Here is a 72,089-nt window from a genome sequence, read left to right on the forward strand (position 1 = left end):
GAGATATCTGAAGGTGATTGCATCTACCACTGGAGAATATGTCTCCATATAATCAATGCCAGGTCTTTGAGAAAAACCTTGAGCAACGAGTCGGGCCTTATATCTCATGACTTCACCTTTCTCATTTCTTTTTCGTACAAAAACCCATTTGTACCCCACTGGCTTGATACCTTCAGGTGTTCGGATTATCGGTCCAAAAACTTCACGTTTTTCTAGTGAAGCCAATTCAGCTTGAATTGCATCCTTCCATTTTGGCCAATCATTTCTCTGTCTACATTCGTGAACAGATTTTGGCTCAAAATCTTCATCTTGTTGCATTATTTCAATAGCAACATTATAGGCAAATATGTTGTCAATCACAACATTATTTCGGTTCCACAACTTTCTCGTTGAGACATAATTCATTGAAATTTCATTATTTTCAAAAGTTCGAACCTCCTCATCATCATGTGTTATCACTTGGGTCTCATCTTGAGAAATTTCTTTCAACCCATGATTATCTTGATCATTTATTCCTTTTCTCTTTCGAGGATTTTTATCTTTGGAACCAATTGGTCTACCACGCTTTAAATGTGGTCTAGACTCATTTGCCTTAACAATTTGTTCCGTCGGGATATCAACTCGAACTGGAGCATTAACAGCTGGAATATGCGATTTAGTAATCCTTGGAAGATTAGTAAATGCATCTGGTAGCTGATTTGCAATGTTCTGCAAATAAATTATTCTTTGAACTTCTTGCTCACATTGGTTTGTTCGAGGATCCAGATGAGATAGAGTTGATTAATTCCAATCTATCTCTTTTCCCAACGACTTATGTTCTCCCCCTAATGTTGGGTATACTGATTCATCAAAATGACAATCAGCAAATCTTGCCTTAAATAAATCTCCAGTCATAGGCTCCAAATATTTTATGATTGAAGGAGATTCATACCCAACATATATCCCCAACCTTCTTTGGGGCCCCATCTTTGTGCGTTGTGGTGGAGCAATTGGGACATACACCGCACATCCAAAAATTCTAAGATGGGAAATGTTTGGCTCTTGACCAAAAGTCAATTGTAATGGGGAGAATTCATGATAATTGGTCGGCCTTATGCGCACAAGTGCTGCTGCATGCAAAATAGCATGCCCCCACATAGACACAGATAACTTTGTTCTCATTAGTAATGGTCTAGCTATCAATTGCAGACGTTTAATCAATGATTCTGCTAGACCGTTTTGAGTGTGAACATGCGCAACTGGATGTTCAACTGTTATACCAGTAGACATACAATAGTCATTAAATGCCTGAGATGTAAACTCACCAGCATTATCTAGACGGATTGTCTTTATTGTATAGTCTGGAAATTGTGCTTTCAATCTTATTATTTGAGCCAGCAATCTCGCAAAAGCCATGTTGCGAGTTGATAATAAACACACATGTGACCATCTTGTAGAAGCATCTATCAAGACCATATAATATTTAAAGGGTCCACATGCAGGTTGAATTGGTCCACATATATCACCCTGTATACGTTCCAGAAACGCAGGGGATTCAATTCCAACCTTAACTGTTGATGGTTTAATGATCAACTTTCCTTGAGAACAAGCAGCACAAGAGAATTCCTTTGATTGAAGGATATTTGGGCTCTTTAAGGTGTGCCCATGTGAATTCTCAATGATTTTGCGCATCATATTAAATCCGGGATGGCCCAACCGGTCATGCCAAATGATAAAATCATTAAAATTAGTAAACCTTTTGTTTACTACGGCATGTGATTCAACTGTACTTATACTTGTATAGTACAACCCAGAAGAAAGTGCAGGTAATTTTTCATGCACAATTTTCTTCTCTACATTAATTGTAGTAATGTAAAGGTATTCAACCTTTCCTTCATTAGCCGTCTCAACATGATAGCCATTTTGGCGAATAACTTTGAAACTTAATAAGTTTCTTTGAGACTTACTACAATATAATGCATTATCAATGCTTAATATTGTCCCTCCAGGTAGTAATAAGGTCGCTCTTCCAGAGCCCTCAATTAATTTTGTACTACCTGATATTGTGTTGACATATGCCATTTTCATAACCAAATTAGAAAAGTATTTCTTTTCTTTTAATATTGTATGCGTTGTAGCACTATCAAGAAGGCATACATCTCCATTACTCATCTTGAATCCAACTGACAACTGGGGATTTCTATTAATTTTCATTAAAATAAAATACATTAAAAGAAGGAAGAAACAAAATTAACAACGAAAATTTAAATACTTCAACATGAATAACATAATAATTAAAAATACATAAGTAAAATATTAAGTAAAATATTAACAGACTTCATTCCCCAGCTAAAAGATCAAACATCAGTTTCGATCTCCAAAGAAGTCATCAACTTCCATATGAGTAATGTCACCAAGGCCATCAAAAACATCATCCTTTAAAGCCAAATTTGCTTCAACATCCTTATCATATTTCTGAGATGTTCCCGGCTTATCATCATCTTTAAGAGTCATATGTGACTCAGCTCGAGCATTGGAAGAGGAAGCACCACTTTTATTTCCTTTCTTTTTAAAAGAATTTTGATAGAGCCTTACAAAATGCTCATGTGTGCGACATTCATTCTTCCAATGGCCTTTCATGCCACAACGACGACAATTACTTTTTGAGGGGTTATTTTGAGAACTCATGTTGTTCTCCCTTTTATTATGACCACCACCTTGACGATTAGTGTATCGTCTTTTATCTTTGCCACGTCCCCGTGCATTATTATAGCCCCGATGATCATCTCTTTTTACTTCAGATTGATCACGTGCTTCCACCACATTTGCCTCCGGTAATGGAGCAGCTCCAGTGGGACGAGCTTCATGATTTTTCATTAAAAGAGCATTATGTTGCTCAGCCACCAAAAGACATGAGATTAGTTCAGAATATTTCTGAAAACCCTTTTCACGATATTGCTGCTGCAATATCACATTTGAGGCATGGAAAGTAGTAAGTGTCTTTTCCAACATGTCCTCATCTTTTATAGTCTCCCCACATAATTTTAACTGGGAGGTTATCCTGAATACAGCAGAGTTGTATTCAATTACGGTCTTAAAATCTTGAAACCGTAAATGCATCCACTCATAACGAGCTCTTGGCAACACTGTTGCCTTTAGGTGGTCATATCTCCCCTTTAAATCAGTCCACAACTCAAGTGGATCTTTTACCGTCAGATATTAAATCTTCAGGCCCTCATCAAGATGATGACGAAGGAAAATCATAGCCTTCGCCTTATCTTGACTCGATGCTTCATTTCCTTGAGTAATAGTGGCATCAAGACCTTTAGCAGCCAAGTGAATCTCAGCATCGAGTACCCATGAAAGATAATTCTTTCCAGAAATATCTAATGCCACAAACTCAAGTTTGGATAAATTCGACATAATGAAATTATGAGAGAATATGTGAATCAAGTAAAAATATTTATATAATACCTTTGCAAGTAGCAACTTCGTGCTGATAACGTGTTGTAAAGAAAGCTCAGAATATAAGAAGAAAAAGACAAGAAGTATAAGATAGAGGAGATAATTTTCTTATTCAAATATATATCAAATGGTGAGTGATATCTCTATTTATAGTGTTGAGATATCACTCCCAAAAGTCATTTGACTAGTAGATACATAGTTATCTACATTGTTATCCAAAAGGGGGGTTCATATCATCTAGGGAATACACATACATGAATTTAGTAGTTCATGAATAAACCAAATGATCATCCACTATTCAATGGATTTATAACACTTTGCAAGTATTGTTAAATTAATTTATAATTTTCAAATTTTTTTTCTTTTGGTTCTTTAGAATTATAATCTACTTTCTAATGAAAAACAAACCAAAATTAACCTAGTTGGAATTGATACTTTTGAAGAAGTATGTAAATTAATAGGAGGCTCGTATGTTTATAAAATATAGTTAATAAATAAAAATCTCTCTCCGACAATTTAAACTTATAGGTAAGTTATTTATACAATTCAATTGTATCTGTATTATGGTATGGTCTATTGAAAGTTAGAGACTTTGAGTATCATAATATTAATATTGCAATGTATTGATGTTGGACTTATATAGTCATGAGCTTTTTCATCGTAATAGCTAGCCTTTAGAGTGCGATTTTCCTTAGATTGAGATTATAGTATCAGAGTAATCCACCGACCCTTCATGTCTATCATGGCATGGATGGTAGCGCTAATACTGCATAGTCGCTCCTGGCAGAGGCGGAGCCAAGATTTTCAATAAGGGGGTTCAAACTCTGAGATAGCCGAAGGGAGTTCGACATCTACTATAAATACATATTAACTTATTATAATCATGTATAAATAATATAATTTTACGCCGAAAGGGGTTTGGATGAACCCCCTTCCATGAAGGTAGCTCCGGCCCTGGCTCCGGACTGGCAATGTTAGTGATTTATTTTGACCTATTATGAGGTACGAGACTTGAGTTCCACATCAATATCGCAATATACTAATATATACATATATTAGGTTTATATTAGGCTCTCTCACCTTTATAACTATTTTTTGCAGTGTAGTTCTTTCTAAGTTTTATCAAATAGTGAAATATATCATTAGCTCATTTTTTTGACTTATCATTCTTATATATCTTTTTATTGGATGTCGAATATCAGAACTTAACTAATTCAAATTTACATATTGCAAAGCCTACTTTGAGAGACGATGCTTCAAAAAAATGTGTATCCAAAATTTAAATGCGAGACGTCTACTTAAAAGTAGACATCATGATTAGCGAGGTCTTATACTTTGGTCCTCCTACATTGGAGTGAAAGTAGATTTCAGTCTACTTCCGTTCTGACGAAATTAAAAAATTCTCGTATTATTTTTATATTTGTATTTAAAATTAAATTAATATTAATTAATAATTACACAACAAAATTTATATATAAATATTGCACAAATTATTAATTTAAAACTTAATAGTTTAAAAGAACTAAAATTGTGATCTATAAACTTCAAATTTTAACTTCTACAATCTTTAATTACGTGAGAGTTTGTATTTGATACGAGTTTAATCTTTTGTCACATATCAAACAAATTATCATCACAACAAGACACTAAAACAAATATTGCGTAAAACAAAAGAAAATCACATTTAAAGCAATAATATTAGTGTATAAGAATGTATATTATCTTTAATTGTAAAACCAATTAATTTTAGCTTCACATGCAATTCTCAAAGTAAAATAGACTCCTCATTTTGCACTATAGTCCAAGTAGTGAAAAAATATATCCGCGCGGGTGTCTACACTAAGTCAATATAATTTTCATTATTACGTGATTTAATAAAGTAAAATATATGTTAATTAATTATGATTAAATAAAAATGAACTATAAATTTCAATACATGTCATGCATGTATTCACCTGGTATAAACACCCGTTGCGAGTAAGTTTTACCAGTCTTAGTATCAAGAATGTAAGGAGTAATTAGGTTTGATGACGATATTATAAGAATCAACTAATATGAGATAAAAGGCGTATTGACGATTTTTACTAGTCGTATTATTAAATTAATATTACTTTTTATTAATTTTCTGGTTATTTTTTTGGCATAATACATAAATGTGCCCTTTATCTTGGCTTCAAATCACATTTATGTCCTTCAACTTTGGATGTGCACAAATAGACACTTAAACTTGTATAAAGTTGAACAAATAGACACACATGTCCTACATGTCATTTTTTTTATCCTACGTGGTGTCCTACGTGTATTGTGTCATGTAGGACCCTCATGTGTTTATTTATTTAAAAGTTGAATAGTAAAGTGTCTTTTTGTGCATTATAAAAGTCGGAGGTCAAAGTTAAAATTGGAAGTCAAGTTTAAGATCTAATATATGTATTATGCCTATTTTTTTTCCACGTGGTGAATTTAGCCATGCAGTCATACAAATATTGGCTGGAAAACACGTCAAATTGTTTGACTAGGAAATGCTGACTTGGATACACGTTAATTAAATAATTAAATAAACAACAAAACTAATACTTTTCTATACAAACCTACTATATATATATATATTAACTATATTAATATTCAATTTATTTATATGTAAGTTTAATGATAGCGTTATAACAAGATCTTTTGGCTTTATATAATTAATTTTTATTTTATAGCTAGTGGTTTTAAGAGGACCATCAAACATCATTCATGGTTTCACACTAATTGAATTGAAAGGTGCACAAAAGGAAAGTATATAAAACTATTAGTATTATATATTATATATGAATATATAAAACGTTAAAAGGTTATGGTAGTCAACTTATTTTTAAAGTATAACTCATCCTAAAAAAGCTATTTTGGTTCAAAATTGCTTGAGCTTTTTAAAAAGTTCAAAAATCTTATGTTAATATATACTAATGGAATCGTTCTCATCAACACCTACTCTTGTAGATGAATTCGGTTATTTTTTGTTAGAAATTTCATTATCTGATTTAGAGTGTGATATTCAAAGACCGAAAGTATATTCACAACTTAATTCCCATACAATTCGAGGGTCGGCTCCACGCCAGATCCTCAGTGGATTTAACTCAAATAGCATATTAAACTATATCTTATAATTAACTCACGCTTCAAAAATGAATTCTAAAAAAAACTGTCAAAACTTTATAACGAGTCTGAAAATCGCATCCCAATTAATCCAACGTGGAATCAGTTTCATCATGAACAATAGCAAGTAGGACAAATTAATAATTCAGCAAACAGAAAGGCTACAAAAATATGTTCTAGTGTGTGAATCATTAGTCTAATACATTACACATATGTTTATTAATTATTTGCTAAACATGTTGATAAAAAAAATCAGATTTGACCGACCAACTTTAGTATAAAAAAAGGGATAATGCACGAGTACCCCCTTAATCTATGTCTCGAAATCTCAGACACACTTATATTATATATATTAAGGTCCTATTACCCCTGAACTTATTTTATTAATAATTTTCTACCCTTTTTCGACCTACGTGACACTATCTTGTGGGCCCAATGCTGGTTGATTTTTTTTCAAGTTAGTGCCACATAGGCCGAAAAGGGGTATAAAATTACTTATAAATAAGTTTAAAAGGGTAATAGAACATTAGTATAGTATAAGTGTATCTCTGAGATTTCGAGCATAAGTTAAGGGATACTTATGCATTTTTTTATTAAAAAATGAATTTTAAAAAATAATTGGTCATTTTTCAGACATATATGTGTAAGATAGTTATCTGTTAATAATGATCAATTATTACAAAGATTTTGGTGGTTATAAATGTTAATTTGAATACTCCTGTAACTAAATATTAGATGTTTAATTAGAAAAAAGATAATGTATCAGCTTAGTATTTCTTATTAATACTAGAAAAAAATAATAAAAGAAATTTCTAGTAAAAAAGAAGTTTCTTGACAAGTAATTAATTTATTGAACAAGACTTTTGAATATTCTAGATAGCATAATTAATAACAAAATTGGAAAAGTAGAAAAAAGAAAAGAAAAAAAAGTCAACCAAGAAGAATACTAGTTTGGTTTTAAAGAAATATTCCATTAAAAGCTAATCCATGGACATTTCAAAAGTTTGATTATGCTTTGAATAGTTATGAGTAGACAATAAATTAAAGAGAAAAAAATTCTAAATTTACAATTAAATAAGACACGAGCTTGCAATCATGATTTGAAATTACTTAATTGAATAGAAATTGATATAAAATTGAAATTATGTTTCAATATGTACGTAATTTGAATTTTACATTTATTTTATCTATTTTTTATAACAATAAATAGAGATTACATGGTATGTATCCTTTATTTCTTTAAATTCATGATATTTAAATTCTTAATTTACTCTCAACATAAAATGATCATTTTCCTTCTCTTGTATATTTAATAGAAACAATTGTTAATCACATTATTAGTTTGAGCCTTAAGCCCTAAACTATACATTTTATGTGTAATATAATTCTTTGATCAAGGGCATTGTACGTGTATGATGTATCATATGTGAATGGATACATAACTTGAAAAGAAAAAAATATATAATTATTGCTACAAAAAGGAAAGAAAAATATATGATATAAATATTAAGTCAAGAAAAACATTAACGTGGATAAATAAAGTTTTATCTAGTACTTGTTATTGGTAAAAAGTGAAAGATATTCTATGAAATTAATTAAAATGTATGATAGCTGATTCAGATATCACAATCATTAAAAAATTGTTACAATAACAAATTAAGTATATTAAACTTTTTTTAATTGATTAAATTGTGCACTTTTAATTCATTCACTTATAAATATACAAGATTGTCTACATCATTCACTACTTAATTATTTATAGAATAACATGTTAATTATATTGTTACCCTATATTTTAACAATATTATATTTTTTGGAATAGACAATATTACATACTTTCTCATTAACAGACCCAAAAAGATTTTAGTTAATTGAAAATTAGTACACTAAATCATATATCATAGGAATTATAAAAGAATTATTAATAGCTTTTAAGGAGCAAAAGTTATATAATCATAAGATGCATGTGGCAGAAATGAGAATGCTAATTAAGGTTAATGCATGAGCGTATAAGGAGTGATAAGATAAGATGTGAGATTAATCGAGATAAGATGAGAGTAACCTCCATAGAGGACAAGATGAGAAAAGCGAGATTGAGATGTTTTGTATTTAATAAAAGTGTGCTCTCTTTAAAAGCTTAAATTTTTAGACAAGATGATGACAAACTTCAACATGGTATTCGAGAAGGTAAAATTCCTGAAATCGAATATCAACGCCTCTTGGCTCACGAAAAGGAAGATCAATAGATAGTACAATATTGTCTTGCTCCCCAAAAATTTAGGCATATTAGTGTTTAATCGTTGTACTAACGACTTGTTATCATAGTTCTTGATTGTGTCATTTACCACCATCTATTGTTTATTGTGCTAAGACGATCGCAATATTTTATTTTTCTTGATTCTTTAATTCTTGTAGGATTTACATTGTCCCCCGGTTAGTTGTTAAGTTTTGTTTCCACTGCTTTCTTCTTCCTTATATATTTGGATTTGCTGTTCTTGAGCTGATGATCTTTTGAAAACTCATTTTACCTTTCAGCTTTCACCTTCGAGAAGTATTGTAAAGTCTGTATATGTTCAATCCTCCACTTCACTTGTGGAATTTCACCAGTTACGTTGTTATGTATATATATCAATCAGTGAGAGAGCCAAAATTTTAATAAGAGGGTTCAAAATCTAAAGAAATAGACAGATGAAGTAGCCGAAAGAGGTTCGACATGTACCATATATACATACAAAATTATTTTAACCATGCATAAATAATATAATTTTTTGATGAATAAATTTGAATGAAATCTAATCTCAATTTATGTGACAGACTTTCTTTTGTGATCACTATAAAAAAAAAATACTTCTACTATCCAACAACAATTTTAATCATATAACTTTATTAAACATAAAAATTTATCACTTAACAATAAAAATAAATTAGACAAAAAAAACATAATAAAAAAATATTATTGAACAAGAGAGTAATATTTTCTATATTGAGTAACTTTTAAATTACAATATTTCTTTTTACTTATTTCTAGATTTCGTGTCAAGTTAAACAATACGTATTAACATAATCTAAAAATTATGTCTATACGTATATAGATTTTTTCCTTGTTTATATCCCGCAAAATCCGAGATTAGAACAAATAAAATGTACGCGTCAATTTATTTATTTTTTCTCTATATATACGCCAATTATACCTCCACCCCTTCAAAATTGTCTTCTTCCCTCTCTCTATATCCTCCATTTATGGTCTCATATCAAACTATTTTCTTCTTAAAATCTATCAAATTCTCAAAATGGGTTCTTCTTTATCCTTTTTCTTGAATCCACGTGGTTCCGTTGATGTACCGCCGGCGAATCCTGGTTTGGGTGACTTGCCGGAGAGTTGTGTGGCTTCAGTTATGGTTTATTTAAATCCATCGGAGATCTGTAGTCTTTCGGTGCTTAGTCGTGGTTTTAGGGCTGCTTCTTCTGCTGATTTTGTATGGGAATCGAAATTGCCGATTAATTATGAATTGCTTATTGATAGGGTTTTTGGTGGGGTTGATGATTTTTCTAATAATATGTGCAAAAGGGATATTTATGCTAGGCTTTGTCGACCTAGTTATTTTGATGGTGGGTTAAAGGTAAAATCTTTATCCTTTTTATCCATTTTTTTTGTATAAATTCTAGAAGCTGTATAGATTTTGTTCAAATAGTATATTTGTGTTAATAAATTCATTAAATCTGTAGAAATTTTGAATTTGGTGAATTGGGGTTGTTAAAAATGAGATTTTGTTCTGATGGGTTTTTATTGATTGGGATTTATGCAGAAGGTTTGGTTAGATAAGGGTACAGGAAGGGTTTGTCTATCAATATCTGCAAATGGATTAGCGATAACAGGCATTGATGATAGGAGATATTGGAGTCGTATCGAAACAGACGAATCGAGGTGAGGGGTGAAAAATGTTTTTATTATTGTTATCAAGTTATAGCAGAATGTATATTTGTATGTGTGTGTGTATTGATCCATATGTTTTTAAGATCGGCTGATCGAATCCAATTCTTCAGGCATTTTTGATGAATCTTCCTGTAAAAAGGTTCCTTTTTACAATCCTTCGGGGTGGCCTAGATGGTTTGGCTTGGGACTTTCATGATGGAGGTCTCAGGTTCGTTCCATAATGGATGTCTGAAGTTCGAAGCCCCTTGCCTGTGACAGCAGGGGGTTGACCTTCTTGGTCAAGCTTGTCTCATGGGGCTTGCCACATGAGTTGGTCTACCTGGTCATTAAAAAAAGAGGTTTTTTTTTACATCGTAGTCGACTGTATGTATTGAGATTGTTTAGTTTGGTCCTCTATGTCTCCTTGTTGCCTGTGGAAGGGAAATTTTATGATCATTGGAAATTGAAACATGAGTAGTAAAGTGATTCTTTCTATGCAATTCAGGTACTCGATACCTTAATTCATTTAGCAATTTCTCATTTTGCCTTCTTGTTATAGTATAAATCTAGTGGAATAGCTTTGGAGAATTGTATTGATAGTTTTGGTACTTGAGAAGTAATACGAACTATTTGACACATCAGTAGAAATATTGATTGGTAGATATGTGTTTTAGATGCATAAAGGAATTTGGTGTGGTTGATATCAGTTCCTTTTAAGTGAGACCCAACTTATTTGCTTGAAAAGAGAAATGTTCAAGTTTTTACTTACTTTCGCTGATTAGCAGTTATCAATCGTTACTCTCTTTATAGTATGGCATCTTATGACCAGTAAATTAGTTAAGAATACACCTTTTACTTGGCCTCCAAAGAGATGGTTTAAAGAACTGAGATCTCTGTTGGTTGAAAAATTGCCTTCTGGCGGTGGCTTTTCGAGTATGATACTGCTATTTGTTGTACACATTGAACATACTAAATCTTAAGACATACCAATACTTAAGGATTTCTTTCATTTCCTTCTCTGCAGATTCCAGTCCATTGCGTATCTCCAACAGATATGGTGGGTTGAAGTGGGTGGAGAGGTTGATTTCCCATTCCCAGCTGGGTCCTATAGCATTTTCTACAGGCTGCAAGTTGGACGTTCCTCTCGGAGATTTGGACGGCGAATTTGCAACTCCGAGCATGTTCACGGTTGGGATAAAAAGCCAGTGCAGTTCCAGCTCTCAACATCCGATGGTCAGCAAGCTACAACCCAGTGTTACATGAAAGAGCCTGGAAAATGGAAATATCACCATGTAGGAGACTTTACAGTTACAGGGTCTGCAGCAAATACGAAAGTTAAGTTCTCCATGACCCAAATCGATTGCACCCACACCAAAGGTGGACTTTGTGTAGATTCTGTGTTAATATGCCCGAGCGAGTTTACAGAGAGGTTAAAGCGTTTTTAGTTTGCTTGTTAGCCTTCTCTTAGGAAAGAGTTTATAAAGTAGTCAAGAGGTAGCAGTATCCATCCATAGTTCTGGAGAAGTTAGTAAGGAACGACGATCAGATTTATATTAGATCGAGTTAATGTGTGTGTACGCGTATGGCGGGCTTTTTAAATCCCAACTACACGTGGTAATAGGTATCATAGGGCTTTATATTTGATGTTGACGATATGCCCCTCATGCGAGGTGCTTGTTGGACCGAGTTCTTAGTGTACGTTAAATGAAACTACTTTGTTCATGTGTACTTTGAAGTTTGATGTTAACAAATGGGTGGAAGCAATATTCTCTGTGTTTGATTGAATTATTGTATTTGGATTGTTCTTCCTGCATTCAATGATATGCGTGACTTTTTCTTTTGCTTGTAATTGGATTGGAAGCTATGTTGCTCGGACTCTTCAAAAATGTTAATTTGTCTGTGTTGAATTTTTTAAAAATAGTGTATTTTTGAAGAATTTGACACGAGTGCGGCATCGAAAGTGAAGAGTCTGTAATTTAGATTGGAAGCTGTTGGCAATGCCTTCTTGCCTGTGTAATTGGCCTTGCCTGTTAGGTGCGAAATTGCGTAAAGTAGGCTCATTCTTTGGTTTATAGAATGACCTCAACATGGTAAACTCACAGGTGCTTCTTCAAATTGTTAAAACTTTCATTGTGCATTGCCTAAAGGATATTTATCATCAGGTCTCTTAAAATCAATCTATCGTCCTTTTTCGAAAGTATCTTTTTTTATGAGAATACGGTCAATCAAAAATTATTATGCTTGCGATTATTCATCCACCGATAGGATAAAATGCTCCAGTTTTTGTCACTTGTTTGTTTGTGAAATATCTAGAGGGACAGATATGAAATTAGTCTTTCGAAAACAAGTTCTTTATTTTCATAAGACAGTGATAAGTTCGGAATATAGCGTCCAAACTTCACTTGTAGAATTTTTATAAGTATATCATTATCGTAGATTTCACACGTTTTTTTAAATATATAAAAAAATTATTGTCTTTAAGAAATAATTTGAGGAACGAGGGTATAATAGGAAAAGTAAATGTAATCTCTAACTAACTAACTGGAGAATGAAAAAGAAAACAAAAAGCAAAATAACTAACTTCATTTTTTTTTGGTTCCTTATAAACTTTCGAAAATTTGAGTTTGCCGGAGATGGATTCAATGGCGTCGGCGATCGGAGTATCGATTCCGGTGTTCCGTTTCTTACTCTGTTTCGTCGGTACTATTCCTGTGAGTTTTCTTCATCGATTTGTTCCTTGTGTCAGTGGTAGGCATTTCTACGCTGCCCTATCTGGTGCTGTTTTATCCTATTTGTCGTTTGGGTTCTCTTCGAATTTGCATTTTTTGGTGCCGATGCTTTTGGGTTATGCTTCAATGGTTTTATGTCGACATTATTGCGGGATCATCACTTTCTTCCTCGCATTCGGATATCTTATTGGATGGTACATTCATTAATTCTCTCCTAACATTATTTTCTTTTCAGATCTCTGTTTTTGATTAAGAATTACAGTATAACTCCAGTATCGATCTTCGATGTCTTGAATTTGATGGTGACCTATACAATTTAATTTTGAAATTCTTCCATATTCATTGTTTTAACATTTATTATGGCTGATGTATAGTGGTAAGGATGAGTTAATGGTAAAAGATACACCTAGACTATCACTTTTTTGCGAGTTTCATATCTCAACTATTCATTTTTCAATTTACCTACCTAAACGATCACTTTTTTTGCGAGTTTCATACCTCAACTATTACTCCCTTTGTATTAAAACATACACTACACCAAAAATAATTTTAGCGGCAATTTATTAACGTCAATAACTTAATTGCAGCTAAATATGTATTTTTAATGGAAATTAGCACTCTTTCCAAATGTCTTTAAAGCCTATAATGATATTGGATCCAATGACAATCAACTAATGTTGTTTCAGCACTTTTTATTAATGTGCATATCTATTGCTGCTAAAAACTGAGTTTTGTTGTAGTTGATACCTTAATACTGAGTTGGCTTACATGCGCCTGTTGTCGACTGAGAACAAATGTTTAGCCAACTCAGCATATGTGTTCATGATAGTTTAGGTAGGTAAAGAGAACAATAGATAGTTTAGGTATGAAACTTGCCAAAGGGATAATTTAGCTGTATTTTTAACCATTAACTCTATGTTTATAGATACAATGTTTTTTTTCATGAAGGCGGATACGCATGAACGCACTTTCACCCCCTAGCTCCTGTCCATGGGTACTCCCCTCTATGCTTCTCCACTTAAAGATAGAGTTCAAACTCATGACATGAGCTTAATCCGTGCATCAGTGAGCTCTTACCACCAGAACAAACCATTTTGAGCTGTATTTTTATGTTGATCTTGTGCTAATGAGGAAAAGCTTAGTTTTTTAGCAGAAATTTGATGTTATTATTGCTTTCTGAACTGTTTGCAAGGTGAATCTCCCCCAATAGGAAAAAAATCATCCCCTCTTGAACCGTTTCCTTGCTAAGCTGGTTACAATTTTTATAACTCTATAAATGAAAACCTTTTGAACTCCATGATAATAGTCAAACATTTCGGTGCAGCCATGTATACTACATGAGCGGGGATGCATGGAAAAAGGGAGGAATGGATGCTACAGGTAAGAACAAACATCCTCTTTGTCCTAGACTTGGTTTCTTTTTTAAAACATAACAAAACAAATCACAGTCTCAAACTCTTTTCATTTTTGTCAATGTGTTCAATCCACTTGGCATTTGAGGCAAATGAAGCATACGATACTTCTTTAGATAAAAAATATTTCTTGTAAATAGAAATAGAATAAAACCACAGTTCATGATGAGTTCAGACATTGTTGATATGTGAAAATCTACTGATTTTAAAACAAGAAACAAAATTATGGATTCAGCCTGTATCATTATGATCGGTTCAATGTACGTATTTTTTTTAATTGGCTCCCTCTTCTAAAATTTTAGGAGCTTTAATGGTTATTTCGCTGAAAATAATTTCAAGTGTGATCAATTACCAAGATGGATTATTGAAGGTGGAAGATTTAAGTGAGGCGCAAAAGAAAAATCGTTTGCTAAAGTTGCCATCATTACTTGAGTACTTTGGTTATTGTCTCTGTTGTGGAAGTCATTTTGCTGGTCCAGTTTATGAAATGAAGGATTATCTTGAATGGACAGAGAGAAATGGTGTAAGTTCATGTCATCATTGTATTGTTGTTCTGCCAAAGGGTACTATCCAACACTGTTTCGTATCTCTCTTTTATGTGTGTAAATTATATGATTCTGAAAAAAATATGTATATATACCAAATGTTGGCATTGCCTGAAGCCCTTTGCATCTCATTACAATAACTAAACTAAGTGCTTTTCAGATTTGGAAACCTTCAGACAAAGGACAGCCATCGCCTTTTGGGGCAGCGTTAAGAGCTTTTCTTCAAGCAGCTCTCTGTATGGGATTGTACATGTTTTTGGTGCCTCTTTTCCCAATTTCCATGTTCTTGGACCCAATGTACCAAGAATGGGGTTTCTGGACGCGGTTGGGTTACCAATATATGGCTAGCTTTACTGCACGGTGTAAATATTATTTCATATGGTCAATCTCGGAAGTTGCTATCATCATATCTGGCTTCGGTTTCAGTGGTTGGGCAGACATGACTTATCCACCAAAAGCACAATGGGACCGTGCTATAAATGTAGACATATTGGGTGTTGAGCTGGCAAAGAGCTCTGTTCAAATACCTCTTGCATGGAATATTCAAGTTAGCACATGGCTGAGGCACTGTAAGAATATCTCTCTTTTAATCCATTTTGTATGTTGTGATACTTTCAGAAGAAGAATTGGTGAGCTATATCCTACTCCATTTTAAATTTATACGACACTCTCATTTGCCTAGCCTGTTATAAAATGGATAACACATTTCTATATTTAGACACTTTTGACTTTAAACATCTCATTTTATCTTCACTTACTTCTATAACTAAAGAAATGTCATAAAATTTTCAAGATCAAAATGTCAAAAGGCACTTGTGAATTGTGATATTTCCCAGAAGTCATTGTTTTCTCTCCTTAAACAGTGTGTTTATTCAAACACTGCATATAAAATGAGACTCGGGGACTACTTGTTATGTTGCATGAGTTGTATTTTCCAGGAAACTGATCGTATACAAACTTTTATGATTTATCAAATAAGGGACATGTGCCTTAGATTTCTTTGTCCATCATCTTTAATGAATGTGTAATTAACTTTGTGACAAAGCTAAGCATGATGTGTAATTATTTTATGATCAAATTTCTCCTCTTTTCTGTCGTTTTCTCTGCAGATGTATATGAGAGACTTATACGGAAGGGAAAGAAGCCTAGTTTCATCCAGTTGCTAGTCACACAGACTGTTAGTGCTGTATGGCATGTAAGGAAATATTTTTACACAATGTGTTCTGCAATCTATCTGCTGAAAGATTTCTACAATAACGTATAATCGTATCCAGATGAATTTTCATGGAACTATAACATGTATGCACAAAACATTTATCAATCAGCATCAAAAAAATGACTTTGCCTATGGTGGCATCAGAATTTCACTAAAATACACTTTTAACTCTATTTGAAATTCTGTTTTTCTTTCTGAAGTTGAACTCTTTCTTATAAATGTTTTCTAACTTTAGAAATACAAGGTGTCACACTTTTATCTTTTAATATAATGTACTCCTCTACAAATTCATTTATGATACATAGAGCTATTGATATCGAATTCTTTAAGAAATATCTTGTCTAACTTAAGATTATTTTGTTACACTGCAGGGGTTATATCCCGGGTACATCATATTCTTTGTTCAGTCTGCTTTGATGATTGCTGGATCAAGAGGTACTAACATGTTTTGTTTTACTTATACGCTCTAATTCTAATATGCTCTAATTGTAATCTTATTTTGTCTATGATTATGAGCAGTCATTTATAGATGGCAGCAAGCTACAAGCAATATTCAGTTTCAGAAGACGCTGGTATTCATGAACTTTGTATATACACTGCTAGTTCTCAACTACTCTGCTGTTGGATTCATGGTTAGTTGCCTATTTCTCAAAATGATGTTTATTACACGATGGTGTACGTTTTTTAATATCATGACATGTTTAAAACCACATTTGATAGGGCTTCTTTCATTTTTGGCCCATCGGCCATACATAATCACAGGCGCTAGCCAAAAATATACAATAGCTATACTATACACTGATTATGCATGTATTTGTGTGTGTGTATATTAGATCACTGAAAGGCATTGGACAGCAATTATCTCATTCTTTAATATCGTATCGGATCAAACATTGTCATATAAAATGAAAACAGAAGGAATATAAGATAAAATCCTTGACATAAATTAACATTAGTTTTTTTGTTTATGTTTTTACAGGTACTAAGTCTGCATGAAACAGTTACAGCTTATGGAAGTGTATACTATATTGGAACTATTATACCAATTCTAGTGATCCTGCTTGGTAAAATGATTCAGCCAGCAAAACCAGTAAGATCTAAGGCAAAAAAGGATGAATGAGTCAGAATCTGATTTTGGTGGAAGAGTTAGAGGTGTTTTCCCTATTACTCTATTTATTATTATTTGGATATGTAGAAATCATCAATTTTGATAGATGTAGAGTAGTTAGTGTAGCTGTTGGAGTTCATTTGGTCCATTCATATGAACAAGCCTGTTACTTAGAGAGGCACAATTATGTTTTATGTCTCTAGGCAACAGTTGAAATTACGCCTTATGTTTGATCTTTAATTTTTGTCCGTTAACAATTGAACGTATGTTTAGTGAGGCATAAGTTATTTAGAAAAGTAGAAAATTCACGGGGTGGCCTATTTTGGTTGGTCTAATATAACTAATATATGTTGTATGTTGTTTCTTTTTTTTCTTATTTTGTTTTTTATTATGCGTTCAGACGCATACAGTTGAAATTTCAGTCATTTTAAACATGTATTTCAGTTAAATATGACTGAGTGTAAATGCGAGTTTGTTATTTTGACAAATTGATGATTGGCTTGTTAAAAAAAATAATGTTTATTTGATATGTTATATATATAATGATAATATAAGAAAAATTAATGCTTTATCAGGTACTAAAATTTATTAGAAAAGTGGAAACTTTCAAAAATAGCAAACGTTAGTTCTTAAATAGGACTCTATAGTTATACTTTGTTTAATTACGAATAATAGCAAAACGTTGGGGGGAGGGGAGAGAGAGGCGGGCGAAATTTGGGAAAGAGAGGAAAGAGTGTATTTTTTTGTGGATTTGGGAAAAATATATAAATACAAATTGATTTGAAAATAAGTGCATAAGCGAGGCGAGCGAGATATATAGAGGAAGGAGAGGGGCGAGCGAGATCGAGAGAGGGAGAAGAGAGGCGAGTGAGATTGAGAGGAAATGGGCGAGGTAGATTAAGAGAGGGAGAAGAGGGGCGAGGTAGATCGAGAGAGGGAGAAGAGGGGCGAGGTAGATCGAGAGAGGGAGAAGAGAGGCGAGCGAGATCGAGAGAGGGAGGGGAAAGGATTATATTTTATATTTATTTGCATTGTGTTATGTATTTATTTTGAATCAATTGTATTTGAAATACAATGAATGCAACAATATTTATCCTTTATTTGATTTGAAAGACTGATACAAATATATGTGACTGAGAGGATGAATACATATTACATTCGTATGAATACAAATATAAAAATACAAAATATAGCTTTTCAAATACAATTGAAATAAAATACAATACTCTCCACCTTTATTTGTTTGATTGAATACAATTGATACATAATACATTTTGGAGAGAGAGAAGGAGGGGAAGAGGGGGGGGGGGAGAAAGTAGCCATTTTCCGTAAATAACTTTGTGTAATTTTTGTCATTTTCCATAGTTTTACCTAAAAGGATAATATAAATAAAGCGATAAGCCGATAACATTAGCTCATTTCAACCCAAGTAATTTTTAGGCAAGTCAATAACTCATTAATTTATTAGTATTTCAATTCATTTTGACCTGTTAAAATTCAACTAAATCATCTATTTGACACTTATAACGATTTTAATCCGTTCAAATTTAACTCAACCGTCCACTTTCACACCTCTAAATTTTGATAACCAATTGTGACGTTGTACATATATTTTATTTTATTTTCTTAAAAGTCCCATCATTGACTGTGTCATCATTGATAATTACTTGAGGTGAGACAAACAATTGATTTGTCAATTTTAAATTAGCTAAAGGCCTACGGATCGTCATATGATTAAACTATTTGTATGTACTCCAAAAAGGCGTAAATAAAATGATTAAACACATTTTTTTTGTGTTCATAAGAATAATCAAGACAACAAATAGTATACAAATAGGAGTATTTTTCATCTCGTGAATGAAATATCAATTTCACAACAAATCAATTACTCTTCCTATCTTATCCGTTCATGTTTGATTTGATATACTTTTTAATCTTATAGATAATGTATAACGTAATTATATATCAGAGATATGTAAGTATACATAAAAAGTTTATATAACCATATATATTTTATCAGTCATTGATGATTTCTAAAAATAATTAATTGAACACTGTCATTTATTAATTGAACACTGTCATTTATTAATTAAAAGATTTCTTTGTTGTGGGGTATAATATATAATTAAGTGGATTGATTTGTTCGTGTTAGGAATTAAATCATATAATTAATATTATACAATAAAATCTACACATGCATGTAATTAATAAAATCTGCGGTCAGTTTGTAATCAATTAGAATCGAGTCATTTTACTTCAACGATATTTTGACTCAATGAATCATTAATAGTATTAAAAGCAATTATTGTACTTTTTCTCGGGTTCGAGCCTTAGATAGGAAGAAAATTCTGTTGGAATCACCACGCTTGAATGGGGCCCTGCAGTGCGCAGTCCGAATTTAGTCAGAGTTCTAATGTGGGATCCAAACATAGAATGGAAAACCAAAAAAAATAAATTATAGTTTTCTTTATGTCTTTATTTAAATGTCTTACTTTTAATTTTGATACGTCTCAAAAAAGTGTTTTCTTTCAATTTTAGTAAGTTTTTTAATTTCATTATTTTACATGATATTCTTTTTATCCATCTTTATTGTTCATTATATTAAAAATTGTCATATAATATTTATTCGATTTGAAAAATCAAGAGATAATTTATCATTTTTTGTCTATTTAACTCTTGCTATTAAGTCTTATTCAATACCTATAATCTAATACATTTTTAAAGCTTTAAATTAATATATTCGAAAGGTAATATATCATAATTATCATATTATTTATTGTTTCTTAAGGTATATGAAAATCAATAGTGAACAACTATTATTGAACATTATGACATCAGACACATCTATCAAAAGTCAAAGTAAGTTATTTAAATTAAAACAAATAAATTATATAATCATAAAAATAAAAATAAATACTAAAAAAAATTATTTATTTTTTATAATTTGGATAATTAAAAATGCATGGAGTAAATTGTTTGTCCCTAAAATTTTACTTTACTTTATGTGTAATAATACACGTGTACTATACCTTGTATTCCTCAAATGAAAAACAAGACTCATTCTTTTACACGCGCTAAAACCCAACAACGTTTTTTTTATTTATTAAATTGACATATTAAATTGACATAATTTGTTTTTAGTTTAGTTTGTCCAATACAAAATGTCTTTTTCCTTAATTAATAAGTTTTTTTAAATCGTAAATTTATGATCATATAATTTAAAACATAAATATTGAAATGAATGAAATATTTAATAATAAAGATAAAATAATAAATGGAGGAGTAATTGTTTGTACTTGAAGGGTTTACTTTTTTGTGTAATACAATATGTGTACTATTAATTAAGATGATGAAGCGTTAAGTAATTTTTTATTTTAAATTAGGAGTTTTGGGGATACGTAACTATTTTTGTGAAGAAACACTTTATCCTTAAAGTTTTGAGACTTTTTAATGTGAATTCAAATTTAATCGAACTCTAGTATAAATGTCAAAACATGAATCAAAATTTATTTTTTTAAAAAAATAAATAAACGTGTACTAAACCTTGCTTTCCTCAAATTTGAAACAGGTTTCCGTCTTATCCAACAAGACTCATTCTTTTACAACTACTAATGTCCAAAAATCTCTACATCACATTGTCACATAAAATGATACATCTAAATACATATGTTATTACAATATGATACAATAAAATTGAGAGGGGCGATCAAAATGTAAAGTGAGATAATCATGTGGCACAGATATATACGAATCATTCTTAATAAACGTATCTGTATATATCTGATATGATTCTCATGTATGTAAGGTACAAGATACATAGGAAAATGTCGAGCAAGATGAGAAAAAGGCAAGCAATGTTTGTCTATATATCTCATACAGATAAATTCAATCAAACTTTGACCGAAATTATTGTTACGATGCCAAATTTTGTGGAGAACCTTTTACCTTCTGAATTATTTAATAGTGTATCTAAAGGTATATATGTGCCCACGTGAACACATTACTATTTATAATTATGCAATATTTTTTATGTATACGTGGACACATATATACCTTTAAAATATAATATTAAATAGCGTATGGATAAAAGATTTTTTTCAATATTTGATATCGTAGCAGTAATTTTGGTCAAAACTCAAATATATTTCCAACATTTTTTTCGTCAAATAAATTATACCTTATTTAAATCTATTCTGAAATACATACATCTGAACGTATCGTTACTAATATTATACGTGGAATAACACACATGTATAAAACCTTGTTTTCCTCAAATGATAGACAGGTAGACGAGACTCATTCTTTTACTACTAATTTATATATCCAAAAATATTTCACGTGCTAAGAAAAACAATAATGTTTTTCTTTATTCATTTACTCCCCCGTCCCATATTTTACGTGGACCCTTTTTTTAATTCTGTTTTTAAAATGTCATGCTATTATTATTAAAAATAATTTTATTTTTTTCTTGAAATAGTTTATACGTATTATTCAACCATTATTTTAGATCGCAAATTTGTGTTTCAAAAGTTTTTTCCTTTAACATTCTATTTGGATCATTATTATCTATTACATTGTATTGTATTGTTACTATAATTACATGATTGTTTTGATTGTTACTCAAAATGTATAGTATTGTATTGTTAAATTTTATTGTTACGTAATAATGAAAACCCTATTTTATAGAACAACGGATTTACTGTATTCCTATTATTACTTGATTGATTTTTTCAATTATATATTTACATAAATTTTTTTATCCTTTACCTTATATTATTTAATTCTAGTCAAATCTCTTACCCTAGAATAATTAAGGATATTTTAGTAAATTTATAAATTACAATACATTACGATACAATCAAATTAAACTATTAAAATATTATTAAACACAACAAAGAAATATAGTCTAACCAAATATTGTATCTACCATACAATACAATACATTATGAAACAATGAATAACAATGATCCAATAAATATCATGCTAAGTTAAATAATATATAAATGATACATACGGGAAATACTTTTATATTAGTTTTGTCAAATTCTAGAGAAAAACATATAATATTAGTGAATTAGTTTGAATAATATTTTTTCTTTCTCAATTTATGTGAAGATTCTCATATAAATTATTATAAGTCATAATAATTTGTAATTTAAAATATTTATAAAATATTTATTTCAAAATTAAACTTGTCTGAATTTTAAAATTCGTATTATCTTAAAAATGGACGGACGGAGTAACTTATTTTTGTTTCAAAAATTATTTGACATAGTCAAGAAGGCCCCACATTTTCTCTCCTGTTACTTTCACATGCATTTCCTATAGATACGTGTTCCTTATTTAATTCCCCTCTCTTTATAATCCAAAATCTATATAAGAAACACTTTACTATTTACAAAATACAACGTACAAACCAATAATATTTCGATAGATTCAATTAATCGAAATTCAAAAGCTAAAATTTTAATAACGATGAATAACTCGATTAATTCGTGTTCTTCGATACCTTCGGATGAAGGAAGTATTATATTAGAATCATCTAACAAGTCGAAGAAGCGAGCGGCCGGGAGGAAGAAGTTCAAGGAAACACGTCACCCGGTGTTTCGAGGCGTGAGAAAGAGAGACAATGACAAGTGGGTTTGCGAAATTCGCGAACCCACTAAACAAAAGCGAATATGGTTAGGTACGTACCTAACCGCGGAAATGGCTGCACGTGCTCATGACGTAGCTGCATTAGCGCTTAAAGGAGAATCAGCCAAGCTAAATTTTGCGGACTCCGCTTGGCGTTTACAAGTTCCGGTGTCTAAGGACCCGAAAGAGTTACGCCAAGCGGCTGCTAGAGCCGTTGAGGCGTTCGAGACGGTGAGGGAAGTAGCACCACAAGAGAATAATATCGTAGTAGACTGTAATATGATGGTCGATGAAAATGACAATAGTAACTCACGTGGGATAGAGGAATGGGTTGCAAATATGGAAGAGGAAAGTTTGTTTTCACCAAATCCATGTTTATTTGGGAGTCATTTCAATTGGGATGATCATGTGGAAAGTGATGTTGAGGTGTCCTTGTGGAATTATACTATTTGATCTCACATGCAATCAGGGGCGGAGCTATAATGTCATATATAGTTAAAGTGAACCTATAGTAGATGGTTTAGTGGTATATGTGCGGCTTATACAAAGTCGTTATGATCTAGCTTAAAATTTAAAACTTGTAATATTGAGAACTCACAAACCATAAGAGTTGTTTCAAGTTTGATATAATAAAAACGCATAATATATACATGAAATGACTTTCTAATGTATAATCTCGATATTTCACCTAGCCACACATTTTTAATTGTAAGGCTATTTTAGGAGACCATTTATGTATTACGTCTAATAAAAATACTGATATTATCAAAAAGACATAAGGAATATATTCTAGTAGTTAGGTTGTTAGATGCCATCAGTTTATGACATCAAAGTCTCTATATTATCTATATTGTGAATCTCTTAATAAAAGTATATAATATTTGTAAAATTATTAAATTCTCGTGAATTAATTTATATAGTGCTTTACGTACATTTGCTATTAGAACCCAATTTTCTTTTTTCAATTGTTATGATTATAGACTAATCCATGGTTCAAACTTTCTACATTCGAGTAATTTGAAACTTTTGTAACTCTTTGATTTATCAAATTTAAATATTATATTTATATTTGTATAGTCTATCAACCAATCTCTATTAATCATATAATTCATTTTTCTTTTTAGTTAGTTTACAAAATGACAATACATTTTCTTAGTTAGCAAATCCTCCTAAGTAACTATAATATTAACACTCTATTCTATTCTTGTTGGATTCTACTTAATAATTTAATTTAAATAAATATTTACTTAAAAGTAGTTATGAAACATTGTGCGTCTTTTTATCAATATTTTAAAATTTTATATCTGTCAAAAGTATTACTCCATCTTTCCCTAATTACTTATTCACATTTTCTTTTATAGCTGATAATTTCTTTTACCTATCATACCCTCAATTAATTACTTTTTGAAAAAGTAGAATTTCTTGAAAATATAAGTTTTTAATTCGTCCACTTTATCTTTAATAGGGGTAAAATGGTAAATTCACAATGTCAATTTAAAAGTGAACAAGGAATCAAATTCAAAAAAAGTAACTTCTTTTATGTTACATTTTCCTAAGTGCTATCATATTTTTATTCGATAACTTAAACTTACGACCATCAAATATTTACTATCGAAGCAACTCAGTCTTATCGGACTATAGATCAGTTACATAAATTAGTTATTGACTTGTTCGTTGGTAAGGTGATAGGTGTGCTAAAGGTGCCAAATAAGCTTAATTGACTGTGTCAAGTACTATAATATATACAGTGATTTAGGACAGTTTGTTCACGTGGTACATAATATAATGACAAAAAAAAATAAATTTAAATCCTATTTTGTTTTGTTTTGAATTTTGGACAAATTTTTAATGTTAGACTAAATCAAGGTATATTAGTTTGGTAAGTTTGTAGTACAAAAATACCGACCAACACACGTAATCTTTCATAATCAAAAAATATATTCCATTCACAATGTCAACTTTCCTTTTTTGCAATTTAATTTATTTTTCATATGTTTGCAATTTATTTATCTTGTTTAGAAAATTAATATTATCTTATTTTTATATGGACTAAAATGTTACTCTAATTATTTAAATTGGTACAAAACTATTCTTCATCCATCTTCGGATCCTCAAATATTTTCAGCGTGAACCTTATGTCTAACGAATCATATTCATAATGTGGATGGAAGACAATATTATAACAAATTTCATAATTTAAGTGTATTTTATGTCCTTTTTTGTTAAAATAATTTGAAGTTACTTAATATATAAGCTCACATGATTGACTTGATTTTGAATTTCATAGTAAAATTTTATTAAAAAAAGTTAGACATTTCTCGCTACGCTCCCCTCTTCCTCACTCCTATCTCAATAAATATATATATTTAGATTTGAACCACCATTTTATTTATTTTTTTTAATTTATGACAAACAAGAGAGAAGAAAAGAAGGAAATAACGATGACATTCATATAAAAATAATTACTTCATTTGTGTGGTACCCAAAATACAAAATAAAATAATAAAATAATCATTCTCCTATCCCCAGTACCCAATCCATCATGACAATAATACAAATTAAAAGAAGGCTTAAGCCATCAACAACCATTTAAAAATATTTTCATAATTCATTTAAACACCTCAACTGAGGCTTGTACCTATTTAACATCTCTACCCCTCAAAATTAATATCTTTTTGATATTTTTTAATAATCAGTAAAAAATATAAAGTGTGTAAGTTACACTCGCAATGATATAGCACAATAACGAATCAAATTGTGATATATGTCATTTGGATTAAAAACATTATTTAAGAAAATTATTATAATTTTTTTCAAAAAAATAAATAAATAATAGAAAAGTAAATTTTAGTCCCATACCCACTCACCAATCCAAAAACCACCCGCCACCATAGATGTCATCTACTCTCTCCCTTTTATTTCAAGGCATAATACATAAATGTGCTCTTTAATTTGGTTTTAAATTATATTTATGCCCTTCAATTTTAGATGTGCACAAATAGACACTTGTACTTGTATAAAGTTGAACAAATAGACACACATGTCGTATATGTCGTCCTACATGTCATTTTTTGTCCTACGTGGTATCCTACGTGTATTGTGCCATTTATGACTCATGTGTTTATTTATTAAAAAGTTGGATAGTTAAAGTGCATGTTTGTGCATTATGAAAGTTGAAGGTCAAAGTTAGAATTTGAAGTCAAGTTTAGAATCAAATATATGTATTATGCCTTATTTCAATTTGCGATTTTTATCACTGAATCACTGGCATAGCTGTTTTTTCTCCCTATCGTATTCTCTTCCTCAAACATCAATTAAAATTTGTCGATATTTTTTATACTGTGGATTCTTGAAGGTTGATTTCTTTCACAATTAAAAAAAAAAAAAATAGATTTGTGCTATTCTTGCCGGAAAAAAATGGAGGTTCACCGGATTTTTCCACTTTTGCCCCAATCTGATTTTATTTTCTCGATTAAATTTCCGTCCACAACTTTAACTCTTTTGAAACTTTCAGTTAGATTTTTTCAATTTTAAATCAGTTCGTTTGAATTCTTCTAGTTCAACTGTCATTTGTTTAATATGTAGTTTTCCGATAAAGATATATAAAGGCTTGTACTAGTACCATTTTCAATTTTTCACGCGCTTCTCGGAGGGTGTAATACACCTTTCATGCCATATCATCAAAAAAATACTTAATAGGTACATGTTTTGAATAAGATAGGAGTTCAATAGGTATAAACCTCAGTTGAGATGTTCAAGTGTATTATGGGGACAACTTTGAGTGACTATAGATGACTTAAGCCTTAAAAGAATATAAACATGTGAGTTCATTTCAAGTTTTAGTTCCAGACATCCTAATTAAATTAAGAATAAGAGATTATAAAAATTGAATAAAAAGAGAAAATGAACAAGACATTTGGATAATTAATGAAAATTTTATATTAAAAAACATAATAATTTTTTTTAGATAGACAATCAGTCGGGGGTAAGTATATATGAGTTTTAGTTGGATCCCCATTTATGAGTTGAGTTATAACAAATTGGGTGTTGATTTAAAAGAGGTCAATGGAAAGATATCGTGAAATCAATTATTTTTTATATATTATTTTTAAGTGTATCGGGTCAAAAAATGAATCATATGTGATTTTATATAAAAAAAATAAATTGGTTTTTGTTATTTATTTGAAAAGGGTTTTAATATGGACCAATCACCTAAGGCAGCACAATAAATAAGTTTTTAATAATTTTACTTTAAGGAAGCTACTAAAATGAGGACAGATATGAATCAAAGGATTAACATCGAGGGTATTTTTGAGTTAAAAGGTAAACTTCAGAGATATTTTAGGACAAAAAGGTGAATGAAGAGTAATTTTGTACCGATTCAAATACTTAAGGGGCATTCAAATTCTAGTACTACTATTGGCATATGTTTGAGATGATAACACTAAAGAATATTTTAGTACATTAATCATACATATTTTTAATTTAACATCATTAAAAATCGTGTTTACTTTCTTAAATTTCGTGTTTAATCAAATTAAAATAGATAAGACACCTCGTTTTGGCCGAATTTTTGAGTAGTCATTAGTATGGTGTTCAACCCAAATTTTAAAAGGTTATCAATATATTCAATCTATCTAAAAAATTTTTGGGAAACTTACAAAATCTCATACAATTGAGGCTAATTGTATCTTATCTCAAATTTCTTTGAATTTTTCATTGCTCTGGGATACATTCCTTGACTGTCTTATATATTACATTGATACATTACTTAATAGAAGGAATGTATTCGAGAAGAATTGATTAAGATGTATCCGAAAGGGGAGAAATATATTCGAGATGGGATCTTATCTTAGAGGGTATAGGGATGTACCCAAAGTGTATTTTTGTAATTCTTTTCAATGGTAGGAATTTTTAAGATTATGATATATGAAATTTTATTTATGTAATTTTTCTTCGTATGATATAAACGTATGAAGTATACTTCTTGTTTCAACATTACTTATTTGGACAAATTATAGAAATACAAACTTTTTGTTTCATTTATTTTCATTATCTCCTATTAATTTTATAAATCTTCAAAATTTTCTATTTTTTGATGTATCCGAGCCAATATTTAATGTATCCGAGCTACACATTAATGTATTGAGCTAGTATTCAATGTATCTGAGCTAGTTTTTAATGTATCCGGGATAATATTTAATGTATCCAAGCTATATATTAATGTATCCGAACTTCAATTATTGTATCCAATTTTTTGATCTTTAAGGAATTAACGTAATTAGAAACTTATTAGGGATGGATTGTAATTTGATACCCTCCTCGTCCGGTATTGTTTGTCATAGTTTCTATTTTTAGAATCAAACTATAAAAAATTTGACTAACATTTCAAAATGTATTTTTTAATCGTATTAATATGCAAATTTTTTTTTGCAATTTATAGTACTTTTCACATAGTTTTAAAATATCTAATTTTTTTGTTTAAAATATTGAATTAAAGTGATCTAATTTAACTTCAAAAATTAATCAAATTGACTTTCGAAAAACGTAACATGACAAACAATTCCGAATGATGGGAGTATTAAAATTATGGAATTCATACTCACCTTTGGGCATTTGAGTTTTAGCCCAAACTTTTCATCCATCATCAAAACCAACCCAACCTTCCTGAGTACTAATGTAATGAAAAAATTTCCTGGACACTCAATATTTTAGTGTGATTTATCTATAATAAAATAAAATAATATATAATTGATATTTATTTCATGTGACAATGTGGAGTATTAATGTGAGTCCTATATAGTATATTAAACGTTAAAAATAAAAATGATACAATAACATGACTTGTATACATTAAATACGTAAAGACACATACACAAAAGCTAAAATATAGATATTTATATTTTTATATAAATTAAACATATTAAAAAGGAAAACTTACATAAATATACTACAAATAAAAATATTTACCAGTTATAGCAATAATATTTTTTTTTGACTTTATCACTTTTGATACATTTATGATAGACTTTTAATTTATATTACAAAAAACAATTTATTATTCACATATAATACAAGTTTTATTAATGGATAATGCATTTATCACTCATTTTAATACACTTATAATACAATGTGTCAACTTCTTACCAAACAAGCATGATATATTTTTAAAAATATTTATAATACATATATATATGTTGCATACTTAATTCACTTTTAATACATATTACAGATTTAACATAGTATTGCTATAAATGGTAATAAAAAAAAAAATTACTAAAATTAATAATTATTTATTAAAAAACATTCATCCAAGTAATTTTTCCTATTAAAAATGACCTGTATACGTTAAATGTGTAAACGCTTAGACATAAAAGCTAATACATAATATATTATTGTAATTTCTATACATTAGACAAACAATAAATGATATGATTTTGCTATTCAATCATGATGAGTTTATCGCATGTGACTTGTTTAATACGATTTATATTTTATGAGTTAATTATCATAAAATGGACATACAAAGGACAATACTGTTATAATCACTGTTCTTATATTTATATGAAATAGAAAAGCCTTCCATAGGAAGCACTTTGCCCCCAAATGGAGCCTACTTTTACATTTTTAAGCGAGAGGTCTCGGTTTAAATTTATGAATACAAAATTATCTTTGTTAGGTAGCTGTTATTTTAAATGTAAAATTTTTTGATGTAAATTTGAATTTAATCGAACTTCAAAAACAGAGTGAAAAAAGAAGAAGAAGACAAGTGGAGTTTTCAGATCTGTAATCAGAGTTTCCGCACCGATGGATGTATGATTAATCTGATTGAATGTGTGCATTATTGTTAGTCACTATCAACAAAGCTGTTGAGACTACTAAGAATTCCTTTTTTATGTAAATTAGTTCAACTTTTTTGACATGATAAGTCAACCCAAAAATCCAACACGTCTCTATTAATTTATTTTAGTTGTTATTTGTGTTAATAGTGTTCTGCTAGATCATATGATAATTGGGATTTCTGTGATTTGCAATTCATCTCAGCTGTGATTTGGGATAAATAGAGTGAAAAATGGTTGCTTTTGGGAAGAAGTTGAAGGAAAGACAAATTCAAGAATGGCAAGGGTATGTACTCTTTGTATCTTTTTTTTTTCATTTCAACTTGTTGGAACATAATATTGCTCGATCGTAGGCGAATCTAGGATTTGAAGTATAGTGTATGTGCAAAAGTTATTTGGGTTTCCGGGAACCTCTTGGATCCGCCCGCCGTTGTTGTTCAGACTCTCCAAAATTGTTGTTATATATATGTGTCGGATCGACTACTTTTGAAAGATCTAACACGGAATAGAGATGGTTTTGAAGAGTGTTAGTAACATAGTTGGCAAGTAGAGATTGCATTAGTTTTTATTCATCTGTATGGATTATGCAGGAGTCTAATTTCCTATCTTGAATTAGTGTCGGACTAATTTACATTTGTGATGGATCCTCGGACCCTGTACATAGCGGGAGCTTAGTGCATCGATTTGGCCTTTTATGTTGATTAATAAGGATTGTTTTGGACTTTCAGATACTATATCAATTACAAAGTAATGAAGAAGAAAGTTAAGGAATACGCTGATCAAATCCAGGCTGGAGCGCTCAATCAGCGATATGTTCTTAAGGATTTCTCGAGGATGCTGGACAAGGAGGTAGGGATTTGTTAAGTGCATACCTACTAGTCCTAAACTGTTTGATACTATTACTATTTGGGAGTTGAATCATGGTTCAATTGATGATCTCTACTGCCACATTTAGTTTTTGCTTCTTTCTTTTACATCAGTTGTTTCACTCGAGTAGAATTTTGTTAATGTTCCTTTCCTGAATACTCTGCACTGCTTTTATTATTAGTTGCTATGTTTTCTTCACTGTCGTTTGTCCTTTTCATGATCACTTTGATTTGCTGCATTTGAGCCGAGCGTCCTTCAGAAACAACCTTTCTACGTCTCTCTACCTCCACGAGGTAGGGGGTAAGGTCTGGGTACACTCTACCCTCCCTAAACCCCACTCGTGGGATTTCACTGGGTATCTTGTTGTTGTAGAATTTTGGATAGGGATTTGGAGCAAAAGTTGTCCTTCGACTTCGTCTGATTTTATCTAATTGCTTGTAGTATTGATGTATAAGAGCTCTTTTTTTTTGTCTTTGTAACATTGCAGATTGAAAAAGTTGTTCTATTTTTGCTGGAACAACAAGGGGTATTTGCAAGACGGATATCTCAACTCAATGAACAGCAAGATTCTCTTCAAGAACAACCTGATATATCCAAAGTAACTGAGCTACGAGAAGCTTATAGAAATGTGGGGCGTGATCTTTTAAAGCTTCTCTTTTTTGTTGAAATAAATGCCATTGGATTGCGGAAGATCCTTAAGAAATTTGACAAACGTTTTGGCTATAAATTCACTGATTACTATGTCAAAACCCGGGCAAATCATCCATATTCCCAACTTCAGCAAGTCTTCAACAATGTGGTAATATGCTAAACTCAATTTCTAGTGTCTTCCTCTAATAATAAAGCTTCTGTTGCTACAATAAAAATAATTACTACTAGTACACGTTAGTCTAGATTCTTTATTTATGAATTATGTTTTGACTGAAAACAATATTACAGTTGATTCAGTTATATTGTTTCTAGTTATTAAAACATAATTCATAGAAAAAAAATCTAGAGTAAAGTGTAGCAGTAGTAATTATTTTATACACAAATGAGAAAATGTGGATTGCCTTAACAATTTGATAGCTCTCTTTGGCCTAAAGTAAGTCGTCTGTCGACTGTGTCAGTCGTGTGTCACTGACCAGCAATGATAATTGCAGGGATTAGGGGCAGTTGTTGGTGCAATATCTCGTAATCTTGCAGACCTTCAAGACCGTGAGGGAAGCTACTTGTCAATTTATGATCAGCCTGCTCTTCCACTTCAGGTTTTCGCCTTCTTCCTTTAGATAACCTTTAGGTATTTGTTTTAAATTTTGTAACATTATCATTTCTGGCTAGCAAGTTTTTCAAATTTCTGGTTATGCTCTACTATATTCTTAGCTGGTTTAAAGCCATTTTGCAGGATTCCGTAGTTGACTCAATGGAAGCAGCTATTGATAGATTAAGTTATTCAACTAACTTCCTTAATTTTTCGGTCCAACGTTCACTTATCATGCTAGAAGAGTTACCTTCTCCTGTTGAGGAACACGCTGATGATCAGAGATACCATTTTATGTCACTCCTCTTGAACCTGGCAAATACATTCCTTTATATGATCAATACATATATCGTTGTTCCAACAGCCGATGACTATTCTATGAGTCTTGGTGCAGCTGCAACAGTTTGTGGAATTGTCATTGGAGCCATGGCTGTTGCACAGGTCTTTTCTTCTGTGTACTTTAGTGCCTGGTCAAACAGGTCTTACTTCAGACCTCTGGTATTTAGCAGTATAGTTCTTTTTGTGGGGAATGTGATGTATGCATTGGCCTATGATCTCAAATCAATACCTGTTCTTCTTATCGGTCGTATATTTTGTGGGTAACTCTCTCTCCACCCCCTCTTTTTACAAACACATCTGTGCAAGTTTGCATGCTACTTGCATTACAGTTTACTGAGTCTTACTTTTATTCCCTTCTAGGATCACATGTGTCTAGCCAAACTTGTTGATATATTCTGCAATTTTCAAAGCAAAGGGCTATAATTAACATTCTGTTCTATGCTAGTAGTTGATGAAATATTCATTATTCATTGTTTTTAAGTGCTTCTCCTGTTGGTAATACTCCTTACACATCTTACCAGCTGAAGTAAAAATTTTTCCATCTTCTCGATACTATAGCCAAATTTCCAGGATTCTGATCTTGAGTGTTGAGTTTAGAATTTTAAAGCGACTCTAGAGCAACTATCACTGAAACTTCCAAAAACATGAACCAAAGGGAAGTTCCTTCTACCTTTTGGGTGATTTCTCATTGAGAACAGAAGTGATTGGCGAAGAAGTCTCCTGGTAAAATATTTGCACAATCTAAAAGATTTCAATGGCAACATACTCCTAGAGATGTCAATTATTGAGGACTACAAAAAGTAATACATCTCTTTAGGTACCATGTGTTGCGACTAATTTTGAATGGAATGCTCAAGGTCGTACAAACCAATAAATTCTCACAAACAATGTGATTTTTGTGGGAATGGTCTTGGTGGAGGACAACATGTGGAAGTGAGGTTGAGATGGTTGGGGCATCTTAAATAAGATACATGAATGCCCCAACATGGAGGTGTGAGGGGTTGGCTGTGGATGGTTTCGGGAGAGGTAGATGTAGGATAAAAAAGTATTAGGGAGAGGTGATTAGATAGGACATGACGCAGTTGCACCTTATGAGGACATGCACTTAGATAAGAGGTTGTAGAGGATACGGATTAGGGTAGAAGGTTAGTAGTTAGTAGAGCGTTGTGTCGCTTATCCTTCCATACTAGAAGTCATAATATTTCTCCAATAGTTTCTTGTTCTTCAATTTTTGTCACTATCTACTATCTTTTGTACTTTGATTATTACACTATTTTGTTGCATTTACTGTTATTTTTTAAGAATGTTTTGCCATGATTTCTTCACTTTTGTTATTTCTTTTTTGATCTTCTTTCATATGCTTATCTTTGAGCCGAAGGTCTGTTAGAAACAACTTCTCTACCTCCCAAGGTAGGGATAATGTCTGCGTACACTCTACCCTCTCTCTAGACCCCACTTGTGGAATTACACTGGGGATGTTGTTGTTGTAATGTGATTTTTGTAGCATCATCTGCTTATCATCTTCATAACATAATTCAGTGTCATTATTGTCTATGCCTTTTGGAGGTTGTTGTGATATCCACAAAGCACTTTGCACTTGACTATAAGTTAACCAGATGTTTTTTTTTCCTCAAAAAAGGGTTAACAAGATGGTTCTTTTCTCTCTTGAATTGCAGTTTGGGTTCCGCCAGAGCAGTGAACCGACGTTACATCAGTGACTGTGTGCCACTTAAAATCCGAATGCAGGCTTCAGCAGGATTTGTAAGTGCTAGTGCACTAGGAATGGCGTGTGGTCCTGCACTTGCCGGGTTACTTCAGACTAATTTTAAGATCTACAAGTTGACTTTCAATCAAGATACTTTGCCTGGTTGGGTTATGGCTTTTGCATGGTTACTCTATTTGATATGGCTGTGGATCTCTTTTAGAGAACCTGCTCAAGAGACTGATGAAGTAAACAATTTTTCTCAGATAGCTAATGCTGGTATGTTCAACTTTCTTTTTAACTTGTATTTATGATGTTCTTGTGATCTTAATTCCAAAAATGCATATATGGGGAATGTGGTGTGTTTGGAGTGATAGCTACAGGTATGTCCTGTTATCTTCTCTATACCTTCTTGGTACAACTTCAATAAATAACTTACAGAAAAAGTGGATGTTCCCGAGGATGTGACGCGTGTCATGTTGTAAGTCAGGTAACATGACACGTGTCACGCACCATGGGATGTGTGATCAACCTTCTAAGTAGACAATGAAATCTTTTGAAATATTGTTCTATAATTGAAAGCAACTCTGCACATATTTCACATGATTTTAAGAACAAAAGAGTAAGGAACAGAAGGGTAAAACTTGCTGGATCTTTTATGGTCTAAATGCTATAGGTTTTGCTGACTTTTGGATTATGGTCCAAACTAAGAATCTAAGATGGATAAAATTTAATCACAATATTATTGATGATATATAAAATTTCTATGAACCAGTAGTTCTTATTACAAGTCAAAGATTTTATCAATCACATTTTGACCCCCATAATTTTGATGTTCAACGCGGTTTTGCGCAAATAGGTAGTGCGCGTGCTTGGTTAATCGTGAAAGCTCTAGAGACTTGGCCAAAAGCTCATAAGAGCAGCCTCAATTCACTCTCATATGGGTGCATTTGTCAAGTTTGTAATGTAGACACGTAAATTTAATGGTGTTAAATTCATTCAAAATTTGGATTTTATCCATGTTCATTTGGGTTGAATACCTAATTTGGAAGGAACAATTAAATAAGTCTATTTTATTAAATTCAAGTCCAACTACCATTTCATCTTGAGACCCAAATTTATGCCATGTGTCAAGTGGCATAGTATCCTAGTCGAATTCAACAAATGATGTGGTAATCCTAGTCAAATTCAAGAAGCTATCTAAAGCCACCAAGTGTCCAAAATGACATGTCTTTGGCCAATCATAAACAGTCTTATCACATAACATTTGTGATAAGCTTGATGACTTACATGAACCAAAGGCAAGAAAGTTTATTTACACTTGAGCTACTTTCTCCCTACAAGTTTAAAATAGGGGCGTACATAACTTTCTAGAGACATTCAACAAGCATTAGAAAAAGCATCAACATCAACTACATAATTCTTCAAAGTAGTGGTCAATGAAGTTTTGCCTCGATATCAACCTGAAAACAAAAAAGTGTTGTCCGACATTTTCGGAGATTGAACACATTTATGAGAGGTTCAAATCATCATGCAATTCAAGAAATATACTATTGAAGGCTCTCAAATCATGGAGAAGTTTTGGAAAGAAGAATCAAGAGAACAACAAAATTATACTTGGTTACTCACAGGATTCATCAATAAAAATTACTTGTCTTTTATTTATTTTTGGTTGCAATTAATTTTCAGTATTAAAAAACTTGTTGCAATCAAATGTTGGTATGCAAAGTGGGACCAATTTTGCTCTTAATCCTGTGAATCTATGCTTGCAATCTTCAAAATCATTTGTTGTAATGGCCTTTAAAAAGAACAACAATGATTCATGTAACAATATTTACGTTGCCACATTTGTTGAACGTAACTGCAATGGTCCAATGACCCATGACATGTTCAAATCTAGTGACATGGATAGATCGGGGAAGTTGGTCTCTTTGAAAACAATAGAGAAAAAAAACTCCCGTACTAAGGTTATAACCTCTAGGGGCAACATTCACTTTTTCCCATCAAATGTAGTTTCTCAAACTGCTACAATTTCAAGGACCTCAAAGATTTGATGGATTCATCTATCTCAACAAAAGTCAATGCCTTGATGACTGATGCAATTAACGTCGACGAAGAACTTATTTTGATGACGCAAATCATTGAGGCCTTGAAGAAGTCTATTAAAGATAAAGATCTTTAAATTGGGCAACTTATGAGCAAGTTAGATCTCTTCATCCTTGGAAAGTCGAGTAACAATTTTACAACCGTAAGAAAAAGTTGATGTTGAATTTCTCACCAAGCCAATTGACTCCCAACGAAAGCCGCAATGAAGGTGGAAGGTGAGGCACCATGAAACTGTTTGGCAAATCCTTGATCGAAAAGGGGAGCCAATTTGATGGACTTCATCTAACAAGAAAAAATAGATCTTGCTCCTGAAGGTTATAATCTTAGAACAAGATTTGCTTTTCTTCAAAGAGCAAGGTTGCTAGATTTGACTATGTTGTGAATCATTGGATGATTGAAGTTATGTTTAAAAAATGTGGTAATGTAGATGTTACATGAATCATTGTTCTTTCTAAAGCCAATACAACAATTGATTCTAAAGATTGCAAGTTTCGATTTGTAGGATAAAGAGTAGAATTGGTCTCACTGGGCGTGCCCAAATGCTGAAAATTAACTACAATAACATAGTAATAAAATAATTTTTATTGATGAATTTCGTGAGTATAATTTTGTTGTTGTCTTGGTTATTTTCTCATGATTTAAGGGCCTTCATTCATATATTTCGAATTGCAGAATGATTTGGACCTTTTAGAAAGGTGTTTGATCTCCAGAAATGTGGGACATTAATTCAGGTTGATCTCTGGACAGATTCATTGACCACTCATTTATAGAACTGTATAGTTGATGTTGATGTTTGCTGAATGTCCCTAGAAAGTTATGTAACCCCTAATTATAGTTGTAGGCAGATAAGTGAAAATGAACTTTATTGTCTTGTTCTGATTGGTTCATGTAAGTCATCAAGTTTATCACAAATGCTATGTGATAATGTTTCTTGTGATTGGTCAAGACATGTCATTTTGAACACTTGACGACTTTGATTGCTTCTTGAATTTGAGTGAGATTGCCACATCATTTGAATATGTGGCATCATCTTGCTAGCCTTGAATTTGATTGGTATGCCATGTCACTTGACACAGACATGAATTTGGGTCTCAAGATGAATGAACTTTGAATTTAATAAAATGTACTTATTTAATTGTGCACTCCAAATGAACATATCGTTACCTTCTCAAAATAAATAAATAAATCCAAATACAGTATGAATTTAACCCAACAAAATTTATGTATTTACATGTACTGCTTTAAATAGGTCATCCTTGAGGATTATGAATTCATTAAGAGGGTGTTTGGATTGGCTTAAAAGTTTGGTCAAACCTACTTTTAGGAGCACGTTTGGACTTTTTTTTTTTTAGCACGTTTGGATTGGCTTGAAAAAGTAGTTTTTAAGTCAGAAATAAAAAATCAAAACTTAAATGACTTTTAAGTCAAAAAAAAAAAAATAGGGGATACCTACTTTTGGTTTTTGACTTATTTTAAGTCATTTTAAACTTGTTTTATGTCATTTTGACATTGTAAAACACTTTCTAACTTATTTTAAGTCATTTTTGACTTATTTTAAATTATTTTTATATTTGTCAAACACTTCAAGAGATAAAAAGACTAACTTAAAAGTAGGTTTGACCAACTTTTAAGTTGATCCAAACAACCTCTAAGTCAGTTTTTGACTTTTGGAAGTGTTTGACAAGTATATTAAAATAACTTAATATAAGTCAAAAATGACTTAAAATAAGCTAGGAAGGTAAAAGATGACTTAAAATAAGTCGAAAATCAAAAGTAGGTCTCCCCTTACTTTTTATTTTTTGACTTTAAAAGTCATTTCGATTTGACTTTTTATTTTTGACTTAAAAGCTACTTTTTTTAAGCCAATCCAAACATGCTCTAAGACTTATAAACTCATCCATCAATTTGTAGCGATCAAACACTCTTTTAGTGATTCAATGTTAATATCAACTTTTGATTACCCATGTGAGCATCACCCATACCAAACAACCTCTTAAAATATTACTGCTGATCTCTTTTACCTTATGAAAGGAAATTAGTAATACTGTAAAGAAAATTAGTAATGCTGTAGGTGAACACAGTAAATGTCATTATGATATACTCTCTCCGTCTCAATTTATGCGACACTTTTCATATATCGAGATTCAAACAAGTCTATCTTTGATCGTAAATTTTTCATATATCTTTAAAATATTTTGAAATATCAATTATTGTGACATAGTACTTTTTACGTAGTTTATAAATATATAAATTTCATTTAAATAAAATTGAAGATTCCATGCGTAAATTACTAGTCAAACTTAAACTGTTTGACTCTTGAAAAACGAAAAAAATGCCACATAAATTGGGACAAAGGGAGTAATAAAAATGAAACCTCCTTCCCTGATATTCGATACTAAAATGTTACTAACTATATATTTCCATATTTATTGAACATATTCAATAAAAATGATAAAAACATGTTTTTCACTCTTCATTTTGAGCAACGTAGTTATATTGTGTTGGTTTGAAAGATGGTGCACCAAAAAGGTTGAAAGTACTGACTGAAAATGTCTCTCAATGATTTTATTAAGCGTAGGAGGATTTTAAATAGCTAATTTGAAAACATAATCTATATAATATTTGCATTAAAAAAAAATAAAAAGCAAAAATATCTCAACAAGGTAATACCTAAGGTTCTCGGAGTTGGGAGCGGTGTCTGATACAAGTGCAGATCAAGAGGTCAGGCCCTTTATGATCTAAATTTTAAGATTTAGGGGTACAAATCCAAGTAGGAATACGGTATAGGGATTCGGCTAAAATTAATTAAAATATATTAAAATAGAGTTATATATCAAAATTATGAGACATTATGTATAAACCTTACAAGGTATTACAAGAAAAAAGTATTGATGAGGAGGAGAATCCAGAAGGTCATGTAAGTAGAAACTTTTATATACAAGGTACTCCATTTTATTCAATTTCATCTTAGATTTTGTTTTGATTACGAACATCATTATATTTGTCCTGAATCTCTCGTTGATTTTGGTCAAAGTATCCAAAATTGGTTGACCAAAATAGCCTAATAGAAATTTTAAAAAGCTGATTCATCCTAAACTAAGCAACTTATTATGCTAAAAAAATTGTTGTTGTAACTGAAAGCAAATTTCGACACTTCTCCTTTCCCTTTGTTACTACAAGTTTTTTTAAAAAATTTTCATCCTCAATTCCTGCTTTGGCGGTTGGTGCCGAATTCATTCGACTGTTTTTGAACTTACTCATTTTCTTTAATATTGATCTTTCTCTTCTTTTAGTTTTGTGCTTAAAAACCATCCTCAATAACCTAGTCTTGTCTAAAAGCTTTTCTGAAAATGCTTTAATATGGACAATGTCACAATGATAGGAATTGCAAGGAGTATTTGTATGAATAATTATTCCATATCTCATAGGTTTAACATATTATTCATTTTCACATACCATATTTGAAAGTTTCCATCAGTGAAAATTTGTGGGAATTTTAAGAGAAATTACTGTTTTCCATGGTTGAAAATGGTTAAAAATGGTACTGGTTGATATTAGCCCTGTATTAAATGTAAGCACGGTTAAAAATGGGTGTAAAATAGGTATGGTTAAAAGTGGTTGAAAGTACGTCTTAATTGAACTCACCGGTCCATTGGGAGCAATGAAAGACTGATATAATTGTTGATTTTTTAAAAGATGGTGCAGCAAAAAAGGTTGAAATATTCATTGAAAATGTCCCTCGATGATAATCTTATTAAGCATAAGAGGGTTTCAATAAGCGATTTGAAAACATAATCTGCAAAATCAGAAAACTAAAATATCTCAACAAACTAAAACAACCTAATAGAAATTTCAAATTCAAAAAGTAGATTCATCCTAAACATAAGCAACTTATTATATATGCTAAAACATTAGTGCAGTAACTGAAAGCAAATTTCAACAGATTATTTGGAATTCGGAAATTACAAGTTGTCTACGGAGTGGTAAAACAAGAGTTCTCGTGAAATGCGTTTGATGTTAAATCTTTTTTATACCAGCAGAAAATGATGCCCTTGAAAGGGGTGTAGTGCAACCACTGCTATTAAATTCAGTGGGTGCTGAACAAGACAATGAAGGTGGCCAAGAAGGTGATGGCAGTGAAGAAGCTCAAGAGGAGTCTCGTCGTCCAGCCAACTCCATAGTAGAAGCATATAGATTGCTGACTCCTTCTGTGAAGGTATGTGGAACATCTTTTTGTTTCCAAGGTTCATGCGAGAGTAACATTTCTTTTGTTTTATGGGTAAAAAAGAGGTCCAGTGTGTCAACCACTGACCCGGTGCACTTGCTTCCCTAATATTGCTTGTCGTTTGAAATTTTTTGTCTTTGGGGAGATAGATCATGGCGTTAAAGAAGGAAAAAGGATTGGGAAAAAGACATGAACTTTTTAGATTATCAAAAGGGAAAAACAAACAGAAAGGATGGACCATTTTTGCTTTTGCTATTAAGAATTATACTAACCAATGACCATTCATCCGACTCTTTTATGCAGGTTCAATTATTAATCTATTTTATGCTGAAATACGCTATGGAGGTTTTACTTTCAGAGTCTAGTGTCGTCACGACATATTACTTTAGCTGGTCAACAAGCACTGTCGCAATTTTTCTTGCATGTCTGGGCCTTACTGTTCTTCCAGTAAATATTCTTGTTGGGAGCTACATAAGTAACATATTTGAGGACAGGTAATCTATCTTGTAACAAATAACATCTTTTTGAAGCTTATTTTTATAGCAATTTCGTCATTGCTAAGTGATAAGTGCTAACTGATGGAAACTATTAGCAAGATACAATAGATGTGCAGTATCTTGCTTGCGATGTATGTTGTTTGTCGATGGCATTTGACATTTTAGAAGGATTACTTAATTCTATCATGTTGAGTGTTTGGCATCGGAATTTATGCTCTATCATGTTGAATGTTTGCGATCAGAATATGGTGATAAGCTCATCCTCTCTGCAGGCAAATTTTGCTGGCATCTGAAATCATGGTTTGTCTTGGCATACTCCTGAGCTTTCAAGTTATCATCCCGTATTCAGTACCACAATATGTCTGCTCTGGCCTCCTAATGTTTGTATCTGCTGAAGTATTAGAAGGTGTGATCTCTATTTTCCGTTTATTTTCCTCCGCGAGAAACATAGTTGGTTCTTTATTCTCAATAGAAGTAGAACCTATCATGATGATATAAAAGAATAGTGTAGTTGAACAGAACCTCTGATTAAGGTAGAGAACCTGGTTGAACTAATAAAGCTTGGACATGTCATCTGCTAATTTGGCGTGTAAAATTTGCTGCAGTGGAGGGTATCGCAGCCATTTATAACACAACTTCCGTGGTAGTAAGACAGATATATTGCATCCTAATCTCTAGCTAACCCCAATGGAGCGATGTCAGGAACATATACTATGTTCTGTTAATACTTTCGATTTGTAGTTTTTGTCTTTTGACTAGTGTAGATGAGTCAAAACACAAATATACAGTTCTTTCCACCTAATGAGTGACAAGGTTATCCGTACATTACTTCACAACCTAAGGAAGCTGTTGATTTAAGAAAAAAGTTATACATAAGAACATTTTAGATTAGCGAATACAATACCGAGACAAGATATTTGTGGTTGCTGTTAATATTTTGCTAATGCCTTATCCTGTCGTATAAAAAATCCTGTCTTATAAGAGAAGGGAAGAGGAGCGGACGGACCCATAAGTCACTAAGTTTCGAACCATGCATCCCTGATCCTCGGGGATTTCTCGGTTATCAAACAAAAACGGCTAACCCCTTTGACATTTAACAACATTTAGGAAGGTGTGATGGTGTGATATTTTTGTTGGTTTTTTTCATTTGCATTCTAAAATCTCTACGATTTGTCTGATGACTTCAGGTGTAAATTTATCTCTTCTCTCTCGAGTAATGTCTTCAAGGCTTTCTCGGGGAACCTACAACGGGGGTCTGTTATCCACAGAAGCTGGCACAATTGCTCGGGTGATTGCTGATGTAACTATAACTCTGGCTGGATATCTAGGGCAGAGCAAGCTCTTGAACGTTACTCTTCTCCCTTCACTTCTGATATGCATCGCGTCCATTTTTGCAACATGCCGTACTTACAATTCTCTTTACTGATGCACTCTTAGATGATTTATTTGTTATACTTTTCTTTTTTGCCATACGACATACGAGGAAGGGAAACGAGGAAATCGAAGGGCATGCTACCTATAGCATTTTAACCTTCCACCAACAGGACGGGGGAGTGTACATAGAGGCGGATTCAGAATTTGGATGTTATTGAGTTGAAAGTGTGTACACAAAGTGAGCTGACTCTCACACCAAGTTGGATGTACTTTTGATTTTTTTTTTCTTTTGATGAATAGTTGTAAATTCTCACTAAGTTAATGTATTTCTTTATCTCAACTTTGGTGCTGGTTTATAAATGTTAGCTGTTTCTCACTTGGAAAATATAAGCATACAAAAACAACATACCCTTAAAAGTATATGGGGGTGGAGCATATACTGAGTATAGTCTTTACCCTTATCTCGTGGAGAAAGAGATTGAAAAGACTTTCGGCACAAATGTAATTAATTTGAGTAAAAAAATAAATTAAACAATGAAAAGAACATATCAACTAATAAGGAAAGTTGTGTAGAGTCTACAAAAAAAAGATAGCAACAAAGAGTGTGATAATTGATACGCAATAACACATGTGCACCTCTAGTTTGTTTAGTAGAAATATTGTTCAAGTTGAACTAAGAACATCTTGACATATGATATTGCAAGAAAAGAAAAAAACGTACTATTAGCTGTAATGAAATTTTTGCTAAATAAAACAAGGTGTTCTTCTCATCTTCTCTAGTATTGCTATTTCTACTAAATATATAAAATGACGATTGAAAATTTCATATATAAATTGTGATAAACCAATGTTAAAAAGTAGATAAAAGTTTGCGGGAGAACAAAAAATACACTAATATTACATACATAAAGGACTATTAGTACTCCATGTGAAAACTCAAGGGTGACTTTGAGTCTTAATTCAAATACATAAGAACTATTTTTAGCTTTTTTCTTATCAATTTTAGGTAAAAAATTGAATGTGACATCTCTCATAATTTAATTGTTGATTTCTAAGCTCTCTACATAATTATTATACTAAAATAAATTTGGCATATGACTAGCTTTGCGGATCTAAAAGAGGTATAAAATTTACTTTTTTTATTTAATGTCATCTTACAAATATAATTATTTAAAAGAGTACGTGTTAAGTTCATATTAATTGAAGATCATTTTTTAAAATCTTTTCTAAATATGTGCAACAATTCAATTTATTTGGACAATTGATATTAGTATCTCAATTCAATCAACACTCAACAGGGTTTATATCTCATTCAAATTGTGAAGGAAATATTATTTTTCAAATAAAAAATATCAAAAAGTAAAATGGTTTTACTCTTATTTGCCAAGTCAACAATGGAATTAAAATATAAATACAAAACGTTTTCTAAGTTGATGCAAGCAATCTTTTTTGTACCTACTATAACATATTATATTCCTTATATATCATATTACAATTTTACTAGATATATACAGTTATTTACATTTTTACAAATGACTAGATTGATAAACATTTATTACACTCTCTTCTTTCGTATATATAAAAGTTAAACTCGAGACTTACATGTCTATAAAAATGAACAATCAAAATAGGGGAAAATGACATCATATTCTTTTTCTCTATGTTCACTTAAAAGCATCATATTTGCTATTCTCGCGATCCAAAGTACAAGTAACCCTCTAAACGATGTGTGCACCAAATCAAAAAATGTAGACTTTTGTTACTCCGTCTTGAAGGACTATTCTCAGCAGAATCTTCACGATTTAACACAATCAACCATCAATATAGCAACAACAAATGCCTCCGCCACCAACGTGAAAATCAACGTGCTTCAAAAACAGACGAGCGATCCAAATCTAGAAGCGATATTTACTTTGTGCGCAACTTATTATAAGTGGGCCATTAGTTCTTTGGGTAACGCACAACAATATTTGCAAATGGGCCAATATGATAGCTTAAAAACAGCAACAAATATTGTTGGAGAAAATGCTTTTAATTGTGAAAAAGCATTTGAAATGATGCCTGGTTATGTTTCTACTATTACTAAGGAGAATGATGATATTCAGAAATTTAGTGAAATTATTGTTGTTGCTGCAAATCTCTTTTTAATTTGATTCATGAATAAGTTAATATTGAGATTATTGTAATATCAAAATCAATAATATTGGTATTACTTTAGTGATATTTCCTTTCTGAATTATATGACATTTTTAGAATTTTGAAGGTAAATTTAAAAATAAAATATTTTTTTTAAAAAAAATAAAAAATTATATATTTAAAAACTACATAGATAATATTTTATTATAGTTTTAACTATTTAAATTTAACGGCATATAAAGTGATTGCAGTCAAATATTTTGTCTTGAAAATTGAAATAGTATTTGACTTTATTTGATTAATTAGGAGTGAAGAAAGGTGAAATATATTTTTATTATTTTCGAAATTTTATAGTCAAATATATTTTTCAAAATTTAACTCTGAAAAAAATATAAAATTTTCATTAATATCAAATGATCAATGAGATGTATTATTGATCTTATTCAATATTAAGGGGATAGTGTTTACAAACCAAAATTATTGAAGGAGTAAAGTAAAAGTTTTACCTTTATTTTCCAAGTTAATATACTAATTGAAATAAAGAAAAAAGTTTTCCTCATTATTGCAAGCAATCTATTTTGATATTTACTCCTTTACATTGATTATCCTCCCACTAAAAAGTAGTAACTGTTTATTTTGTAATTAGTGGTTCACTTTTAAATTGACATAATAATAATTATTGCTATAGTGAGTTTAACATTTTATCCCTATTAATTATGATTTCAAAAAATTTAGTAGCGGCAAATGCTTCCTCCATCGGAGCCAAGATCGAGGGCGAGGTTCAAACGAGGAAAGGCTTACGGTGGATACCTAGGCACCCAGAGACGAGGAAGGGCGTAGTAATCGTCCTCAATCAAACAGATAATTAAAATTTATAAATTTGGGAAACACACAACAGTATTTGTTTATAAGGCAATATGAGAATTTATATATTGCGGCAATTATTATTGAGGACGATGCTTATAATTTGTCAAAAGGCATTTGTATTATTTTTTGGCAATGATTCTAATATTTTTAAGGAAAATGATAATTTTCACAAATTTGGTAGCATTGTTGTTTCTGCTGCAAATCTTCTTTTATCAATTTGATTAGAAACAAAAAGTCAATTGAACTCATAAAAAATAATTTCGATTTATGTGGGATTAATTATTTAGCCTATCCAAAAATATATACTTAGTATTATTTTTTATGTGATGTATCAGAATGTAAGTGGTGTATCAAGACGTTGAGTGATATATTTAAAATTGAGACGCGAAATATGTAGATGTTGAGCGATGTATTCGATATTGAAACGCGATGTATCGTAATGCTTTTGGGACGTAGGATTCCACCAAATTTAGGGGAATTTTGTAATTTTGAAATAAAAAAAAGTAAGAATGAAATTTAAGTATCTCTTAACACTATAAATTTGTATAAAAATTTCCATAAATAAGTCTGAGCAAAATATTTGAAGTCCATGAGTATCTTCCATGAAGCATTATGCTTTGAAATTAGGTGGATTTTTGTCACTACACAAATAAAATGAGAGTGTGCATTACAGAGATTGTTAGTAATGTATTTCTCGAATATGGAATAATTTAAATTTCAGTATATTTAATTATCAGAAAACATTTTAAGAAAACACAATATTTATTTTTAATATTTAATTATATCAATTTATAGAATAGACCAATGTATATAATATAAATATTTGCGTATTAAATAGTTTCATAAATGCCTTTTGTACTATCATAATAAATTTACCTATTATAGCATATTGTATCCCATATCTATCTTGTTACTAATTAATTAACTTTGCCTAACTATTTATAGATAATTTTTTAAATGACTAGATTGTTTGAATTCTTCATTACATTTTATCCCTATATAAAAGCTAATGTAAGAAAATATATATATACATATATAAAAACCCAACATCAAAAGGGGGAAAATGGCATCATCATCTTTTTCTTTATGTTCATCACTAATTTTATGTATTGCATGTGGTTTTTTCGCGATTCAAATCACAAGTAACCCTTTAGCTGATGTATGCGCCAAAACCGGAGACTTAGCCTTTTGTTTGATATTCCTGAATGACTTTTCTCATCTAAATCTTCACGATTTAACGCAAGCAACTATCAATTTAGCAGGGGCAAATGCTTCCGCCATTGGAGCGGAGATCGAAATCCTCCTCGGGCAGACAGAGAATCAGACTTTAGAATCGATATATATCTTGTGCTCGAATTATTACAACGAGGCCGTCAGAAAATTCGATGACGCGAAACAATATATGAAAATGGACCAATATGAAAATGTGTATGCATCGGCAATTGTTATTGCGGACGATGCTTATAATTGTCAAAGGGCATTTGAACTATACTTTGGGTCTGATAGTATAATTGCTAAGGAAAATTATAATTTTGGGAAAATTAGTAGCATTGTTGTTTCTGCTGCAAGTCTTCTTTTACCTCCCTAAATTGTTTTTTTTTTAATTAGGAAAAAGATAATAATTAAATTCATGTAAAGTAATTTCACATTTTTATTTATGTGGAATTATTAAGACTATCCAACAAATACATACTTAGTACTATTTCTATACATTTATTCCTCTTATATTATTTTGTTAATTTATTTAATATGTTGGAATTTTCACTTTTGTTTTAGTTTTTCTTAGATTTTTAGTAGAGCTGTCAATATGGACTAGCCCACCCCATCCGGGCTAATCCACACAGGCTTCGACATTTTACGGGTCAGGTCGGGCTAGCTCATTTTTTGTGTGGGCCAGAAAATGGTCGACCCAACCCACAAGTACGTGGGCTACAGGCTTGCCGGGCCAGCCCACTTTATTTAAAAATTATATTAAATTTAGAATTATTAAATTAAATTATAAATTATAATTTAAAAATATTATCATAAATATCGACAAAACAATATTACATGATGTTAAGTGTTACTACTTTTTAATCAAAAATCCACAAGTAAAATATCTTTGTAATATTTATTAAGTTTTTTTCAAGTAAAAATATAAATATCTAAATAGAAATATTAACCTAATTGTTTGAGTTTGTACTCTCTTTAATTTTAAATTTTAATATTATATTATATTTTTTAGTTAATTTTCATTGACCCACGGGCCGGTCCTATCAATATTTCTCAAGCCCCACAAATCAACAGACTTATCCAGTCCGGGCTAAAAAATCTTTTTCTCAAATGGGCTTAAAAAATCGTAGCCCAACCCTATTAAATCCCGGACTAGGCCAGGCTGGCTCAACAGGCCTAACCCATATTGACGGTTCTAATTCTGAGTTTTAATTTATGTTGGAAGAATTTGTTGAATTTTGAGTTGAGGGATATACCTCTATATATATATATTGCGTGAAATATTTTTAATGATAACATCGTTGACACGCTTTATGCTATATAATTTCTTATCATTATTCGTGATAGAAGTATTTTTCGTAAGATATTTTTAACAAAAATAGTGAAAAGGACAAAAGAAAAATAAAACCCAATAAATTGTTTGTAAAAAAAAGAAGATAAGGTAAGGAACAATGAACAATAACATACTTAAGATATAATATTTATATTTATATCATTTAAATAGATATGGAACATATATGTTAATGTTAATTACTATTTAAAAAAAAAGAATTTTACTGTTTAATATGAGATACACATATAATACATGTATACTGAATTAATATTATAGATGATCATTTAATATTATTTTTATTATGCTAAAATCATAAATTATTTTTAAAAAGAAAAACTTATGAATTGTATTAAGTATCACAAAAACCACAAAATTATTTATTATAATAAAAATTACTCAACTTTGATTAGGTATCACATAAAGTTATCAAGAGAGACGTCAGAAAATTATAAGATATTTAAGATAAAATCAAAAAACTTTTGACTATATACAAATTATTTAATGACTTCCTTTCATATTTAGGAAAAAAATAGTGATTTTGTGATCACGAAAAATTGTTTAATAACTCTTGTGATTTTTAGCCAAAATTAATTACTTCTTTTAATGAAAAACAAATATGTTTAGTAATTTTAATGCGCAATAAACTAAAATTTGTTTGACTGTTTGTGTAATTAGGTGTAACATCTCGTTTTCTAGAATAAACTAAGGTTAAGCTAAGAAAAACAGGAAGAATCAAATTTGGAAATAAGGAAATCTGGAAAATTTCTAGATTTCAAAAGTGAGTTTTGGTCATTTTCAAACGGCCATAACTTCCAGCTCAGGAAAAGTTTGGGTGATTTCTTTATATGGATGGAAATCTCGTCAGAAGATCTTTCCAACAACGCCAAGTTTGCAAATTTTTGAGGTCGTATGAGGGAGATATGACCTTCGAAAGTTAGGGTGTTGAGCAGGGAAAGTTTCAAATCCGAATTTGTTAAGGGTATTTTGGTCTTTTCCTAAGTCAATCATTAATTTCGTTTTTGGGGTAATGTGTTGGCGTCTAAACTGATCCCATTCAGTTTGCACACTTGGAAAATAAGTTAGGGCTTTGAAAGAAAGGAGAAAAGAGGAGAAGGGAGAAGAAGACGCAACAACGCCAAGAATTCGTTGTGTGGATTTCGTCGGGGTTGATCCCTAACAGGTATGTGAGATTATTCGGTATTGGTTTCTTTTACTCACCCTCCAACTTGATTCATTACAGTGATTTGTAGTTAATTGAAACTAAATCTTGAAATTCTTGATGAAAAACTTGAAGTTCTTGTTGGTTGATTTGTAGTTGATCTCTAAGAGTTTTAATTCTTATTTCCGGGCTGTTTTCGAGTCTAAACTATTAGGTAATGAGTTATTTAGGGATCCTAAGTGTTTGGGATGGGATCCTTGGGAGGTTGGGAAGGTTTAGAGATGGAAAACGAAAAAGAAAATCGGAGGTCCCGTCAGACACCCCTCGGGGCGCCGCGCCTGCCAGAGCGCCACAAGGCGAGCTCTGTCTGACAGGCCCTGGCGCGGCACGCCAGCCAGAGCGCCCCAGACCAGGGTCTGTACGACAGGCCCTGGCGCTCCACGCCTCTCAGAGCGCCAATATCCCCTGGAGACCCCGTTCTTTCCCTATCTTTTCGTACTAGTTCCTAAGTAGTGTACCCTTCATTCCTAGTTTATTCTAATACTCTAAAGTACATCTAAACATCATGAAATCATCCATAAGCATGAGATCATGATCCTTGAATCCATACTTCAATTCAAGTAAGGTTAAGAGTCAAGTCTAGAAGATAAGAGCAAGTCAAAGTAAAGTCTCTAAAGTTTTCTAAAGTCTTTCACAAACGTTTTCACTTTGTTTTAAAAACTTAAAGTTCATGTCAAGAAAGAGTAAATAGTTGAGTTCATTTCTCAAAAGCTATAAGGGAACTAAGTATTCCCTAAGAGTTAAGTTTCAAGTTAAGTAAAGAGCAAGAGTTAAATTCATTTCTCAAAAGCTATAAGGAACTAGTATTCCCTAAAGGTTTACAAATGTTTCACATTTGAATAAAAAGGGAACTAGAAGTTCAAAAAGAGTTTTGAACAGAAAGCGAAGATTGATTCCAAGAGGAGCTTCTTAAAGCTAAAGGGTTCAACAAATTATCTCAACCCAAATAAAAGAAAGTTTCAATTTAAGAATGAGCTAAAATACATTCTGGGAGTAGTATTGAGCACTGATGTGGGGAGGAGAGTTTATATTAACTCAAGTGTCCATGTAAATCATGTAGCCACCATGGGAATTGACGGGTTATACCTTTTAGATGATCACGTAAGGATAGTCAGTGAATCCACTAAGTTAAGTAAGGGCCTATACATATGGCAAGGTGTAGGATGGTCCTCTTGCAACATAAGGTAAGACGTTGTACCATCACTTAGGCTCATAGTGATGATTGTCGGTTAGAGAATCTCCCACCAAAGTTATATTACTTTTGTATATAAGTAAAGTTGTGTTTGTTATTGCATTTCTTTAACGAACAGAGTTGTTTTACTGTTTTATAAGCTCTTTTATATATCTCGCATGTGTTTTAAAATGCTTTATATGTATATCCTTTGAGTTAATTATATTCTTGAGTTGAGCAGAGCCAAGGTAAGTTCATCTAATCCCCTCAAGCTTAAGTCATTGTTTAGCTCTCCAACTCACATACTCGTGCATTCAATGAATTGATGTCAGTTGACCTGCATCGTCTGATGAAGCAGACGCAGGTACTCAGGATCAGCACGTAGCGCTTCATTGATCCAGACCGAGTCTCAGAGTTAGTGGTGAGCCTCCTTGCATTCCAGAGGATATCCTTTTTCATTGCTTTTTTAGTTCAGCTTTTACGATGTTGAGGGGCCTGTCCCAACATACCTCTTCAGTCAATTTAGAGGCTTCGTAGACAATAATATTTCAGTTTGGAGTTGTTGTCATTTTTGAGACTTTAATGCCATTTTGGCCAGATTTATGATATGAAGTATTTTCCTTTAAACATGTATTATTCTTGTTTAAGTTGAGTTTAGTCTTCCGCTGAGTAAAGTAATTAGTCAGGCCAAGGGTTCGTTTGAGGGTCAGCATTAGTCTTCGAGTGTCGGTTCCGCCCAGGGTATAAGCTCGAGGCATGACATTAGGCATGTCAAGTCAAGACGCTATTAAACTATTTCATGGGGCAATGACGTTTTAGTCCCTGAGTGAACATTACTGTTACTACTTTAGTCCTTATATTATTCTATTAATCATCTTTGATCATTAATTAAATAACGTGATAATCTCAACACACTTTTTCACGTGTGCTGACATTTTATCTTAGGATCCAAAAGTTGTACCAAGACAAAGTAAAAAGAGTGATTAGTAAAATAGATAATTAACATCGAGGAAACCAGACTAAATTTTTAAAAATATTTTACAATTATAATCGATAAGATATAATAAATAAATAAATCTGAGCATAATATTTGAAGTCCATGAGTATTTTCCATGAAACATGCTTTAAAAGTAGGTAGATTTTGATAAAAAAAAAAGAACAAAGAAAAAAGGGAGCTTACCTAAGAAATATCATTAGTATAGTGTATTTCTCGAAGATAAATATAATTTGGATCTTAGCCCCTTGCGATATATTTGAGTTTCGAGGAGGCTTTTAAAAAGACAATATATATTTCAATATGTAATTATATCAAATTATAAAGTGAATTAGTATATATAGTAAAAATATTTATGTAATTAAATAGTATTATAAAAATCTGTTGACTATCATCATAAACAATTTTCCTATTATAGCATATTTACATCCCATATCTATCTGAGTGCTAATTCATTAATTATGAATAATTATTTATAGACACTTTTTAAATGACTAGATTGTTTAATTTTAACATTTTCCCTTTATAAAAGCTAAACTTATTAAGAGAATTATATGTACATTTACACAAAAACCAACAATCAAAGGGAGAAAATGACATCTTCTTTTTCTCTATGTTCATCACTTATTTTATGTGTTATATGTGCTTTTTTCGCGATTCAAAGTACAAGTAACCCTTTAGCCGATGTATGCGCTAAAACCAAAGATTTAGCCTATTGTTTGACCGTCTTAAAGGATTGTTCCCATCAAAATCTTTACAATTTAACATAATCAGTCATTCACGTAGCAGGATCAAAAGCCTTTGCGAAAATCGATACCCTCCTCAATCAAAAGAACGATCAGAATTTAGAATCGATATACATCTCGTGCTCAAATTATTATAACGAGGCCCTTACACATTTGGGTAACGCAGAATTATATTTAGTGTCGGGACAATATGAAAAGTTAAATAATGTGGCAAATATTATTGAGCAAGATGGTTTTAATTGTCAAAAGGCTTTTAGATTATTTTCTGGATTTAGTTCTATTATTATTAAGGAAAATGATGATTTTCAGAAAATTAGTAATATTGTTGTTGCTGCTGCAAATCTTTGTTTACTTTCCTAAGTTATTAAAATTTAATTTGGGAAAAAACAATTATGTTTAGATTATTGTAATACATAAGTTAATTAATAAAAAAATATTTTTTTTAATTTCTTTCGAGTTTATGTAGTTTATTTGTTTATTGTTGATACTCATTTATTTTTATAATAAAGAAAACAATACTAAATGCTTAATTGTTATAAAGTTACATTTAGACTTATAATATGCTTAATATTTTGAAAATTGAATATATCACACCATTGTTGATAAAAAACTATTACATTGGTACATACTTTGTTATTGTTAATTAAAGAAAAATCATTGAAAGACGTTTTGTATTTTGTGAGATAAAAGTTTTATATATCTTGTAAAGATCAAAATTTATTTATTAATGATATAATAGGCCAAAACATAATAAAACTCACAATGATGACTGAACCTTTAAAATTATTATTATTTTGTAAGTACTATGCATAAGTGAATTATGTTTTAATGAGATACTAGACACCTCCGTCTGTGTTAGTATGGGCTCAATATTTATTATTTTTTGTCTCATTTTATGTGACATAGATAAAATTTAAAGAGTCAATTAAATTTTAAATTTTTATAAATACTTTAAGTTATTAATTGTTGTAATTTATAGTATCTTTACGTAATTTTAAATAATATGTGTTATTTTCTTTGTCCCAATATATGTGACATAAATAGAATTTCAAGAGTCAATATATTATAATTGTAGCGTGGAGCCACACATGTGAAGCAGACATGTTGGCTGTCTCCTGTGTTATTGAGATTGAACAACTAAAATATGAATAAGAAATATGTTTACGTATACGAAATGTCAAAAGCCTTGAATCAATAAATAAGTTGAAAGTAATTAAAGACGTCTACTAATTAAAACACAAATTTTCAAGAAGAAAATCTCGTAAATCAATTAGTAGATGTAGAGGTCTTTAATTATCAAAAATAATGCTCCCTCCGTCCACTATTAATTGTTATACTTTCCATTTTTAAAGTCCAATTATCAAAACTTTGACTAACATTTTGCAATATAGTTTTTGAGTACCTAAATTTTTTGTTTAAGATATCAAATTAATATAATCTAATTTAATTTTGAAAATTAATCAAATTGACTTTCGAAAAATGTAATATGACAAATAAAAAAGCTGAAATTAAAACAGAAATAAAAAATGATGTTGGCGAGATATAAACGCTAGACCTTAGAATTGAAATGTCAAGCGTAATCCAATAGGCCAAATAACTAGTTATATAAAAATAAGCATACAGCTAAAAAATACACATATTGACCATCAGTTATGTGCTTATTGCCACTTATAAATAAGTAGTAGAAGTAGAAGTAGATATGGTAGAAAGTTTCTAGCAGCAAATCTTAAAAACAGTACTTCAATAAGGTAAGGTAGAAATTTTAAAATAAAATAAAAATTAAAATGCTTATTATAATTATGTGAATAATATTAAGAGCCTGTATTAGGAGATCAGAAATATTTATTTTGATTATTTTTTATTTTTTGAAAAATTATATATTTGACAAACTTGTAAAACTGCTTTTAAATGGAAGCTTTTATCCATCGCTGAAGAAGCTAAAAGTTTCTGCTTTTCAAAAAAACAGAAGTAGAAAATTATTTTTTTTCAAGAATATATATATATATATATATATGGAATGTTGTTTAAGTTTCATTTAATAATTTAATTTTTTTATTTTTATGTAATAAATTTAATATTTTCTTTCCATTTATGTATTAATTTTTTTTTGTTATGTTGCAGAACTACAAAAAAAAAAGTAATAATAATATTTTTGGAAGATTAGAAAAAAAAACAATTGAAAGACTTTCATTTGGCTAGATTTTGAAACGTGATTTTCATTGAAATTTGCTTGCTCCAAAGTCTCGCGAGAAATGTGATTTTCATAGAAAATTAATTGAACAATCCTAAATTATCTTCTACTAACTAAAAGTTTTTCCCCTTTAATTGATGTTGAATTGACAAATTAAATTTGTTTCTTATTCATTTAATATAAAAAAATAATAAGATTAATTGCATAAATCTCATCTTTTAGTTTACACTTTACACCTCTATAAGTTTTATAAATCTCCTAAATTTTATTTTTCTTTCAAGTCAAAAATGTTATTAATGTATTCGACTCTCTATTAATGTATCCGACCCTCTTTTTAATGTATCAGCGCATGTATCCGATCCTCTTTTTAATGTATTAGCACTTTGAGTTTTTATCTGTTAACGTATCCGACTCTCTTTTTAATGTATCAGCGCTTATGTTATTGTATACGTTTGAGGAATTTATGTAATTATAAACTTTTAAGGGATACATTGTAATTCTTTCTTAAAAGTATGTGATTTTTGTAATTTGCCTAAAATAATACTATCTCCCATTTTATCGTGACACCATTTTTTTTTTAGTTTGTCTCAAGAAGGATGTCACCTTATTATAACTAAAAATAATTTAACTTTTGAAAATCCTCTTAATGAAATGATTTACAATCATAAAAATATCTAATAATTATTTCAGATCAATCACAAATTTTAATTTTTTTCAAATATCATGTCAAATCGTATGACACCACATAAAATAAAATGAACAAGCAAGTATATAACTTTAACTAGTAATTTGGAGATTAATAAGAAACTTTAATGTTTGAAGAACTTTCAAACATTCCTTTCTTTGTCCTTTTTTTCTTAAAAAGGGTAAAAATGGCTTTTACTTGCATTCCACTTAATCCACCTAATCCTTTTCTTTCTTTGAATGCTAATTTAATTTATTAAGTTCAATGTTTTCTAATTTATAATCCTAGAATAAATTTGGCATATCATTAGTTTTCTGCATTCAAAAAGGTGAGATTTAATGAGTCTATTAACTTGTGGGACAAAAAAATGAAAAAAATAAATCTTATATTATTTACTTGAATTAGTTATAATTTATTACAGAATGTTTAATGTTGGGGCTAAGTAGATTTTTTATTTGTTTCAAGTGTTAAGAGTCAAGTGGAACAATTTTGACTTGCCAAATTAAATTAAAAAAAATATCACAAACAAATTTTGATTTGTCAAATTAAATTAAAAGAAAATATTACAAAAAAACGTGGTTTCCATTTCTCACAAAATATATAAATTTAATGTTTACGTCAGCTTGCACATATCTTAATTAATTGTGTGAGATATTTATCATTTTCTATCAGCAACGAATATGAGATAACTATAGCTAGAAATCATTTCATTTTTTTATGTCTGCGAATTTAAATATAAAATCTCATGATACTTAACTCACTTCATTTATCGTTAGTTCACTACTTAGATACTAAGACACCTTTAGATTGCAATGTTAGAACGATATTTGTTGGTGATTGTGTGGAGTGATAGGTATTTCTTTTACCTTTGATTAGAAATTTCGAGTTTGAGTCTACCTAAGTACAGAGTAGCTAATCTTTATTAGAAAGCGTTTTATCTTCTAATATAAAATTTATTGATAAGAATTTATATTTTATCAAACGTCAATAGGAATACCAAACTAAAAAAAAAAAGTCATTTGCATTAATAATTTTAAATTGTAGGACCCAAAAGATTAAAGAATCTATATTAATAAATGAATTTCTCACAGCCAATCGAAATATGCATGTAGTTGTAGACTTGTTACTGGTTTTCTTTTATTTTTATTTATTTATTTATGTTATAAATAAATAAATATGCTTGTAGTTGTAGGCTTGCTACTGGATTTATAATTTATTTTAATATATAATATATTGTATTTGTTTCTTGGTTTTTGTTATTATCTGACAATTTTTATACTCCCTCTCAATTTATATAAATTTACTCTTTTTTTTAAGTAGCTCCAACAAAATAATAAATTTATATATTAAGTAACAACTTAACATTGAAATATTCATTTTAATTTTAATGAAATTATTTATAGTCATACAAATTTCTATTATTTATTCTAAATCACAATTTCTTTTTAAAAAAATCTTTTTTTAAATTCTATATCGATCAAAATATCTCACGTAAAATGGGATGGAAGAAATAGTTATTACTTATTAGTCAAAATGTCTTGTCATGTATTTTATAAGATTTTATTATGACCTTTTATTTGTGCTTTTATAAGAGTTACATAGATTCTATCTACTCCATATTTATTTATGAAATTATGTTAAATATATTGTCATTGTTATTAGACTCTTGGAAAATTTAAAATAAATAATAAAAATTATGAAATGATTTAAGACAAAACATAGTAAAATGAACACCATTGATATGGTTAAAAAGTGAATCTCCAATTTGGGCTTTGTCGTTTGCTCGCTGGTAAAAGAAACAATGTATTCAAAGATTAGTTTATATACAAAGTATATAATATTTGTTAGTTAATTAGAAAGTAAATTATTTTTATATACAAAATTAACATTATACTTGATTAGTAATTTATAAATTCACATAAATAACACACATATATAGAGAGCAATATATTATTTCATAAGCTGTTTTGTCTTATTATTCATCTTTAAATTGGTTACTGAGAGTTAGGTGGGAATTAATTGATTAATAAACCAGATACCAACAAGATCTAGACATAACATTATTATTTTCTCAATTCTTAATTATTTATTTAATTTTTTATTTTTATTTGTTTATTTTTATTTTTTCATTTTGAGGAATGGACAAATTTATTTTTATTTATTGAAAAAATTAACTTTTCGAATATTTTAAATTTTAAATTTTAAATTTATCTACTTCATAATTACTAGAGATATAATAATAAATTTATTATATAAATTATTAATTTAGTAAAAAAGTAATTAGAAACAGATGGAGTATTATTATTAAGGGAAAAGGGTCTGATATACCCCTCAACTTTGTCATTTAGAGCTGATATACCCCTTATTATGAAAGTGGCTCATATATACCCCTACTTGTAAACAAATGGCTCACATATACCCTTTTTCTCTAACGGAAATGGAAAAAAAATTAATTTAAATTTAAATTTTTATTATTTTTTCTAAAAAATATAATTCCATATGAATAAATTTAATCCTCGTCAAACATATTTTTTTTGGCTTTTTTTTTATTTCAATGACTAATTTATAATTATTATTTTGATAATCAAATTTATTTATGTTTCACTAATATTCTTGTAAAACTTATTGTAGATGACCAAATTTTTTCTTCGAATACGAAATTAAATTAAAATACACACAAAAAAAATAGTTTAATTTTTTTTCTTTAAACTAAGGAATGAAAGAAAAAAAAAACAAAATAAGAATAAGAAACTCAAATAATTATAATAAAAGAAGTCAAAAAATAATTTATGTATGAAAAAAATTAAAATATACCTTGAACTTTGATAGAATAATCATATATACCCCTAAATTATTATTATTTTTAAAAATAGAAGTAATAAATATAAATTTAAAACTAATCTTTTAACTTCCGTTAAATGAAGGGTATATGTGAGCCATTTTGTAACGGCAGGGGTATATGTGAGCCGTTTGTATAACGGTAAGGGCATATATAAGCCAGTTTTATAACGAGGGGTATATCAGCTCCAAATGACAAAGTTGAGGGGTATATCAGACCCTTTTCCCTATTATTAATTATTTAGAGAATTTGAAATTTGGCGGAATATAACGATCAAGTTATAGCAAATTATATGGTCAATTTTTCCCACATATTTGGAAATATTTTGTGGTCAAACGACTTTATAACGCAACAACTACTACTACTTTATATCATTATTTAACAAAATTATAACATAAAAATAATATTTTTTTTTAATTTATTACAATAAAGTTGCCTGCAATAATTTGAGAACATTTTTATTTGTGCAAACACTATAAAATAATGATAAAAATATTTTTAACTTAAAAAACATTGATAGTCGATCCAATCAGATTCATAGTACTTAATATTTATGTATTTTTTATGAAAAAGAATTGGCAAAATTAGGTCGTACGGATATAATCTAATTAAGTTTAGGCGAATAATGATCTATTCATTTATTAACATAGTTATTTTAGATTGCTAAAAGTTAGATTAATATGTAGCTCAAATTAATTTAAATTTTTTTAATCAAAATATATTTTAAAAAATTTATATATATTATTTAATATTCTCTTTATTTTATATTAAGTATTTGTGCAAAATAATTGAACTTTATAAAGCTCAAGATGAATATTTAATTTAATTTAATAAAATTCAATATTTTATATGAGATAAATTACACTATTTATAGAATTATATTTATCATTTCACTAAAAACAATAATAATAAATATAAGCTAAGTATCTTTAAATAATTTTCTTAACAACAATTCAAAAATTCATTTAATATAAAATAGAGAGAGTATTATATTCTATAAACTATAATAAATAACATATTTAATACTAAAAAAGTATAAAAAATAAATAAAACAACTAAATTCAATAAGAAATGACATGTGAGTTATGAGTAATCTAACCCATTCGGTCAAATTAATTTTCGATAGTATATAACTCATTTATTTATTAACTCAATTTATTCGAACCCGCTTTAGACTAGTGTGTATATATATATCCAACGGAAACATAACAAATTCATCCTTCTTCTTCTTCTCTTCCTTATTTGCCCATAGAATCAGTCACACATTTTCTCTCTGTCTTCTTCTCTGAAACATTTTTCCTATTTTGAAGAACAAATTTTTTGGATCCATTGCGTTTATAAACAAAAAAAAATCATCAGAAATGGCAACTCAACGGAAGAATGTCGGAATCCTCGCCATGGAAATTTACTTTCCTCCTACTTGCATTCAACAGGTAAATTTGTTTAATCAATTCACATGTATATCATATTGTTAGGTCTTTTAATTTGATCCAGTTTTTTTTTTTTTTCAATTTTATGAATCGGAGTCTCGAATTTTTTTTTCTTCTAATTAAATAAATTGATGTTTTATAGGTATGTTTCCTTTGAGGAAAATTTTGAAGAGTGAGAAAATCGCTTGTGTTATTGAGATTTATAAATTTGAAGCTCTTATCAATTATTTGTTGATATTTGGGAAATCTGAGTAGCTCAGTTGGTTGTTTAGCTGAACTTTGAGTTCGATTTCGAAAGAAAAAGTTCTAATTAATATCATGTTTGGGATCATTTTATCAATATAATGTAGTTTAGTAATCTAATTAGGAGTTTTTTTTAATTGATTTATAGCTTACAAGCATAGATATTAACATTTTAATCTCTGGATGATGAGATATGTATTGAGTGCTTTCCTTTGCAAACTTAAGCAAATTAAGAAATCTTATGAATTATACTTGTTCATACACTAACTTGCAAGTCTTTAGTTAGATTAATATATTATGTAACAACTACTAAATTTTCGAATTATTTCGGGACTAAGTTCACATCATTGATTTCAAGAGATTGCTGTGTTTTTTCGTGAGATAATCTCTCTTCGCGTGATTTTATGTCTATCTCGTCTGTTTTAGCACTTTGAATGATCATAGTTACCACACCTTAATGTAAAAGTAATACTTGATTATGTTATCATATTATGAGTATGTTGAATCAGCTAGTAAGAGTTGTAGGATTTAGTTTTCTGATTTCGACAAATTTTGTTTCCTGTAAACTATGTATAGGAAACGTTGGAAGCTCATGATGGAGCAAGCAAAGGGAAATACACAATTGGTCTTGGACAAGATTGCATGGGATTTTGTACTGAGGTGGAAGATGTAATATCAATGAGGTATTGCCTTCATTACAGAATGGAACAATAAATGTCTCAATTTTAGTCTCATTTTATTGTTTGCCTTCAGTTTGACAGCTGTTACTTCTCTTCTCGAGAAGTATGCGATTGATCCAAAGCAAGTTGGTAGACTGGAAGTTGGAAGTGAGACTGTTATTGATAAAAGCAAATCTATCAAGACGTTCCTGATGCAAATATTTGAGGTAATGATCTAAATTCCTAGGTTATGCTCTTCGTCTTTGTAGCTTCTACTTCGCCTATTAATGCTTTATATTTTGGTATTCACATATTTGTTATAGTTTCTTGCTTCCTGACCATGTAAACCATGCAGAAATGTGGTAATACTGACATCGAAGGAGTTGACTCAACTAATGCATGCTATGGTGGAACTGCTGCATTATTCAACTGTGTGAATTGGGTGGAGAGTGCGTCATGGGATGGACGCTATGGACTTGTTGTATGCACAGATAGTGCGGTAAGGATCATCACCTGTAAACATTTCTATTGCATGTGTTTTGTCTAATGGACTTTGAATACACAAATTCTTTATTTGGCATGTATCTTGAAATAGACTCGAGCTTCTTAGTTGCAATTGTATGGTTATGAACCATGTTCCACTTAATGTGTTACATAGATATACCGGAAATGTTCACTTATTAGAGATCTTTTTCTTATAGGTCTATGCTGAGGGACCTGCTAGGCCAACGGGAGGCGCAGCTGCCATTGCTATGCTAATTGGCCCTGATGCTCCTATTGTGTTTGAAAGCAAGATCAGGGCTAGTCATATGGCTCATGTCTATGATTTTTACAAGCCCATCCTAGACAGCGAATATCCAGTAATTCCTTCTTATGCTTGCAAGTCTGGTTAACTACAGTTTTGCCAAGCATGCTTTGTGGCTATTGCCTTTTCTTTTCTTTCAACAGAACTTCGAGTGAAATCGTTCCTAGGCCCAATTAAGGTTGATTCATGTTCCTGTGGTTTTGCACTAGCTGTGTCATGATTGCTGAAGCTTCAGTATTTCCCGTAGTGATATCTTGCATGCCTATTGTGCGTGAATATTGAGGAAACAAAATCCTTGCAAATTAGAACCTTTTTACCAATTCAGTCTCACACTGGTTTTTAAATTGTCATTTAGGTGAAAAAATATATTCAGTAGTCATTCTGACAATAAATTTCCTCTGTAGTTTTCTTTGGATATCTAGTACCAACTGGCTTCTATATTGTTCTTTTAAGCATAAACTCATTCTTACAAAACGAACTTCCTCTGTTCTTTTTACATGTTCGAGCAATATCATTTACTAGTTTTGGTACATTGCCTCTTTCTTTTCTTGCTTTCCTTAGCTCTTTCTTGCGAATTTCTAGTCAATCTGATAATTCTGATTAAATCGGTATTGTCTCCTTAAATGTGTAGCTTAGAGATTTTAGATAGAAAGATGGTTGACTTTGTTTGCAGTGAAAAAATAGTAGGATTGATGATGGATTTGTGCAGGCTGAAAGTAATGTTTTTTATTCACCTTTCAATGAAATTGTTGGCTGCAGGTGGTTGATGGCAAGCTTTCACAAACTTGTTATCTTGTGGCACTTGATTCTTGCTATAAGATCTTATGCAACAAGTAAGTTCCTCATCGGATACAGTCTTATATTTGGAAGTAGATCTCTGATTTAATTGCCTTGCTACATTTGATATTCTAGATACGAGAAATTGGAAGGCAAACGATTCTCGATAGCTGATGCAGCTTACTTTGTGTTCCATTCACCGTATAACAAGGTAGTTTATAGAGTCTATTGTGGATCGATGACTTTATTTGTACTTCTTCTCTATATGCAATTTTAATGACACTTGATATTTTATTCAACTTCTGCAGCTTGTACAGAAGAGCTTCGCTCGGTTGGTATTCAATGACTTTACGAGGAATGCTAGGTGGGTTGCAATGTTTCTCCGGCAGAGGATTTTGCTTTTTATTCTTTAAAAGGAACTCTGTTCTCTTAACAAACTTCTGTTTTCCACTTCCAGCTCCATCGATGAATCTGCTAAAGAAAAGCTGGCCCCATTTTCGTGTCTAAGTCATGATGAAAGCTACCAAAGCCGTGATCTTGAGAAGGTTCACTCTTAAATTTTACGCTCTTTTCTTCCTTGAAAATGCTAAAAATGAAGTCTTAAGTGGGATAATTGATGTCAGACCTATGTACATTGTGTGATTAGAACTAACAACGGAATATCGTCAACCATGTACAGGCATCCCAGCAAGTTGCAAAACCATTTTACGATGAGAAGGTGCAACCTACCACATTAATACCAAAACAAGTTGGCAACATGTATACTGCCTCTCTATATGCTGCTTTTGCATCACTCCTTCACAATAAACACAAAACACTGGTAATTCACGAGTTACAGTTCACATTTCCGTCCTTTTGTTTGTTTCATTCCATCATCTACTACATGTTCGTTCTAGTTTCTGAATTATACTTCTGTCTCAGGCTGGACAACGGGTAGTTCTGTTCTCCTATGGTAGTGGATCAACCGCAACAATGTTCTCCCTCAAGCTTAATGAAGGTCAACATCCTTTTAGCTTGTCAAACATTGCAAGTGTGATGAATGTTGAAGAGAAATTGGAATCAAGAAACGAGGTATACGCTATATGACTATGTAGCTTACACATCTTTTTCTTATGTCCCATGTTTCAACATAGCCATCTTTGACAATCAATCTTGATCTCTGGCAGTTGACTCCTGAAAAGTTCGTCGAAATTATGAAACTAATGGAGCATAGGTACGGGGCCAAGGACTTCGTTACGAGCAAGGATTGTAGCCTTCTAGCTCCAGGTACCTACTACCTTACAGAGGTTGATTCAAAGTATAGAAGATTTTATGCCAAGAAAGCTGCTGAGAATGGACTGGCCAATGGTCATTGAAGATAAGTCCTAGCTAGCAACAAGCTTATGTTTTTTTTTCAAGTTTTCAAGTTGTGCTATTTAAACTTAGTGAGTTTTCTTGATTAGTTTCTCTGTATGTCTTTTCTCAATTTTAAGTTTTAAGAATTCAGTGTTTATGGCCGTAACGATGGAATCTCGTACCTAGGACTTGTAGTATCTCTCCAGATCTGGCAAAAGCGATTGTTTTGTCTTTGGAGATAAGTTATAGATGATTGACAAACCATCGATGTAATCTTGATTAAAATTCATTGAGGTCCTGAGGAGATTTCCTAACCTCTATATGCACTTGTGAAATTTGAAACTCGAAATTGATGAGCATGTAAGATGATCCAAATATCAATTTTATGAAAGAAAAAAAAAACAAATTAAAGCATATACGGATTTTATTAAATACATTTTATTGCTACTTATTTATTAAAAGTTCTGTTTTGTGCCACTAATATCCAACCACCAACATGTATCTGTCAAGCTATCTTTATTTAGTATTTTAAACACATCAAATTTAAGTACACATTATTATTTGTGTGGCTTTGTAGGGACGAAACATTCTTAAAATGCTAATAAAATCTATCATGTTGTTCACATTGGACTAATTTGTTGGGAAAACATTCTAAAAGTGGATAACACAAAAAAAAAACTATTAGTTGAGTGATTATTTGAGAAATCAAATTCTATTATGTTCTATCATATTTTCAAATTTTGATACGTGAGTGATCGAGAAATTAACTGATCCATTATGTTTTATAATACTTTCGAAATTCGATGTGCAATCAAACAAAATACAACTACACAATATTGCTCTATGTACAATCATGTCTTTCATATCATACACATTCGAAAAAAACTATTAATTCGATTAAGGGCCCGTTTGGATGGGCTTAATAAAAACAGCTTTAAAAAAGTACTTTTGAAAGTGCTGAAACTTATTTTTAAAATAAGCAGTATGCGTTTGGATAAAAGTGCTGAAGTTAAAAAAAAAGTTGTTGATGTGTTTGGCAAATAAGTGCTGATAAACAACTTTTTAAATCAAAATGTCTGAAATATCCTTAAAAGCTGTTAACATAATAAAAGTTAATTAATTTATATTTTACAGCCATAAATAATTATATTTTGCTATCATTCACATATTTCTTTCTCATCACAAATTATTTATAAGAGGAATATAAACTTATTATAAATTTTAAAGATATATAATTTGAATAGATCAAAGAACGATTTAAGATTTATTTTAGTTTCATCCATAGATAATAATAATTGTCTAAAAATATTAAGGATTATGGAAGAAAGAGATGTTAGGGTTATGTGGGTAATTTGGAGATTGTATAAAAATATTAAGGGCAAAAAGGTAAAAATGTGGTCAACTTAAAACTGCTTATAAGCTAAAAAAAAAAAAGCACCCCTACCCCAGCTTTTAACTTTTGGCTTAAAATAAGTTTTTTTTAACTTAAAATAAGTTATTTTGAGTATTGTCAAACAGCTAAATAAATCAAAAATCAGCTTTTAAGTCAGTTTGACCAGCTTTTAAGCTGAGCCAAACAGGCTCTAACTATTGCTAATTCTGCGACAACTCTATACAAAAGTTAGAAGAAGTTAGTGAAATTTGTCTGCTACGACATATTTGAAAATGTAGATCAAGAATCTGCAAGTATTTTATAAGAGGAGCTTAGCTTATGTATTTCAACAATGTAAATAATTTTTCGTACTATTATGTAGAGTTGTCAAAAAGGATCAATTTAATCCTACCCAATCCAAGTCTCGCAGGTCAGGGCCGATAGGTCATACATTCGGAAGGGTTTGAAAATGTTAAACCCAACCCAACCCTAGAAGAGTTGCGGATTGGAGCAAACTAGCGCTTCTGTTTATTTTTTTTCTTTTTAAACTTAAAAATCTATATCAAAACAACAAGAAGATTTTCAAATGGCAACAACACTAGCGAAAAGAACTAGTCTTTAGCATGTGTTAGTGAAAAAACTTACAAGATAATAAAATTGCAAGATTACAATTGAAAATAAAATGAAGAAATTAATCTCTTCAGGCTGAGGCGCAGATATCTCGCTCTCTTTAAGGAGATTCAAGCCCACTGCAGCAAATGTTTTCACCGGTCCAGCAGTAGTCCTCTTTGACTTGTCCCCTCCAGGATACAACAACCTTCACAAAGTATAACTCAACAACTCTGGACAAGAGTTGAGTTCAAAGTTCCACAAAAAAGAACACCTCCCTTCAACTAATAAGAACTCTCTTTTAAACTAACTCTTTCACTCTTTGTTTTCTCTTGTGTTTTGTTTTTGTGTTTACCAAACCAAATGAAGACCACCACTATTTATACTACAAGAAGTCTTCCTAGCAATGAATAGGAAGATAATGGAGGTAGTAAATAGTGAAGATAATGGTCTTAGGAGTTTCATAGGTTACAATAGGAGTTACATAGGTTACAATAGGAGTTACATAGGTTACAAAGAGTAATGGAGGAATTAAGAATGAAATAAAGTGATGAACAACCAATGCTATTGGATGATGTAGAAGTTATCCATTCCAATGTTTATTGGAATGTTTTTATCTCACAATGAATTCAACCAATAAAGCCAAAAGTAATGGCATTACATGGCTACCAAGTCAAAGATGAATAGCATGATTAAATTGGTAGTTTAAAATTCAAATGCCTACCAATGGTCATTCTTATAACTCCAAAATAAAGCAATTTAATATATTAAATATTAATATTAAAATGCTAATAACCTAACATCATGTATTTAGGATACTAGATACCTTTTATACATGTATCAGGTGTGATGTATCCAGATACGCAAGCGAGATAAGATAGTAGTGAGCGAGATGCGAGGGAGGCAAGGGCACATGATTTGTCTATGTATCCTAAATACATGTGAATTCACTCGGATAGTATGCATTTAGAAAATTTTACACTTAATTTTAAGTGCATGTATTTGGACGCACCAAAATCTAATAAAATTCATAATACAACATAGCGTGCATCTAAGTAATTAACTCATACACCAGTAAAATCTTTATAAATTGCCCCTAAACAAATAGTTTTGGCCCATGGCCAACTCCACCCTCCATCCTGATCAAGCCTCAAAAGTCAAAAATTTATATGGACTTACTTGGTTAAACGACAATAACGTAATAATGTATTAAATCAATTATTTAAATTAAAATGAAGAGTTCCTTTTTTATAAAAAAACAAAAAAAAAAAGATAGAAAGAAGATTTTAAATTTTATGGTGCTAAATTAAAATTACGTAATAATGTATCATAATATTCTTTAAACCTTGTAATTTTAAATTTCTGTCATATAGGATATTAAATATTTCTTAAAAATTGATGCATATAAAAATAATATTTTCTTAAAACATATTACGAAAATAAAACATCATATGAATACACTCTCTCCTGACTATACATTTCACTGGAGTATTAATAATAATAAAAATTGAACATTCCATTCTAGATTAAAAATAAGAAAGAAAAAAAAGAAAAAAGAAACACTTTACATATAGAGTATAATTTTTTATCAAGAAGATTCAGATAAATACTCTCTCGCTTTCTTAGATCCATTTTGATTATACATTTTTATATGTTGAGTATTATTTGTCCTGATTTGGGTTTTTTTTTTCTAAAAAAAAAATCATAAAGTCTTCATATTTGGCTAGTTCTTTTGTTGTAGAAAAAGTTCAAGACTATAAATAGAGACACGTTCTTTCTAACTTAATCAACATATACAATGTAGTCCTAGAGATTTTGTGTGTTTTGATTAAGAGCGGAATTTGTGGGACACAAATGATAAGTACTTCGAGTGAATTCCGATCTGTCTATATTTTGTACTCTCATGTTTATATAGTGAATTATTCATTTCTTTTGTAGGTGTAAGTCAATTGACCGAACCACGTTAAATCTTTGTATCTTGTGGTATATTTCTCATTTGTCTTCTTACTCATGGTCTTTCGAGATTTGCTTCACTAACTTTTGCTGAACACCTAATTACCTTGATTTAGAGCCAGGTTCGATGGTTCAACGATGGAGTCAAATTCAATGGTTGAACCATGTTAAGAACGGATGTTCATCTTGGTGGGTGTAATCCTACCTGCAACCTATATGACAAAAATGATCATTTTTGTTAGGAGAAATTGTTTTAAAAAAATTCTCTGTGTAGACACATATATTTGCAGAGGAGATGCAAGCTGTTGAACTTATGTGAAGAAACTAGACAAATTTATTTTATTAGAAGTTCATGCGAAGGAAGAGATCTGTTGGATATTATTTGCCCTGACTTTATTACGATAAATGAGTTTTGTTTTTTTTTAATAAAAGGACAACATAAAATCTCTCATATTTGACTAATCATTTTCTTGTAAAAAAAAGTTTAGGAATCTATAAATAAATGTTTGTTCCTTCTAACTTAATCAACATTCACAATGTAGTCCTAGGAATTTTGAGAGTTTTTGTTAGGAGGGGAATTCGAAGGACACAAGTGACATGTTATCACTTGTGTGAACCTATTTGTATTTCGAGTGAATTGGTTGATGTTATTTCTCGCTATATTTTGTATCCTCATGTTAATAGAATTGCTCATCTCCTTTGTAGACGTAGATTGATTGACTGAACCATGTTAAATCTTTATATCTCGTGTCATATTTCTCATTTGTCTTCTTAGTCATAATCTTTCGAAATTTACTTTACTAGCTTCTGCATGATACCTACTTATTTTTCGATCCTAACACTATACATATCTATACTATATATTTATATAATCAAAATGTATAAATAGTATATATACTCGTCCATGTTGATAAAGTAGATTAAGAAAACATTTTACCTAAATTTTCTTAAATTAAAACATTAATATGTTATTAAAAGCAGGAACAAAGGCTCATGGGTTAGACTAGTTTGAGTTGTTGCTGTCGGGTTTAAATGTGTTTTAATATCAACCACTCAAATAAAATTAGGAAAAAAATTATCTCAATTTGAGTAAAGTGTTTTTGGTTTTTGCAAAATTTGTTCTTTTTTTTTTAATTTGTTGTAATGCAAATATAAATTGTTTCGAGTAAATTATATATTAACAGATTTAAAATATTGAGAAAATTTTATATTTAAAATTATTTAGAGGAGATTTTGAATTGATCGAAATTGAATAATCAATCTATAGTTAACTATATTCAGTGTTTTGGGTGTATTATAATATATAATTCATGTATTTTAAAATAAATTATTTTTAAATTAAAATGTATTAAAATTAAAAAAAAATTAAAAATTATATAATATAAAATATGTTATTTCTATCATTTTGATCAAGTTCTAATCAAATTTTGTGGTAAAAGGATTGTATTTTTCTTGGTAACCAATAAAATTATGATCAACTTGGGCAGGTGGATTTGAGTGGATCAAAAATCTTTTTGGATAAAAACATCATTGTCTTATTAATTCTCTATTGAAAAAGTCTTCTCTTTTGAAGGAATTAATTAATAATTCCCATCAAACCTATAAAATGACTATAAATATTGATAACACTATGCTACTTATGTAGGTTATTGGATTAATCTTTTGATCAAATGATTTAATTTTGTCTTTAATGTATTGTGCCTTTGGAAATTTTTCAAATGAAAAATCATTCTTAGCCAAAAGATACATTAGACTTTCTTGCATAGTGTTGATGGTTCCATCATGGCATCATGAGAGATATTATTACTTGGACTATTTTTGTTTTGATTTTTCGATTGGTTGAATTTTTTTAATGGAATATATCTTTTTTACGATGAATATATTAAAAAGGATGTTAGTTTTTCGATAAAATCAAGTCTTTGCATGGTTGAAGAAGATCCATGAAATATATTTAGTATATCGAAAGAGTTTTGGATCAACTTAAATTAGTTAAATTTAAAAATTTAAAATATTTTATCCTTTGCATTAGTTACTTATCTCCCAAATTATTTTTCAAGATTAAATAGTAAAAATCAATTATAAGGATAGTATAAAATAATCATGTCAATCATTATTTTTTAAGAGCTAAATGTTAAAAATATATCTACTTTTTTTTCCGAATTTCATATCTCGAAAATTAAGAGTATAAGATAAAACACTTAAATTATCACTTATTAATTTAAAAAACACATATATCTTTTTCAATTGATCTTTAAAGAGTGTAGTTATGTGTTTTATATTTTCAGTTGAGATTGTTATATGTGTTAAGTCATGTTTTGCCACTTTTTGATACAGTAAAATTATTTTCCACACAATTACATATTATTTGAAATGTGTTTTTCCAGATTTATGAGTAGAGCCGTCGGTATGAATAAGCCTGTTGATTTGTGGGGCTTGAGAAATATCGATAGGATCGGTCCGTAGGCCAATAAAAATTAATTAAAAAATATAATATAATATTAAAATTAAAAATTAAAGAGAGTACAAACTCAAAACAATTAGGTTAATATTTCTATTTAGATATATATACTTTTACTTGAAAAAAAACTTAATACATACATATTACAAAGATGTTTTATTTGTGGATTTGATTAAAAAGTAGTAACATTAACATCATGTAATATTTTTTTCGATATTTATGATAATATTTTCAAATTATAATTTATAATTTAATTTAATAATTCTAAATATAATATAATTTTTAAATAAAGTGGCTGACCCAGCAAGCCTGTAGCCCACGTACTTGTGGGTTAGGCCGGCCGTTTTGTGGCCCACACAAAAAATGGCTAGCCCGTAAAATATCGAAGCTTGTATGGCTTAACCCGAATAGGGTGGGCTAACCCATATTGACAGCTCTATTTATGAGTGATAACGTAGTTTTATTCGTTAACGTTATAAAAAGTGTAAATATAAAACTAATATATATATATATATAATATATATATATATATATAGTTTCAATATCAAAATATAACAAAAAATGAACATAATCAATATTAATTTAAAAAATCAAGTTTCATTGACTAATGGTTATACAAAAATTTATAATCAAATAAAAGCTTAATAAATATAACAATTAATATGAAACGAAAAAAATGCTTAGTACTATTAAGATCTTTCAAATATATGTGGAAGTTCTAAAATTGAAAGAGTCAAAAATATTTAATGACGATAGGTTAAAGCACGTGATGAAAACGCGATCATACATGACGTGGCAAATTTCTATTGGCTATTGGACCTATAATTTTTTTTTAATTTTGTACAGACAAATCTATTGAAACTCAGAGGGAGCCAGGAATTAAGACTACATATGTCATATCTGTATTTAATGGTATAAGATACATATGTTTTACGTTTTACATGATATTCTAATAATAAATAACAATAAAATATTTAATATAATCTCATATATAAAATATTTAAAAAAAAATTACCAATATATATGCCGACCTTAAAAATATTTGTGGAATAGAAAAAATGACAACAAAATATCACAAAATGAAATACTCCACTAATAAATAGTAGAAAATTGTGATTACTAAATGTTATGATTTCTTTGATCCATTTAATGTGATGGTTTTTTCATTTTATTCTCTCATCTATTTCTTCGTGATGTTGTGTTTTTTAAAAGTCAATTTGACTAATTTTTAAAGTTAAAGTAGATTACATTAATTCGATATTTTAGAAAAAAGAATTAGATATTAAAAAATATATGAAAAATACTATAAATTGTAATTTTTTGCATATCAATATGATAAAATAATACATCTTAAAATTTTAGTTAAAATTCTTATAGTTTGACTCTAAAAATAAAAATTATAACAAATAATAGTGCATGGAGAGAATAGTTTATTCTCGAAACAAGTTAACTTTTATTATTTATCTTATATCCTTAATAATAGGATTTACAACTATATATAAATATCTAAAAATTATTTTAAATTATAAATTTCAATTTTTTTTAAAAAAAATGTGGTGTCAAATCAAATAGTGCCACATTAAATGTAATGAAGATAGCATAAATTATGACGAAATTGGTTTATATTAAGTAAAGGATGAAATAATTACTAATATTCACATTATTAATATTTACGTAATTCTAACCAGCTAATAAACGGTGGTATCGAGTTTTTCTGAAATCTCGAATAAAACGTTTTATTTGTTGAGTCATTGGTGGTCCCTTAGAGCGTATAGACGAATGAAATTGTTAATGATTCTCTCTTATTGACAACCATATACTTATTTTATTATTATCTCTTTGTTTGAAACTATTTTTTTTAGTATAAAGTTTACCAAAAGAAGAAAAAGACATAAGTGGTGTTCTTTCCTTAATAATTTTATGTCTTTTTTTTATTTTATTTTTTATATCCATTGGTTGCAACTCAAAAAGGAAAGTAGTATTAGAAAAGTCTTTGAGAAATCAATGCTCTTCATTTTTTTTTCCTTTTTCTAAACTAGGGTTTCTATAACAACAACTATTTGTGTCTTCACTCTATTATAATTTACTTATAAAGTTTTTTCTAATTTCTTTTTCTCTTCATCTTTCAGATCTAAGAAACCATAAAGTTTTTATTTTAGGGGTTATTATCCACTTCAAGATTTAGAATCTTTCTATTTTTGGAAACTTCTCATGAATTGGTAGGATTTCTTGATTTGGAGTTAAGTATTATTTTGTCTTCAAAATAAGTTGACCATTTTAAGTGATTATTTATATTCATGATTTGTTTGTTCTATTTATGGAAACTTTTCATGGATTGCTAGGATTTCTTGATTTGGTTGTCTTAAAAAAATTGACCTTTTAAGTGATTGTTCATATTCATGATTTGCTTGTCTCAAATCTTGGTTTAGCTACCTTTCTATTTTTGGGAACTTTCTCATGAATTGGTAGGATTTCTTGATTTTGTTGTATAGTTTTGTCTTAAAAAAAAAAAAGTTGATTCATATTCATGATTTGCTTGTATCAAATCTTGATTTAGAGACCTTTCTATTTTTGTAAACGTTCTCACGAGTTTCTTAGCCACTTGACTGTAAGGAAAAAGACGTTTAAGTGATTCAAACACTTGATTATAAGAAGGTAACAAGTTTCTCCCTTTAGGATCCACTATACAACAAGGGGTTACTTGATTTTGTTGACTTAAAAGTTGGCCCT

The 72,089-nt window shown here is 30.3% G+C and overlaps 7 protein-coding genes across 11 annotated transcripts in view; 6 read left to right on the forward strand and 1 right to left on the reverse strand.

Annotated features, from left to right (window-relative positions):
- Positions 1-2,343: 2,343 nt before the first annotated feature.
- Positions 2,344-3,402, reverse strand: LOC107006551. Its single transcript, XM_015205075.1, has 2 exons — positions 3,253-3,402; positions 2,344-3,153 (listed from the first exon to the last, which is right to left on the reverse strand). The coding sequence occupies exons 1-2, from the start codon at positions 3,400-3,402 to the stop codon at positions 2,344-2,346; spliced, it is 960 nt and encodes a 319-aa protein (XP_015060561.1).
- Positions 3,403-9,777: 6,375 nt separating this feature from the next.
- Positions 9,778-12,338, forward strand: LOC107007554 (F-box protein PP2-A13-like). Its single transcript, XM_015206225.2, has 3 exons — positions 9,778-10,199; positions 10,386-10,504; positions 11,517-12,338. The coding sequence occupies exons 1-3, from the start codon at positions 9,870-9,872 to the stop codon at positions 11,935-11,937; spliced, it is 870 nt and encodes a 289-aa protein (XP_015061711.1). The 5' UTR covers positions 9,778-9,869; the 3' UTR covers positions 11,938-12,338.
- A 53-nt stretch (positions 12,339-12,391) lies between these two features.
- On the forward strand, positions 12,392-17,862 carry LOC107007553 (lysophospholipid acyltransferase 1-like). Its single transcript, XM_015206224.2, has 8 exons — positions 12,392-13,415; positions 14,546-14,601; positions 14,936-15,156; positions 15,339-15,747; positions 16,288-16,373; positions 16,766-16,829; positions 16,914-17,026; positions 17,374-17,862. Exons 1-8 carry the CDS (start codon positions 13,126-13,128, stop codon positions 17,512-17,514), a joined length of 1,380 nt encoding a protein of 459 aa, XP_015061710.1. The 5' UTR covers positions 12,392-13,125; the 3' UTR covers positions 17,515-17,862.
- Positions 17,863-22,920: 5,058 nt separating this feature from the next.
- On the forward strand, positions 22,921-23,778 carry LOC107006553 (dehydration-responsive element-binding protein 1E-like). Its single transcript, XM_027913257.1, has one exon. The coding sequence runs from the start codon at positions 22,978-22,980 to the stop codon at positions 23,587-23,589; it is 612 nt and encodes a 203-aa protein (XP_027769058.1). The 5' UTR covers positions 22,921-22,977; the 3' UTR covers positions 23,590-23,778.
- A 5,977-nt stretch (positions 23,779-29,755) lies between these two features.
- LOC107007589 (SPX domain-containing membrane protein At4g22990-like) lies at positions 29,756-42,665 on the forward strand. Of its 3 annotated transcripts, none has more exons than XM_015206268.1 (11): positions 29,756-29,774; positions 30,181-30,261; positions 30,704-30,824; positions 31,330-31,641; positions 31,985-32,089; positions 32,227-32,681; positions 34,098-34,402; positions 40,267-40,445; positions 40,758-40,948; positions 41,224-41,357; positions 42,139-42,665. In XM_015206268.1, exons 2-11 carry the CDS (start codon positions 30,209-30,211, stop codon positions 42,375-42,377), a joined length of 2,094 nt encoding a protein of 697 aa, XP_015061754.1. In that variant the 5' UTR covers positions 29,756-29,774; positions 30,181-30,208; the 3' UTR covers positions 42,378-42,665. The 3 variants fall into 3 exon arrangements, with proteins under 3 accessions (XP_015061754.1, XP_015061752.1, XP_015061755.1); XM_015206266.2 differs by lacking the exon at positions 29,756-29,774 and adding an exon at positions 29,819-29,949; XM_015206269.2 differs by lacking the exon at positions 29,756-29,774 and having other exon boundaries at positions 30,001-30,261; positions 40,270-40,445.
- A 16,261-nt stretch (positions 42,666-58,926) lies between these two features.
- LOC107005640 (hydroxymethylglutaryl-CoA synthase-like) lies at positions 58,927-63,326 on the forward strand. The gene is made up of 12 exons (XM_015204281.2): positions 58,927-59,151; positions 59,968-60,074; positions 60,145-60,277; positions 60,406-60,549; positions 60,752-60,910; positions 61,615-61,688; positions 61,768-61,843; positions 61,941-61,996; positions 62,090-62,177; positions 62,312-62,452; positions 62,554-62,703; positions 62,799-63,326. The coding sequence occupies exons 1-12, from the start codon at positions 59,080-59,082 to the stop codon at positions 62,985-62,987; spliced, it is 1,389 nt and encodes a 462-aa protein (XP_015059767.1). The 5' UTR covers positions 58,927-59,079; the 3' UTR covers positions 62,988-63,326.
- Positions 63,327-71,284: 7,958 nt separating this feature from the next.
- LOC107006635 (MADS-box protein SOC1-like) overlaps positions 71,285-72,089 on the forward strand; it is a 12,040-nt gene continuing 11,235 nt past the window's right edge. Inside the window, exon 1 of one of the 3 annotated variants that reach the window (XM_015205149.2) lies at positions 71,285-71,598. The gene's annotated coding sequence lies outside the window, so the exon portion shown is untranslated. Of the gene's footprint in view, positions 71,599-71,649; positions 72,015-72,089 lie in introns of those variants that run through there. The other 2 variants (XM_015205148.2, XM_015205151.2) reach the window with 2 other exon arrangements.

Source organism: Solanum pennellii, chromosome 12 (assembly GCF_001406875.1).
Source record: "Solanum pennellii chromosome 12, SPENNV200".
NCBI lineage: Eukaryota > Viridiplantae > Streptophyta > Magnoliopsida > Solanales > Solanaceae > Solanum > Solanum pennellii.

Bases quoted from the DNA above. Each gene is read 5' to 3' on its own strand.
- LOC107007553 (XM_015206224.2), top strand. From the start codon at position 13,126: ATGGATTCAATGGCGTCGGCGATCGGAGTATCGATTCCGGTGTTCCGT. The intron at 14,602-14,935 runs GTAAGAACAAAC...CTAAAATTTTAG, and splicing joins GGGAGGAATGGATGCTACAG to GAGCTTTAATGGTTATTTCG. The intron at 15,157-15,338 runs GTAAGTTCATGT...AGTGCTTTTCAG, and splicing joins AATGGACAGAGAGAAATGGT to ATTTGGAAACCTTCAGACAA.
- LOC107006553 (XM_027913257.1), top strand. From the start codon at position 22,978: ATGAATAACTCGATTAATTCGTGTTCTTCGATACCTTCGGATGAAGGA.
- LOC107007589 (XM_015206268.1), top strand. From the start codon at position 30,209: ATGGTTGCTTTTGGGAAGAAGTTGAAGGAAAGACAAATTCAAGAATGG. The intron at 31,642-31,984 runs GTAATATGCTAA...TGATAATTGCAG, and splicing joins AGCAAGTCTTCAACAATGTG to GGATTAGGGGCAGTTGTTGG. The intron at 32,682-34,097 runs GTAACTCTCTCT...CTTGAATTGCAG, and splicing joins ATCGGTCGTATATTTTGTGG to TTTGGGTTCCGCCAGAGCAG.
- LOC107006551 (XM_015205075.1), bottom strand. From the start codon at position 3,402: ATGTCGAATTTATCCAAACTTGAGTTTGTGGCATTAGATATTTCTGGA. The intron at 3,154-3,252 runs GCGAAGGCTATG...ACTGATTTAAAG, and splicing joins AAGCATCGAGTCAAGATAAG to GGGAGATATGACCACCTAAA.
- LOC107007554 (XM_015206225.2), top strand. From the start codon at position 9,870: ATGGGTTCTTCTTTATCCTTTTTCTTGAATCCACGTGGTTCCGTTGAT. The intron at 10,200-10,385 runs GTAAAATCTTTA...GGATTTATGCAG, and splicing joins ATTTTGATGGTGGGTTAAAG to AAGGTTTGGTTAGATAAGGG. The intron at 10,505-11,516 runs GTGAGGGGTGAA...CCTTCTCTGCAG, and splicing joins ATCGAAACAGACGAATCGAG to ATTCCAGTCCATTGCGTATC.
- LOC107005640 (XM_015204281.2), top strand. From the start codon at position 59,080: ATGGCAACTCAACGGAAGAATGTCGGAATCCTCGCCATGGAAATTTAC. The intron at 62,453-62,553 runs GTAATTCACGAG...CTTCTGTCTCAG, and splicing joins ACAATAAACACAAAACACTG to GCTGGACAACGGGTAGTTCT. The intron at 62,704-62,798 runs GTATACGCTATA...GATCTCTGGCAG, and splicing joins AATTGGAATCAAGAAACGAG to TTGACTCCTGAAAAGTTCGT.